General features: G+C 33.5%; 1 protein-coding gene across 1 annotated transcript; it reads left to right on the plus strand.

Annotated features, from left to right (window-relative positions):
• Positions 1 to 36424: 36424 nt before the first annotated feature.
• Positions 36425 to 39734, plus strand: LOC143341213 (uncharacterized). Its single transcript, XM_076763945.1, has 5 exons — positions 36425 to 36813; positions 36980 to 37668; positions 38164 to 38259; positions 38314 to 38618; positions 38745 to 39734. Exons 1-5 carry the CDS (start codon positions 36425 to 36427, stop codon positions 39732 to 39734), a joined length of 2469 nt encoding a protein of 822 aa, XP_076620060.1.
• Positions 39735 to 71510: the final 31776 nt, after the last annotated feature.

Consider the following 71510-nt stretch of genomic DNA (forward strand, 5'->3'; position numbering starts at 1 on the left):
CGTTTCTTGCTGGCATTTGATGCAAGTGAATGCGCTCTTTCGAGCAACTGGAGACTGGCATTTCTCGTGTACCGCCGGGTTTCTCTGGCAGCAGAAAGAGAACGAAAATAGAGACAGATCGGTGGACAATGCTGCAAACGGGTCTCTGAAATACTAGCGTACCAATGCACGCGACTTGCCTCTGTCCGCGGAGAGAAAAAGGGGTGAGTTTACGAGGTCGGGGTCAGAGAGCAGGGGGTTTTGCCGGATTACAATAAGTTCACAGAGGTCGAGCTTTTCGGGGTCGACTGTCGTGGCTTTAAGCGCATTTTGCACCCAGAGATTTTCGTCGCGGATTTCCACGGCAGATTAGAAATTGCGGTGAATTAAAAGCGACGAGGAAAGTCGTGTCGTCTCGGAAATTGCGAGATGAACCCTGTATTTCTGGAAAACTTGAAGGGTTGCACGTACTTTTCTCTAACCCTTGGTGAAATCTGTTCTTCGTTACTTCTGTTCTGAAAAATGTTTCTAAATAGAATTACTAGAGTTCAAGTATCTTTAAATTTATTTAACTATGAAATTTAAATACTGGCACATACGAAGATATTTAGTCGAACATTGGAAAAATGTTGCAGCATTAAACAATGTCTGTTTTGTTGAATGAAATTATATTGCAAGAAAGTTGTAATTGTTTAAAGTTTGTAGTAAAAATCTGCACGAATTTTTTCAGGTACCTAATATACAAATAATCTTTTAAGTGTCAATTTTATTAGAAGACAATGTCTTTACGCATGTATTTACGTCGATATAACTTTAACACAAAATGATTTGTAACTTCCCAACCGGAAGTGAGGGAGTAGATTGAAATACCAGTAGCACAATTTTAATTTAAGATTTCGAATAACAATTTTCCTTACTTCATCACATCTATACGCTTACATATACTAAAGTTAAGTTTCCAGTGATCAATATTTTTGTATAATCAAGATGACAGAATCTATAATTATTATTTGTTTTATTATTATAATAAAAATTAACTGATCGTGGAGTATTTTGAAGAGTGCTTATACCCAAAGCTGAAACGTATAATTTAAGTTAAAAGGAATTCCTACCTTGTTGGATAAAAAATCGATCTTTTTGTACATTTCACAAACATTTTATGTATTAAAAATGCGTCCATAGAATTTGAAATCAGGATTTAAAAACTTGAGAACAGAACTTTGAGAATTTTAAAAGATCTATTTTATATACCTAGTAATCTAAATTGAAACTTTAATACCGTTTCTCTTAAAATAGAATTTTCTGAAATGGCGACCAAGATATCTGTGACAGTAATGCAGCAATCAACTTCAAATTTTACAATCATACGCGGGAAACTATTCTTCGCTTAGGAGACTATGGAAAATAGAAACTTCAATTACTTTTTTCTATAAACCAAAGAAGAATTTTATTCAGACAAAGGTCTTTTCTGTTAGGCCATCATTTTAAAATTAATTAAAATTTGTTGCTATTTGTAATATACATTGTAGGTGTACTCATATAACGAATGAATTTAAACAACTTTTTTATTTCAAAACACTTGGAAAAGAATTAAAATAGTCGCACTTTTGTTTAAACCGTCAGTTCTCTATAGTCATAAGAATGTTTAACATTTCCGGTTAAAAATTTGCATAGAGTGGTAACAAGAGTGTATAAATGTAGTTATAAAATATGAAAGTAATCTATAAATAATTTAAACAAAAGAATTGCTAAATAAGATGTATTTTTCGGCTAACAAGTTAGGAAGGCCCCATAATGAATGAAATGAAAAAATATATTTTTAACAATAAATAATAACTTTTGTTCCTTCAGTACTACATGTACTCTGATGAAATTTATTATATGCACAGTAGAAACGAATTTGTTTGCTCCATGAACGTTTGAAAAAAAATAGTTATTTACGTTGCTTTATAATTATCTATATAATTATCTATATAAGAAAAAAAGTAAAAGAAGACTCGTTTTGGGATTCCTAGAACTCATAATCAGCCCAAAAAGTAATAAATGAACTATCCTGTCGCCAATCTTTCAACATATGTTGTCTACAATTGTCTAAAAATTTCAAGTCATCGTTAGTTTCAAACAATGAATCTGAACATGAAGCCTGTGTGATTTGTATCGTAACATTAACTTCGTATTGTACAATAAGTATAGGCGTCATAAGTACTTTATGCTCACATTAGTTGAATAATGACAAGGACATGAAGTTCTATCATGAAGTCTAGATTATTAATTATTATTAAAATCCACACATTTTTACATTTTCATGCTATTTGTAAAAAGATTTGTTCATTTATTGTAAACACTACATAACTTTCAAAACTACTTAATTAAATTTAATTTCATCGTACAAAATGGGGTTAATTGCATATGATGCGAATGAGATATATTTAATTTTATTGCTTAATAACTAGTTAATATATGGAATATTTGATTCCACGATCATAATATTGTGGGCCATTGAATCTTTTATTTGTTTCAACTATTATTGATATGAAAATGCAATGTCTAATTTTTAAAATCCGAGGTGATTGAAAAATTTACATTATAATGATCTTTATAAACAATGAATTTCAAGTATTAGTTCTTTGCACTTGAAAGGCACTCTCACTTGCTACGCGATATTTTATAGTAACTTAAGATGCTAGTGTCACTTGCCTTCCAAGTTGGTAGAAGGGCAACGGAAGGAAACTTTTCTTTCTCATTTGAGGTTGCTATACAGGGTGTTCGGCCACCCCTGGAAAAATTTTAATGGTGGATTCTAGAGACCAAAATTAGACGAAAATCAAGAATACCAATTTGTTGATGAAGGCTTCGTTAAACAGTTATTAACGTTTAAAGTTCCGACCGTACTGAATTTTTTTCTCGAAATTGCGCAAGATTTCGGGGGTATGTCTATTCACCAAAAATGATTGCAATTGACCCCCGCAATCGAAAATAATTTTTTCAGAATTAATTAAAAAATTTTTTTTTCATCGAAAAATTTAGGCACCTAGCTTTGTCGATTTTCCTTAAAAATTCCTTTTTCGTTTTTAGTAATTTTGTTTGACGCCTTACAGAAAAGTTGTCTAATACTTTTTTGTAGGTACCCATGAGCTCTACTTCAGAAAAAAGTTTCATTGAAATATATTCACAATTGTAGGAGTTGTGGCTATTTGAAAATTGGACCATTTTTATGGGGTTTTTCTCATTTTGCGGGGTCAAAGACCAACTTTTCGAATATTTTTGCGATTTGTACATATTCTCCACCAAAATACGCGTAGTTTGCTTTTTTAAACATTAAAATCGACCGATCCGTTCAGAAGTTATGATGTTTTAAAGATACGCATGAAATTTCAGTGAAACATATCGACGCTATGGTCAGACATAAAATTTTCGGTGATGAATTTTTTTCTCGAAACTGAGTAGGATTTCGGGGGTATATCTGTTGACCAAAAATGCTTGCAATTGACCCCTGCAACTAAAAATAATTTTTCCAGGACGATCCGAAAGTCTTTTTTCACCCATGACTTTCACCACTTACTCTAATTTTTTTCTTGAAAGTGGGTAGGATTTCGTAAATATGTGTATTCACCAAAAATGATTGTAATTGACCCCCACAACCGAAAATAATTTTTCCAGAACGATTTGAAATTTTTGAATTTAATTGTTAATAACTTTTTAACGAAGCCTCCATCAAGAAATTGCTATTCTTGATTTTCGTCTTATTTTGGCCTCTAGAATCCCCCATTAAAATTTTTCCCAGGGGTGGCCGAACACCCTGTATACAATCCTCGACCGACTTCCTAACATCTCAGTCGTCTAAGGTAGTGCTAGAAAGCCCCCTTACTGAGGCGTTCCACTAGCAGGCCTAGACGAAACGCGCCCCTTCCTTTTTCCTTTTCTGTCCTTCTACAAGATTCTCACGAGTTCCAACCCGCAGCGACACAGCGCTACAATTGGTGACCCGGACGGTGAAAGCTGGACAACTAGGGAAAGCAGCTCGTGAATTTTCAGGAAACGCAGACCGCACGCAGCGTAGGACGAAGGAGGCAGCGCCAAAGGACAACGAAACGTGCGTGTCCTAATCGTAAAGCGAAAGCTCCTTTCGTAATCCCGCTCGTAAGGTGGCCTTTCGTTCACTCAATCGCTCGTCTTGACTAAATCTCTACCTGTCGAGGCCGTCGTCTCCAGGAAAACAATAGATTCGCAGGATTCGGAGCAGCAGTAGCACAATAGCACGCGCATAGTGTGGGGCCACAGGTAGGACAACAGCATCATAATATGTATATATACGCTCCAATGGCTTCAGCAACACAAGACACGAGGAAGACTCGCTGCGGCTTAATAGCGCCAGACGATCAGAGAACGACGATCACGCAGCAGCAGCAGAAAGCACGTATATCCTACGGCGCAATAGAATCGAAGTTCTAGCCAGGATCAGAAAATCTCCCGAGATCGTCAATCGAGATAGAGGCGATAAACGAAGACACGACGACGACAAGTCCAAGAGGAACGGAACATTGTAAATAGAAGAAGAAATGTACATAGTATTCGATAAGTCCTGTAAATAGTAGACAAATCCAGTATCTTTAGCACTGGCAGGGGGGTAGTGTGGCGTCGCTTCCCATGCTTGCCACCAGAGGGGAGAGTGGGGGCGCTCTCACAAGCGCTCGACAGACCTTCCTCGGTTGCTATATGCTATGTATACACTCTTCGAACGACTTCCCAATATCCCAGCCGTCTAAAGCAGGGCCTGCTAGGAAGGCTTACTAATGAGTCCACTAGCAGGCCCGGACGAAATGCACCCCCTCCATTCCTTTTCTGCCCTCCTACGATTCTCACGAGTTTCCACACCACAGCGATGCAGCGGCACAAGTGTACAGTTTTAAAAATATAGTTGTTATAGTATCAACTTATCAATGAAACATTTTAAGAAGAAACGGATCAATTGACTTAACATTTTATACACGTATAAAGATGAATATATTCCTCTTCCATTTGTATCTAAATTAATTCGATATCTACGGAGGAAGAAATCGCGAACTTTGATACACAAATTAAACTTTTTATTTAGAATGATTCCTATGTTTTTAATTTTTAGATTTTCTTGTTTTAGCAAAGACGATAATCACACTTATTCCGATTAGGTATTTATTCGATATTTTCCTTTCTAATGACCAGAACTAGAGTTATCGAACTGCGAAGACATATTTTTTATATGTTGTTCGTAAGAATATATAACTTTAATAGAATCCATCATTTATACTTGTAAATACATTTTTCTAGAACAATATTAAAGATCATCTAATTGTTACGACCAAAAAAGTAGTATATTTCAAAACTATAATGTCAGGTTTAGATATTTGTACAACTGTGAAATAGTACCTAAAATGTTAGTTATTTATTTTACTAAGCTAAAGGAGCAATATACGAGGGGTATAGTATAATTTTGTAATGAATTCCAATATTAGGGCTCGTCGGTAAATTTAATGCTTGTTTTACACATATTGGAAATTTAAAATTTCTTTATTAGCATCTCAGTATTACATAAACCAACCTATGTAGTGCGGATCGAGTTTAAAATTAATTTCAAAATTTCTTAAAGCGAGGATGAAGCACAGATTACTTTTCCTCGTTTAACATGAAATCGATAGCGCCTACGAGTTTACAAAGTTTTGTGTAATGTTTTCGATACTCTTCGAGCAATCTTCTGCCGTCTTTAAAATATATACAAATTTTATTCCTGGTTAGATTTTCTACGGTACAAATATCATATATACATACAAACAAATAGCATGATTTAATTTGTGAAACATACTTCCAGAAAAATATGTAAAAGTCGTTGTTTAAAAATATTGAGGATTATTATATTATTACAAACTGAGACGCTAATCGTGTGATTTCATTTTTTTTATTATAAATGGTACACTTTAAAGTCACTTCACATTTTTGTAGATACGTAGCAAAGTATACTTTTTTATTTTTTTTCTAATAGGAGCTTTAAGGCCGTAATTGGTCTCGTGTATTCATAAAACACAAATGATATCATGGGCCATTTCAACATTCTAAAATATACTGTTCAAAAAGGAGCCACTCTATTTTATAGAGTTAATTGCACATTGATAAAAATATTAAAAGCAGAAGTTAAGAAATCTTTCTTTATAAAATATAGTAACAATATTTGTCTTGAAGAAATACATAAAAATGAAACTAAAATACAAACGAAGGAAAATATTTTATGCAAGGTGTTATAGGCATAGACGAGCAACTTGATTTTGTTTTTTAATTTTATTTCTATACTTAGGGTTACAGTGATAGTAATTTCTAGCCTTATTGTTTAATATCGAAGCATCGTAAGTATGTATAATTTTATACTCTTCTTGTAGATTCCACTTGAAGGATTAACTAGACTGAACTTCTTTATGAACTGTTCGCAATTACTTCTCAAATTCAGTTGATTGACAAACCTGAGCTGATCTGATTGACTAACTGATTTTTACTGATCGACTCGTGTTGAGGGAGCCCTTACAGAAAAAGCACTCATTTTTAGGTGTTTACAATCTTTTTGAATGTTTACTCTCAATTTGAAGTGTTTAACCATCTTTGCAGTGTTTGCTCTTAATCTTAAGTGTACGCACTCAACTTTTGACAGTTAAATCTCAAAATTGGACGTTTATGCTGAATATTGCAGAGTTAACTCTCAAAATAAAGTGTATACAATGAACTTAAGATTAAATTTGATATGATCTCAAAATCATTATCATTTTTTATTGACATCGTGATATATTTTGGCATTCTTAAAGTTATAACAAGGTTACTTTCGATGTATATATTTTTTAAAATTAAGTTTTTATTCAGTCAAATTTTGTTTTGACAACGGTAATTTACAAAAAAACAAAAGTTTTATGAACATAACAAAAGTCTTATGAAAAAAATGTGTCTTATTTGGAAAAAATTTTATTTAAAAAATTGTCTATATCATGCAATTTTGCAGATTATACTGTATTGTACTTTCCTGATTTGAAATAGGATAAAATAAAGCAACATCCAAAAAAGATGTTAGAGTATAAGTGCAAAAATGCAAAAAAGGAGACAAAATTTGTATAAATAATAATTAATTGTATTCATATTTAAAAAATTTTTTATAATATTTTCTAAAAAAAAACCAAATTTCATTACTATAGTTCAAAAGATTTTTTATTTTATACTTATCACATACAGATAGAAACATATTTCTATTGAAACTAAAAATAAACTCCTAACTTGCGTTATTTTTAACATAACTTAATAATTATAGAATACAATGTATTTTATTTAATTATTTGACAAAAATATCTTTATTTAGGTATTATTCCCGATTCAAATTAATGCTCAATTAACATTTACATTAACAGTTTATTCTCAAATTGAGAGTAAAAATTTCAGTGTTATTTAAAAGTAACGTTTAAGTTGAGTGTAAACTTTGAATTTCAGTGTTATTCTCAAGTTAAGAGTAAATTCAATGATAATTTTTTAATTGAGCGTTACTTTCATCCGAAATCATACTCAACTTAAGTGTTATTTTAAATATCCATTGAGTGTTATTTTGGGATTTTTTCCATAAGGGAGATCGCTTTTTATAGTAACCTCGTGGCCTTCGAAAATTTCTATTACGTTCCATTGATTTCATCTTGACGTTTTAATTTTAATTTATCCTTTGTCTACATGAATCCTTTGTTTTCCCTCGAATTCGATACTGTCCGATTTTATGTTTTTGGTTATAGTACATCTCAAATTATTTAGGTTAGCTGGGGTAGTTAATAATATTTAGGTTTCATGTCACATATTGAAGATAAAATTATAATCTGCTTATATTGCAAAATGGGCGACAAGAGTTAATTACCAGAGTCCACTCTTAGTACTTGCAACACCAAAAAATAATATTAGTCAAAATTTAATAATAGTATAGTTTTCCTGAATTATTTTTGCTTTTGTTATAACCATAATTCTTTATGTACTTACTTGCATAATGTTGTTTAATTAAGTCCAATACCATAAGAATAATGAAATTAATTTTAATAACAATTGTATATTTTTACCTCTTTCCACAATCCAAATTGAGACAGAAACTTTGAACATTTCTTTCAAATTAATTTTGAATCAATTATTGTCGCAGCATTTCTACTATCAAATAAACTCGAATGCTTTAATTAATATAATAGGATAGTGGCACATCCCAATCCCTGTCTTTTTCACAAATACATACATATTAATTTTTACACGATCATAATTTTTCCTGTATTACCATTCTAAGGATAAAAATGTATCTTCCGATTCTAATACTCTTTCTCGTTGTTTTCCCTAACCACATTGATAATAAGTTATGGCCTAAAAAAGTTGTGTGAATAAATCTATACATAAATATTATATGAGACGTTTATTTTGAAAGTGGCGTAAGTCCATTTTCCAAAAAAATCGAGTTAGTTACCTTAATAGTTACATTTTTACATGATCTTTTCATTCTGAGGCAACTTGTTACTAAAGTATTTAAAATCATTAAGATTTTGCAACACGAAAATTTGCTGGTTAATGAAGCGATGAAAAAGTTTATTTTGAAAGTGATGTAAGTCCCATTGTGAGAGTTTCAAATGGATATGGAAAATATTAAGCAATAAAATCTTCTGAAATCCCAGCTTTTTTATTTTGTTGCATAGTGTTATCAAAGTAGCAGCTGAATTATCAATGTGCAATGAATTTGTTATAAACACAGAACAGCGCCTGTCCACAGAAAGAAGCGCATTGTTCTCGCGCAGTTTGCGTTGAAAACCAGAGTGATGAACAGTGTTCTTTGACTTGCTTAGTATTTTTACTTGTTTCCACAGTTTTCTTAAATTCGGATTGCTTAATTTGTGCTTTACTTGTAATATTATAAATTTCAACATGTTGGAGAATGCTCACCTTCAAGAGCGTCTGACAGTGACGCAGGTAATTAAAATAACTGCCCTACACATGTTCACATAATAATTATTATTAAAAATTTGAAAGAAATTTGGTTTTTCTTTTTGTTATGTACTGTTACATATCATCCATGTATGGGACTGAAACGTTTGGTGACTTGGGCGTTGGCCCGATTATTTAGCGCACAACCCCTCGAACGGGGTTGACTCACGACGTATGTGCACACCCGGCTCAGTTTCATTGCCTTATATGGTAATGCCCCGCCACTGTACTGAGTAATTTTCCAGTATATAAGGGCCGCATTTTCATACTCAGGGAGCTCAGTTTTTCTCAAAACCTCTCGAGACGACGTTACTTTGACACTCGAAGCAAGATCGGGCTATAATCCCCTTTGAGCAACTATTCACCCTAGCGGTTTTAATTGTGAGTGTTCAATCGACTAATCGAGTGAGTAGCTCCCGCGAACGCGCCGCGTAAACGCCGATTTAAAACTCTCGCCGTCGTGGCAACCCAGCGATAGTACTGGTTTTGTTAATACACCTTTTGTACTTGAGCACTTAACAGAATATATACTAGTAGTTACCCTGATCTGCATTATTTAATTAATAAAACCCTGAACCATATTAACAGAAAGACGGGGGAGTATCTCACGGACCCGGTACACCTTTACCGCTCGAGGTGTACCATTACGATAGAGCAAAGATCCTAAAATTTCCTAAAAAACCTACGTGGCTCCCAGGGTATAAAGCCCCTGGTTCGTCCACTCCTTTCTAGCGGCTCCCAGGGTATAGAGCCCCTGGTTCGTCCGTGAAACCATACATTTCTCCTTATAAATTTAACCCCGTGGCTCCCAGGGTATAGAGCCCCTGGTTCGTCCACGTAACCTACTCCTACGGCTCCCAGGGTATAGAGCCCCTGGTTCGTCCGGAACTCCTGTCTCTTTCCTAACCATACCTAAAAACCACCGGTCGAGTACTGCCCTCGACCGAATCCAGGATCTCGCGCTCCCGCTCGTAACAGTACAGAAATTATACCCATGCGAATTACGACCAAAAATGATTTTTGGAATGAATAAAACAATATTAATTTTAATGTAAAAATTATTTAACAAAGAATAAAAGTTGAATATTTTTTTGATTTTATAACATAAAAGTGTATACATTTATTTTTATTTCAAGAGAAATTTACATTTCCTATGGACTTGTGCTTTCTTAAGAATTGAAAACGTCATTTCATTGATTTTGAAAGTGGCGTAAGTCCAATTATAGCCATCAAAAACATATTATTTCTTATATAATGTTAATTATGCTAATTGGGATGATAAATTTGACACCCTTAGAAATCCAAAAACATTATTCTACTATGTCATCTGTTACCCATATTTTTAAATTTAATCCAACGCAATCTTCAATATCTCGATTCGAACATGAATAGACTTACACCACTTTCAAAATAAACGGATCATATGTACAGTAAATATTGAGTATATGCTCGAAAATTGAGACCCAGGCGTATATGGAGTAGATGGATCGATTTTAATTATAGAACAACCCGAGTGTACTGTCGAAAGTAGAAAAGGACAGCGAGTAAAAGAGACGAAGGTTCTTTCGGCTGTCGAGATTTGCGGTCTATCAAGGGGAATCTACCTTTAATGATTGGAATGAACACCAGACATTAATGCTGTAGACTAGTTCCAGCATATATCCAACGTTCACTGTATATCACGAAATTACGGATTTAAAAATATTATGCAAGCACATATTATTGTCAGATCCTATATAAATATAGCGAAATAAATAACAATGTGATGGAAAATATAAAAAAATATGAAAAATATCCGCGAATAACATTAGTCGTACTGTATTTGCAAGGTTTATTCAAACTTAATAATATCTACAGAAACTACAACTATGTTTCAACGATTCGAGTGGCTATTTTTGGGTGTGTCTAATTAGAGAGTTTTCCGAATCTGACTCGTTCTCCTGTCTTTCGTAACCTCGTAGACTATCTCGACCTTCATTCTACCGAGGTGTTTTGTGGCGGGGTACAGAGATGCCGAATTTCCTTGGTTTTCAACATAGTGGATGTCACATTTGGCAACTTCACGGATTTTCTACCGCGTGCTACGATACCTGAGTTCGCGTATAGGTATACACGGTGTACGGCCACCCCTGGGAAAAATTTTAATGAGGGATTCTAGAGGCCAAAATAAGACGAAAATCAACAATACCAATTTGTTGATGGAGGCTTCGTTGAAAAGTTATTAACAATTAATTTCAAAAATTTCAAATCGTTCTGGAAAAATTATTTTTGGCTGTAGGGGTCAATTATAAGCATTTTTGGTGAATCGACATATCCCTGAAATCCTACCCACTTTCGAGAAAAAAAATCGGGTAGGTGTTAAAATTTTTTGGAAGAAAAAAACATTTTTCAAATCGTTTTAAAAAAATTATTTTCGGTTGCAAGAGTCGATAGCAATCATTTTTGGCCATTACACATACCCCTGAAATCCTACACATTTTCGAGAAAAAAATTCCTGACCGAAAATCTAATGTGAGGCCAGAAATACTTCTCTGTTTCATACATATCTTTAATACGTCATAACTTCTGAACGGATTGGACGATTTTAATATTTCAAAAAGCAATCAACGCGTATTTTAGTGAAAAATATGTAGAAATTCCAAAAATATTCGATAAGTTGATCCTTGACCCCGTAAACTGAGAAAAACCCAATAAAAATGGTCCAATTTTCAAACAGCCATAACTCCTGCAATAGTGAATATACTTCAATGAAACTTTTTTCTAAAGTAGAGCTCATCAGTACCTACAAAAAAGTATTACACAACTTTTCTGTAGGACGTTAAATAAAATTACTAAACATCAAAAACGAATTTTTAAGAAAATTCGACGGGGGGTAGGTGCCTAAATTTTTTGACGAAAAAAAAAATTTCAAATCGTTCTAAAACAAATATTTTTGGCTGTAGGGGTCAATTACAATCATTTTTGGTGAAGAGTCATATCGCCGAAATCCTACTCATTTCCTAGAAAAAAATTCGAGGAGTGAAATTTTTCGACAAAATTAAAAAATTTCAAATCGTTCTGGAAACATTATTTTCGGTTGCGGGGCTTAATTACAATACTTTTTTATGAATAGACCTACCCCCGAAATCCTATCCACTTTGTAGAAATAATTCAGTGCAGGCGGAACTTTAAACGTTAATAACTTTTTAACGAAGCCTCCATCAAGAAATTGGTGTTCTTGATTTTCGTCTTACTTTGGCCTCTAGAATCCCCCATTAAAATTTTTCCCAGGAGTGGCCGAACACCCTGTATAATACATGTTTAAGTATTGGGTCGTCCCATACATTTGTGTTGAGTTTTGTACTACAACTTAAAGCATATTTAAACATATTTAAACATATAATGGAATTTTATGAAAAACAGTGAACCTCTACTCGTTTCACCACTGTCCTTCCTTTTGCTAAACCAAATTGCATCGTCGCTTCAAAATTTCTTTGATATTAAAATTGTTATTAAAATGTAGTTCAACGCTTTTTATTAAAACACTGACATTATTAAATTGTTTACCCACTGAGAAGCCTGGAGATTGTTGTATTTTCTTTCTTATAAGGTTCGCTTTTATTATATGCTAACAAAAATATTCATACAATCAGACTTAATTACGATCAAAACAATTTCGTTTCGTAAGTCAGGGTAGATTCCAAATTTCAAGCTTCGACAGAATATCTATTTGTTTCAAATTTGTAAATTGTTAAATTACAAATTTTATCCTCGCCAATTTGAGAATATCGAACGGTGCGAACTTATGGAACATGTGCGGGCCATTCGACAGTCTGTTAAGGTTACAACTATGTACAGAAATGATTTGGTTGGGGATGTTTATGTCAATAAAATATGTCAAAATATGTAAGTGACATATGTCAAATGTGTATCAATAATATGCCAAATTATACAGGAATATGCAAAATATATTCGAAATATGTTCAAGTAATTTTATTATTTAAACATAAATCAAATGATTATGATAATAATAATCAATTATAATTTAAATTACAATATGTCACGAGTATTTTTTCAATATTGTCAAGAGTTAGTTGATGACGTTTATCGTTTAAAGTCAATCTATAAGCTGAGAACGAACGCTCAACATTACAAGATGTGATTGGAGCATATTTGAATTTGCTGAAGTAGCATACTTTAATTGTTTTAGGTTTTTTAACAATCTGACCTCATAAAATTCGTTTCTGTAGAACTTATCTGCGAAGACTACTTCATAATTACTGATAAATACTATTCGTAGCATCTATGAACTGTCACCATTAATGATTCACGAGATGTATAAATAGTTACATGTCTGCCACGACTATCGCATACCCACATTGAATTAGTACACTGAAATAGATATTCAGAAGCCCATATAAGCATTAATTTTATGAAAATAAATGTAATAAACATGTATGACATATGCAGTATGTTTCGACATATGTTTTTATACAATATATGCAAAACATATGCCATATGCAAAATAAAAAATATGTTTTTAAGGACCTCTAGTGATGAAACAAACTTCTATTTAGGTTTCACTCTTTTATCAATTTCCTAGAAACATACAGTGGCGGACATATACTTATGAACACTTGTTAAGGTTAGATTCTGTTATTAGTAACAAAACATGGGAAAGGTACAAATTAATTAGTACTACGTTTTCTTAGTGACATACATATATTACAAAATACTTGATAACTATAAATTAACTTAAATTTTGAACAAGATAACAATAACTGGAGCCCTTCTTGCGTTTCGTCTTATGGACATATACTTACGAATAATATATTATCGATGTCATAACATTGTTTTTAATAGTAAAACTAGATTAAATATTGCGTTAATTCATATTAATTCCAATATTTTGTTGTTTTGCCATGCTGCACAACGTCTTTTCATAGATTGCATTAAACGAATGCATCGATCAATGGGAATCAAATTCCACGAAGCTTCTATTACTTTGTATAATTCATTAACATTTTTTATGTCTTATTTTTCTATCAACGACGATCCAAAGCATCTCAATTGGATTTAAATCCGGATTTTGTGCCGGCCATTTCAAAACATTAATTTTTTTCTCACCAAAATTGTTTTTCAATTTTTGTTTACTTTGTATGCTTTGGATCATTATCAGCCTGATAAATCCAATCTGCTGGTAATGTATGGTCAGTAAATGGCAATAAAATGTTCTTAACAATGTTTAAATAAACAAAACGATGCATCGTTCCTTCGATTCAAGAGATAGGACCTGCATCACTAATGGTCATACAACCCCAAACAAATACAGATCCACCACCTCAATTAACAGTTGATTTGGTACACTTTGTATTAAATTCCTCTCCAATACGACATCTCAGATAAATTTTACCGTCAGATCCTAGACGATTGAATTTACTTTCGTTGATAAATACAACTTTGGACCATTATTCTTCTGTTCAGTTGGGATGATCTTTCGCAAATTGAAGCTTCGCACGTCGATTCTTTTTAGATATCAATGGTTTGTGCCGTGCCTCTTTACCCATTAGATTAAATTCACATAAATAATTGAATGAATACGAAAAATTTGCCAAAATACGCGTTACAATTAACCACTATATAAAAAAAAAAAAACTGATGACGAAATATCCTTAGTACATACTTTCACCTAGAACCAAGAAAGTCGTCATCACTGTACGTCCTATATAAAATCAAAAACGTCTGCTTCAAATATTCTGTTCTATTCTATCTATGTATCTCTACACCTAAACAAATTATTTTGATAATCTGTTTAAAATATCCTACTCTGTATACCATTTTTGTCAAATCTATCAAATTATGTACGCTTCCTGTTATTTATGCATACTGTCCTTCGTATGCAGGGTGTTCGGCCACCCCTGGGGAAAATTTTAATGGAAGATTCTAGAGGCCAAAATAAGACGAAAATCAAGAATACTAATTTGTTGATTGAAGCTTCGTTAAAAAGTTATTAAAGTTTAAAGTTCCGTCTGTAGAACGACAACTTGAGAACAATTGCGTACGCGCGATAGTGGTTCTCACTCAAAAAACTGTACAGCTGTAGATAAGTCAGTAAGTAGAGCTCCTCACGCTGAGTGAGAACCACTATCGCGCGTACGCAGCTGTTCGCAGATTGCCGTTCTACAGGCGGAACTTTTAACGTTAATAACTTTTTAACGAAGCCTCCATCAACAAATTAGTATTCTTGACTTTCGTCTTATTTTGGCTTCTAGAATCCCCCATTAAAATTTTTCCCAGAGGTGGCCGAACACCCTGTATAAACCACAGAGGATTTTTTAGCATTGTGCTTTTTTCTACAATTGATGCTAATCACAGTTTCATGTGTGTGGATGTGAGCTGTTAAGGTAGAATTTCCGATAGTAGAATATTTGCAAATACCAAATTTTATAAACAAATGAGAGAATCCTGCTTAAATATACCTCAGGTTATCCTTTTAAGTGGAAGAGAAAAGGAATTGCCAGTTTTGTTTCTTGGAGATGAAGCTTTTACTATGTCCGAAAACTTGATGAAGTTTATCTAAAGTATAAGTTATTATACTAAGAGATCGACACAAAGAATTCTTAACTACAGACTTTATGTAGCCCGTAGGGTAGTTGAAAATATGTTCAGCAAAGCTTCGCCAAGCTTCTGCGTATTGAGGAAACCTTAGATTATTTTTTTTATTAGAACCAAAATAAGTATCACTTATTGTGCTGATAGTTGTTCTGTTGCACAACTTCTAGCGACGAAGATCTGACTCGACCGAACTATATACGAAGAACATTTCATTCTGAAAAAACAGGCGTTATATCACGTGGAAATTGGAGAGCAACAACTAATAAAATGGGTTCACTACTTTCTTTAAAAAGAATTGTACACAGAACAGATCTAGATTGCTAGAAACAGAAATGAACTAACTGATTATTTCTTGAAGGAAGGGAAACTAGAATAGCAAGATATATAGAAAATACTAATGTAACTGAAATACATGTGTAACAAATTTATAGTACAGCTATGTAAAACAAAACTAAATTACAATGGTTCTTAATAATAGTGTAATTTTGTTTAAAAATTATTCTTATTTCTTTAATCTATGTATATAACACAATTTACTTACTGTACTTAATGTTTCTTTCGATTTATTTCTATCTAATAGAAATTGCAGACTTTCAAAAGCAAACTTAAAGTTTATCGCACTTATTCAAAATGATTTATCTTTTCTCGTCCGAGTATTTTTCTTTATCTTCATCTTTTCTCTTTCTAATGAAAAGTCTGAAAATATTTTATTTTTTTTCGCATTGTCACAGTTTTTTTGTTTTGTGTGCAATTTCCTACCATTCATCCTCCTTTTTAATTCTGTTATGGTAACTGTGGTTTTTTAGATTCCACTAGATCTTCCATTTACGATATTTGTTAATGAATTCAATGGTCTCTTCTTCAGTTATTTCCATCATGAATAACGTAATAAATAACGAATACATAATGTAAAAAACGTAAAGATGAAGTTTGCTTCGGTGATGCTTGCATCTGCTCACAGATCTGTGAATGGTATGGGAAATTAAAGAATGGCTAAATCACTGTTGAAGATGATCCAAGAGCAGGAAGACCATCAACTTCCACTACCAGCGAAAAGAAGAAAGAAATCGAATCTCTTCTTCAACAAAATCGTCGAATCTCAATTAGAGGAATGCTAAAAGAAGTAGGAATATCAATAGATTCGTATCAGATCATTGTTGGGAGTTTAAGGTACACAAAAGTGGCCTCAAAGTTCATACTGAGAATATTGTCGGTCAAACAAAAGCAGAACAGAAAACAAATTGCCGATGAATTGTTGCAACATGCAGAAATAGAAAGTAGATAACCGCAGGCGATAATACTTTAAAACACTTCAAAATAATTTTTTTTTAGTTTTTATCAATCTGACAATGCATGAGATTGTTTTGACAGCCACGCAAGAACATTTATTACCGTAGCAAAATATGATGGTTATCCTAAGACAACTTTTTCTGGAAAAATGAAATCTAAGTCAATGCAGATTTCTCTTTAAAAACTTTATTTGTCAGCCACCAAAAAGTTCATCTGGATAATAAATGATTACTGAATTTTCTTAGTCTTCCACGTAGAGTAAATTTTACTGATTTAGAAATATCGTATCGTAACGAATCAGTCAATTTCTCTAAACAGTGTTATAGTTTTTAAATTCACACTTTCGAAATAATAAAAATACGCGATACAATATGGCTGTCGAACTGCGATTAAAGAAGTCTAACAATAAGTAAGTTTATTTGTTTGTGGTTAATCTTCTTGATCATTGCATGTGGTGTACCGACTTCAAAAGAAAAACCAGAGAGCTGTACCTATTTGAAAATCATCGTTTGTACAAACTTTTCTGTTTATACATATGCTACTAGGTAGTTCCAGGGAACGACCAATCAGACATAAGAGTGTTTCTCATTAGAGCGATGCTAGGTCCGATTTTCTTAAATACTAGACATTTAAACAATATATTTAATATAAAAATATATTTATAAGTAAATACGCTTGAGTAACTAGGGCTAAAAAATAAAAAATTACTGTAGAACATAATTCGGAAATGTTAAAAAGTTCTGAACATAACAGAAAAATTGTTAAATATGAATGTTTATATTTGCAATCGCTCGACTTGACTAAAGTTCGAGCTGAGGAAACGTGAAATACTCTACTCCCCTAATAATGCAGATCTACTTTTTTCGTTTTTTTGATTAAAGCGAATGGTATGAGGTACATTAACAAACTATTTCAAATTAACATTATAAACGTATCCAATTGATATATTCGAGATTTATGTTGAAATGTTTGTCATACTCTTCGTTTATTATAATTTCAATCTATTAAATTGTAAATCAATAAATTTCCTTTTGCAAAATCTTTAATAATGTCATACTTTATTATTTACACTTGTTTAAAGATGCTTTTATTCGAGCAATATGCTGTAAATATATTAATTTGGTCAGTGATGGCGACGAATCATAGTCTTTTATCAATTAGACCAGCGGTTCTTAACCTTTCGTCTACCATGGACACTCTTTACATAATTTGTTATTATTATGAACCTCCAAAATTTAGATCAAGATTTAAAGTGAGTGTCTTACATTCGAATCATACGATATAAATAAAGAAAATTATATACATTTAAAAATAATTTCTAAATGTAAAACGTAACGTTGATTCATCTTTATTAAAAGCGATTCAGACGAATTTCTATTTATAACAAAGACTCCAATTACTGACTCTTATAAACAACTAACATTTCATTAAAAACTTTTTATCACTATTGGGCCGCGAACCATAAGTTAAGAAATGCTGCTCCTGACTGTCTACCAATCACTTATTGTTAATTCTAGAAATTTAGATGTATGTTTTAGTATATTATTCTGATTTTTAGTAGAGTTTTCCAGATTTATGTTAACTTTAATGGTTCTTTTTGGTTCAAGAACTGTTCAGTAATAGCAAGACCGAGGAAATAAATAGAAAACTGCAACAAGACAAGAAGGAAGTTAAGAAAGAAAGGCATCGGCTAAATGAGAATTCAAGAGCCGGAGAATCGAACGTAGGTTTTCCGGCTAATACAGATCGGAAGGTAATTTAATTGAAATCAAGCGCCTACAGCGATTTCCCTAAACGGTTGTCGATTGATATCCGCTGATCGTGATCGAACCCTGGCAAATCGGAATAGACGTACGAGGCTCAAGGGGCGGACAGACGATAGCTAGAGAAAGAGAAGGGAAGCAAAGAACTTCTTTTTTGATCGTTCTACTGTCACCGGCAGAGATTCGCTCCTACCACGTGTTCCCTTTTCCAGACTATTCAGTTTCGCCAACATGCACGACTCTATTCCCTAGATTCCCCCTTCGTTTGAACGTCACCGATGCGTTCGACGAATTCCCCAGCAATTAATGCTACCATATCGACTCACGATTTTTCATTTCAGCTCAAACGACAAAACCTGGTCGGAATTTGATTTATCTCGGCCCATTAAATATTTAGACTCATACACGGAATCGATTGAAACCTTTCTGGAACTGATCGTAGCTCCCTTTCGACCTCCCTCTTCATCCTCTTTGCTCACAGTCCGGTTTTTCCTCCCCCTTTCACACAGTGCCAACCATCGTGCTCGACGAGCAAACGTTTCGGCGAATAAGGGAGAAATATGGCGAGTCGTACGTGTCGGGTTCTTTATTGGATCCAGGCGCGCCTCCGCGTCCATGGACTTTTCAATTGAAGTGGTTTTTAATTGGAGTTTAATTGCTTGTTCGTTTCGTTCACTAGTTTTTTTTAGTTTCTTTTACTGGACGAAAAGATTGACACTTAAGCGTTCGTCGATTTTCTCGTCTATTAAAACCAATAAAGTGTGTATTTTATTTTTTTCCCCCTGCTAACCGAAAAATTCCTAACTTATTTATTATTCTATAACCAAGGTGAGCTGTTCTTTGTTATAAATAAAAACAGAACAAAATCGTCGATTTTCAATTCTTACAATCTTTTCCCAAGAGCATTGATGCACTTGCAAAGTACAAGTTTTTAAAATATAACTGTCTAATTTTTGTTACAAAAATAAATTTATCGAACCATTTCGCGTATAAAATGTAGAGCAAAGTCACTAAGAAATCAATATTTTAAGAGCCTTTTTTCACTTTTCATTTCATTTTCTTTAATACATTTCGACTAGTACTCAAAATTTCTCGCAGTCCATTCTAAATCTTTCGTGAAGGCTGCGGCGAGTCGACCAAGTTTATAACGGCTAGCTGCATTGGTCGATCAATAGACTGGAAAACGTCGATAATTAATCGCTATAAACCTGTTCGACAAAGGCAGTGTCGTGTACAGTAATGATTCTTAAAATGAGCCTCAGACGTGATTCGTAAGTGGAACATTTCTATCCTTTTCAATCTGCGGAATCCTCTTTAGAGGCCAGTGAAGCATGAAAGACCATGCTTCGTGAAAAGCCAGCGCTGGCATTTAAAGACCACAGCTTATTAACTCTAGAAGATATTCTTAAAAGAATGATATTTACCACATTAAATGATTTAATAATATAATAGTATATGATGAATATGTATCATCAGATGCATTAAATTCTGACTAAATTAAAATAAATATTTATAATAAAGTTGTTTCATTGTTTATAGAATTTATAAATCTTTACTAATACATATTTAAGCACTTTGGGGAAAGAAACATTGTTTGTACGAACGGTGGTTCTGTTGTGATATTAGCTGAAGAAAACGTGACAACACTTCACGTGTCCAAAAAGTGACTTATTTGGTATAGAATGATAGAAACGTAAACAGTTTCATCAAATCGCTAATTTTAAATGGACAGAATACACAAAAAATCATAGATTCCTTTTCTTCGACTGCCGTTCGTTTTCTCTCATTTGCTCTTACTCGTCCTCACTCGCTATCCTTTTCTTCTGTTGTCGACAATATTGTCACTGTATATAAACATCTACTAGTGTCAAAATTTGCCTCCGTTGCACGTAAAATGAAGATGCCAACTCCAGAGCGATGTTCATTTTAACGATCATTACTAGACTGCGGATGTTTATGCAAATGCATACAGTGGTGGACATACAGGGTGTTCGGCCACCCCTGGGGAAAATTTTAATGGGGGATTCTAAAGGCCAAAATAAGACGAAAGTCAAGAATACTAATTTGTTGATGGAGGCTTCGTTAAAAAGTTATTAACGTTAAAAGTTCCGCCTGTAGAACGGCAATCTGCGAACAGCTGCGTACGCGCGATAGTGGTTCTCACTCAGCGTGAGAAGCTCTACTTACTGACTTATCTACAGCTGTACAGTTTTTTGAGTGAGAACCACTATCGCGCGTACGCAGTTGTTCTCAAGTTGTCGTTCTACAGGCGGAACTTTAAACTTTAATAACTTTTTAACGAAGCTTCAATCAACAAATTAGTATTCTTGATTTTCGTCTTATTTTGGCCTCTAGAATCTTCCATTAAAATTTTCCCCAGGGGTGGCCGAACACCCTGCATACGAAGGACAGTATGCATAAATAACAGGAAGCGTACTGTATGACGCGACATAATTTGATAGATTTGACAAAAATGGTATACAGAGTAGGATATTTTAAACAGATTATCAAAATAATTTGTATAGGTGTAGAGATACATAGATAGAATAGAACAGAATATTTGAAGCAAACGTTTTTGATTTTATATAGGACGTACAGTGGTGACGACTTTCTTGGTTCTAGGTGAAAGTATGTACTAAGGATATTTTGTCATCAGTTTTTTATATAGTGGTTAATTGTAACGCGTATTTTGGCAAATTTTTCGTATTCATTCAATTATTTATACTCATAATTATATTTCAGTTAATTCCACCTAGGCGAAATAATAAAATGACAGCAGTTGTGTTTAAATCACAAAAGAAACCGATATAATTTTTTATTTTTCTTCTTGACAATACATATTTAAGTGCATTTGCAAGTACACCAAAAATAAGTATTTTATTATGACACATATGTCACATAAAATGATCGATGAATATCTAAGTTAATGTTTAACATTATTCGTAATTTCTTATAATCGCAATATTAAACTAAGTTCATGTGATGATTTTCTATTTTAATGTGTATGTTTACATTTTGATATTCACCTTACGTGAATTCTATTATCGAATTTATGTTTTTAATTTTGATACTTATTTGATTTCTATTAATTTAATATTTACATATTTACTTTGTTGTGATACTATATGTATATGTATATCTGGAACTTCGTTTTTGAGAATTCAGCAGTTGCCGTATGTCCGACTTTTGGGCGAGAGTCAAAGCATTCCTTCCAAATCGAAATTACTTAATTTTCTCTTCTATGGTCTTTTACAGTGTAGCAATACCCTATTTCAAAAGGCATGAACGGCAAGTACTTAATTACAAGTTCAGTTCGGTCGAAACAATTTCACCGAACCCAAAACCACCTAATCCCTGGCAACAAAATTAATTGCACGAATGTTCACAATAGGGTATCGAGCACTCTACCTAAAACCATTTGGGCCTTGTTCCTCCTCCCTTAATGCGAATTCCTCGCACCTATTGCATTACCGCGTTTCTCGCTGCTACGCGAAATGTCACATGGTTTCCTCCATTGCTGAGCTTTCCTCGTCACCGAGCAATAGCCAATCACGTCAAAGCTCTAACTTTTCGAAGAGAACAAAGTATCGTACTAAGAAAATTTCATAATATTATTTCAAAAATATCGAGCAATCTTTATCAGCTGAATAACTAGCTATCTCCACTCTGAATACACTGTACATATGTTTATATACATTATATAATTTCAAATAAGAGTAAAATTAAATAGAACAACATATCACTGACCTCAACAGACTATAATCAGCTATAATCCATTAATACGAATTATGTATACCGTACTGTTCAATATCGTCGCTTCACGTAATCAGATTTAGAACCCGATAGATCTATTTAAAAATGCGGTGTTACAGTACATTCAACAGGGGTAGGTATATAGGGGCATGGTTCGGGGTAACGTCATTTTCTCCGTTATAAATAAACATAGACACTATCAAAAATTATTTTCAAAAATTCAAGAAATGATTTATACAGGGTGTTCGGCCACCCCTGGGGAAAATTTTAATGGGGAATTCTAGAGGCCAAAATAAGACGAAAATCAAGAATACTAATTTGTTGATGGAGGCTATGTTAAAAAGTTATTAACAATTAAATTCAAAAATTTCAAATCGTTCTCGAAAAATTATTTTCAGTTGCGGGGGTCAATTACAATCATTTTTGGCGGATACACATACCTCCGAAATCCTACTCAGTTTCGAAAAAAAAATTCGAGAAGGTGTGAAATAGTTGGAAAAATTAAAAAATTTCAAATCGTTTTGGAAAAATTATTTTTGGTTTTTGGGGTCAATTACAATCATTTTTTGTTAATATACATACCCCCGAATTCCTACGCATTTTCAAGAAAAAAATTCCCAATCGAAAATGTAATTTCTGGCCAGAATGTCTGCCTGAATTTTCATGCGAATGTTTAAAACGTCATAACTTCTGAACGGATTGGACGATTTTAATGTTCAAAAAGCCAAACGTCGCGTATTTTAGTGTAGAATATGTAGCAATTATAAAAATGTTCGAAAAGTTGATCCTTGACCCCGAAAAATGAGAAAAACCCCATAAAAATGGTCCAATTTTCAAACGACCATAACTCCTACAATAGTGAAAATATTTAAATGAAACTTTTTTCCGAAATAGAGCTTACGAGTACCTACAAAAAAGTATTAGACAACTTTTCTGTAGGGCGTCAAACAAAATTATTAAAAATGAAAAACGAAATTTTAAGAAAAATCGACAGGTGGTGCCTAAATTTTTCGGTGAAATTAAAAAATTTCAAATCGTTCTGGTAAAAATATTCTCAGCTGCGGGGGTCAATTACAATTATTTTTGGTCATTACCCATACCTCTGAAATCCTACGCATTTTCGAGAAAAAAATTCCTTACCGAAAATTTAAGTAGGTGCCCGAATTTTTTGACGAAAAAAAAAAATTTCAAATCGTTCTGGAAAAATTATTTTCGGTTGCGGGGGTCAATTACAATTATTTTTGGTGAATAGACATACCCCCGAAATCCTAGCCACTTTCTAGAAAAAAATTCGAGAAGGTGTGAAATTTTTCGATGGAAAAAAAAAATTTCAAATCGTTGTGGAAAAACTATTTTCGGTTGCGGGTGTCAATATTCACACGATGACATATTTTCTCGATAAGTTTATTGACAACTCTGTTTTTTTATAGTATATGTTTTAGTACACCTGTAAGTTTCATATATAGTTCTGTTGATTCTTAATTATGTTAATCAAATGAACGTCTAGTACCTGCATATACTTGTTAAGTATTTCATAATTATAATTTTAATTGTTAAAGAAACACAGAATTGAATACATTGCACAGTATGAGTTAGAAATTGTAGTATAATCGGTAAAAGTGTAATTTCTCATACAAAAATTAATCGAAAATTTTGAATAAATATTTTCACATTAAATTTCGATTTTGAAAATTTTTCAAGTACGTGTGTAATGCTTATTGTTAATAATTTGAATCGCATACAGCGAGAACCAATAACGCTGTTTATCAAATATATGTATTCATATTGTCAAATATTATGATACATTGATTAGTTTTGAATATTTAGTGTTCTATTTAACTTGACCACCTTAAATATTTCACTTATTTTTGATGATAGCAAAAAATGTTAAAGGAAACCATTTGTTTGAAAGGGGGAAATATTACGTTAAGCAAACAATTATTATTATATCTGTAACGTTTATTTGATCTTCTTAAATTTGAAAAATTTTAAACGAATAGCTGTAAAAAAGTCATAAAATTCTAACCTCAAAACATTATTATGTTTTGTTAAACATTTATACTGATTCGCGATATTATTATTTTTTTTATTTCTGATGAGTTGTGATGATAATTAAAAAGGAAACAAATTCGATATAGTTATACAATAGTCGCATATTTTAATAAATGTAAAATCGTTAGAAGGCATTTTTTTAAAATTTAAATACAAGAATATCAATTTTATGATGAAACGAAATATACATATATGTACAAACTCATCTACTACACAATTTGTTACAAAATATATGATTATTAATAGAACCAGTTTCTGCAACAAGTGAAAACTCTTTTCCAGATTTCCTACCGATCAAATACTTTTCTTCAAGTAATATTTTGTACTTTTCATTGTACTTCTCATTGGTTCATCTATTTATATTTTTTGTGTTTACTATTAAGGATACTGTATGCATATGTATATAATTGAGTTTAGAATAAAACATACTATCTTCTTTGTACTGTATCTGTTAGGAACCCCAATAATATACAAAGTATGGCGGCTACTGGCGGCGTGTTACTTATATTAATGAGAGGAAAGTTAGAAATGTTTTTTGGTTTATTATATCAGTTTATAATTTGTGTTTCTCCGTTTCAGTTTCTTCAATCGTTTATCGTTTCAGTTCCTACAGCTATTTAAAAACCTTTCTAATATACAATATTGTAAATGTATTATGTTGTAAATGCTGGTGTGTAATGTGATGACAAATAAAGAAAAGAAAAATGTACAAGGGAGCGCGAGAGGAGAGCGGGAGGCATTTGGGGGTAATTTGTTCGTCGGAAACGAGATTGGAAGCGTCTCGCGGATTCGCAGATTGGATAGAAACCCCACATCGTCGGGATTCTTTCCCAAGCCCACGGGTAAGGTTGTCGTAAGCGGCATCCTAGGCCCGGTAGACCAAAGGGGGAAAACGTGAGCGTCTTCCCAAAAACAAAGTCCACGAGCACGGTAGACCGATAAAGTCAAGCCGAGGCCGCGAGACGAGCCCTACAACATTGAGGTAGGGAGGATTAAGACGGTTTCGCGGCAATACGCGTCGAGGATTCATTCGTGTCTGAGTTTTCATATCGACAACACGCTTTCTCTGGCTTTCCTATCGCGCTCCTCTTAAATATAGAATTTGTTCAGTTGAGTCAGACGACAATAAACCTTTTTGTTAATCAGCCTATTGGATTTTTTGTTGGCCTGCTCTTATCCTGGATTAGTCCTATAATAGTAACATTCTTTTAAATTTTTGGACAATTTAAACGTTTTCTTCTCATATGTCAAAAACCATACAATTTTTGTCAAAACATTTTTTTTCTATTTCCAGCCGTTTCCGAGTTAGCACTTTAGGGATCAAAGTTTGGAGGGTGATTTCACCCCTTAAACTTGAGTTACCGAAGCTAAAAAAAAGATACGTTTTTATTATTTTCGGCTGTTTTACAAGTCTTCAATGTTTCATTTAAATCGGAGTTGAACCGTTAGTCCTTGCTAGTAAGTATCAAGTTACTATATCTGATTAAAAGCCTTTTGCCTGACATCGATTGTAAAGAATTTTTAATATTGCATAGAATACAAATTACACATTAAAATACTATTAAAGCTTACATACGGGTTCATTTACGTTGAGCATCGATATTGTGTCAACGCTTATGTTACTATAATATAATAATGGCCGGTCGTGGTGTCCTGAGTCCTGAACGCCAGGTTATCAAAAAGTCTTGGCAAGTTTGAAATAATAATAAAACTAACTTTTGTCGTGCAATTGCCTCTTAATTTTGTTTTCATATCTTCATCAGCAACGGAGATATTTAAGGTGCTTGTACTACATAATTCACTTTATATACTCCGCAGTTTTATTCCGCTTGAGTTTTCCTGTTTTCTTTACTAAGTCAATCCTATTTCAGTTTATTTACTTTCGTTCTCCTTTCCGTTCACCAAAGGAGATAAATTCCACACTCTTCTTCGTCGTTCCTCTTACTTAACACTTTTAAATCTCTTTCGCCCCTCTGTTCTTCCTCTTCCTTCTAATTTTTGTTACTCCTTTTCGCGCTATTCTCATCTAACAGTTTATCTTTGACTCATGTTCCTACTATTCTCTTTTTCTTGTCTCATCCCATTCCCGTTCGCGTACTGCTATTACCGCGAATGTAGCCAGTTCGTCCTTCGATTTATCTCCCAGTTTATGTTCCCCTTTACTTTCTATGAACCGCTTCTTTTTGATTTCCGACTTTCCGTCCCCCGAGTCTCAACCGCCCCATTCACCAGATCGATTCTAACCGTCGCATCGCTCCGCGAAAACGTTCGTTATTGTCATCCGGGGAACTTCAAACGAAAGGAAGAATCGCGTCAAAGAGATTGTTCCGCGGTTACTTTTTTTCAAAACCAGCTGGTACCGAAGGAACCTGGAATCAATGGGTTTTTCAATTTAGACGATTGAAGTAATCGCACTTGAAAGGAATCGTTTCTCAAACCCTTGAACACTTGGTAACGAAACGATTTGCTGGGTGCTCGAGTTTGATGAAACGTGCGTGAAAGGGAAATCTTACCAGCGTATCGTTTGCGCGGAGAAACGTTCATAAAAGAAAACGGAACAGCGATAAGGAAATAGAGCGAAGAAAAGGAAAACCATCGGTAGATTCGAGTCGCGAATAATAGTGGTGCTCGATGATTTATTGGCATACTGAAAGAGAAAACGAAATGCTTTCTAGATTACAAATCTTTGTTCGTTCAGTTCCCAAGACCTGGAATTATGTTTAATCCTCCCGTCCATGAATTTGATTACGTCTTGCAGAATAGAAATTATTTATTGGTTATTCATACGTACAAGAGTTCGTTAATACATAAAATAAAGCAGTATTAAATGTCTTCGTATGAAAATAATTACAAAATTCTATAATGTTTCTTTAGCAAGCTTTGCAGGATTTGTTTTTATTGAATTCGTGCGAATTATGCAATAGACTTGGGTTTCTTCGACGTATTAAATAATTTGTATGTAAATTAATGCTACAGTTTTTATAAACATATGAAAATCGTAATAGTTGGATATTAATCTGCAACAATACATTCTGTAAGTGATACTTGTTCAATTAGGGATTTCGAGGTTACGTCGAAAAATAGTTTATAATGTACCTCGTCTTTAGATAAATTATATATGATATGCATATATATGTATGTACACTGTACCAATGCATACAATAAAGACATTTAATAATAATAATATAATATTCAAAGACACGTTGTAGTTTTATTTAATTTATTTATTCTGATTATAGATTTACAGATATAATACTCCTACATTTAAAAAATATTATTTTAAATACATAATATGTTATCTTATTTTGCGAATATTCCATTTCTACTTTCTAGCTTAAAAGGGTGGAATCATGTAGCTTTGTAATCGATAAAAATTCATAAAAATTGTTTTTAACTGAAAAACACATTTTGACAGCCAGATCATGTTTTGACTATCAAAAGGAATTTTGTTTCAGATGTGGATGTGTGTGCGTATCTATACAGGGTGTACAGCCACCCCTGGAAAAATTTTAATCGGAGATTCCAAAGGCCAAAATAAGACGAAAATCAAGAATATCAATTTGTTGATTAAGGCTTTGTTAAAAAGTTATCAACGTTTAAAATTCCGCCTGTAATATGGCAACCTGCGAACAGCTGCGTGCATGCATGCGACTCAGCATGAGAAACTCTACTTACTGAAATATCGATAGCCTTAATTAAGTAAAAATGAGATTGATATCTTCTTTAGGTCGTCAGGATCAATCTTTTTTTTGTGCTTCTCTTTTGACGTTGTGTCTTTTACAGCTTTGGATGCATTCATTAAATCCATGTAAATATGATAACAGAGTGTACGAAGACTCTAAGAATCCCTTAAGCTTAAGCTGTAAAGATAGATGATTGGTTAGATAAGCGTTTTTTAATAATTTCATTGTTTGTGATAATTACTATTCCAACTCCTTGGTTGTTTTTAAAGACATCAGTATACATCTTTTTTTAGATATTGTAATTGTGGTTTAACTGTAGAGAATCTAATTTGTGTTTCAGAATATATTTTTTATTTTTTTGTAATACTGCTAGGTTCCTGCTCGTTTCTAGGATTTAATAATTTAGGGCGAAATTTTTCCTCCGTTTTTTATAAATATTGGTGTTGAGAAGATTTCGTTTTTGATTGGGTTATTCTAATATAAAACGAAGTAGGTGACTTTAGTTTCCTTCTATACATTTATGTGTATTTAATTGTCAACATATTTTTATAAATGAGTTTATTATGGGTGGTCAATATTTTTGAAATATAGTTTAAACTCAAATGTTCTTTTCTTTAATCTAGAGTTATTTCTTTTGTTTCGAACAGTATATTGTTTTTGGGAGTTGTATAATAGCATATTATGCTATGTCGTTGTTTTTTCTTCAGCTTGTATTTGTGTCTGGACGTTTGAATATCAAATCAGATAATTTTACTAACTTCAGAAACGATTCATTCGAAGAGGTGGAGAGGGATTTTTTGGTTTTGATTTGGGTTTTACTGTTTTTTTTGTTTTTGTATTTTTGATTTCTTATACAATTATTTTAGGAGAGGTTTACTTTAGAATTTAAGTTATTCTTAACACGGCATTAAAGAGTGATATGGTTTTTCTGTTTGCATATCAAGCAAATCTCTTTGTTAATTGATGTAAAGATTCTATGAAAAGTATCATCAAAATTAATTAAAAACGAGCTTGATATCTTCTTGACGTCGTCAGCATCAATCTAGACTTAATATCTGGAGCTTAAAACGTGTGCGAATTCAGAGCCAAATATCTCTGCTTTTAGGTATGTTATTCTAGAGTATGTATGTTACTGATTTGAATTTCGTTGTTAAACTATTGGCAATTTCTTTGTTATCTAGATACATGCACCATTTGAAATTTTTGGTATTTGACAGATTTAGAGCTTATTATTTTCCTTATAGTTGTTACGTATGCCGAACGTTTCGTTCCCCAATTTTTCTGTACCACTTGCGCGCATTAGGAAAACGCCCTGCTACTTATCTACCCTTTGGAATGTAGAATCAGTAATGTCTAACGTGCATCTGAATCCTCCCCCACAGATTTTTTGGTATATAAACCCCGTGATTTCATTACTCTAGGGATCATAATCGTACTGTCACGTTTAGTGTCAACTCCACGTCTCTCGTCACACGTATACAATTTTTGATAGTCAGTTGTATTTCGTGAGATCGGGCTACAGTACCCTTTCGTATCAATATTAAACCATATAGAATCCGTGAACCGGCATAAATTCTATTACGGCCTTTATTTTCAACCGATTTACCCCCGCATCGCCAGTGCGTCAACACCGTGCAAGATCATTTTAGGTAAATATAATCATTCTTTGATCGCGACATAAGACACACAAAACACTTGTATTTTACTTGTGGTTTAAGAATATATCTACTTTCATTATTAAATCAGAGTTATCCAACTTCTTTAACCCATAATTATATAAAGCGATTATTATTAGTTAAACGTTCCCACAATAATATAACCTTACCGCTCGGGTTATATTATATTTAATAATTCAAAGTTACGAAGTCAATTAACATATCCTAAATCCAAATACAAATTCTTACAACCTAGTGGCTCCTCGATTACGCATCGAGTTCATCCACGCAATCTATTACCATCCTAGCGGCTCCCTGATTACGCATCAGGTTCGTCCACATCCTACAGCTCCCTGATTTTGCATCAGGTTCGTCTGTGATTTATCCAACCTCCCAGCAGCTCCTCGATTACGCATCGAGTTCGTTTGCGTTTGTTCCAACCTCCTAGCAGCTCCCCGATTTCGCATTGGGTTCGTCTGCGTCGTTATCAACAATCCTAGTGACTCCCCGATTTTGCATCGGGTTCGTTCACGAAGTTTCATCCTCTTACGGCTCCCTGGTTTCGCATCAGGTTCGTCTTTACGTGACTCCATCCCACAGGCTCCCTGATTTCGCATCAGGTTCGTCCTCGTTATCAACTATCCTAGCAGTTTCCCGATTTCGCATCGGGTTCGTCCGTGTACCTAGCTAACAAATTGATATCATATTCCATACCCTCTCTCGCACTCGCAGGCCACGCGCGCTGCACGGCCCTGGCTCGTAACATACAGTGGCTCACGAAAGTATTCGAACGCTTCCATATGCAAACTTGAATGTCCAAAATAATGTACATTAAAATAATTTGCTAGAACAAGTAGATGTCAATAGGAAGATGGAGGTCTTAAGATTATGCCAGTAAAATTTGAGAAGGATTCAACAACGTAAAGAGGAGTTATGAGACATTTATTAGAAACACGCATGGTAAGCGACTCACAAAAGTATTCGAACGCTACATGTATTACTAAATTATTTAATATTAATATTTTGTTGGACCACCTTTAGCAGATATAATGTCTCTTAGCCGACGTTCCATACTAGAAACCAATGATTTTGTAAAACTACACTCAATGGAGTTCCATATTTTTATAATTTTATTTTTCAGTGTTTGCTTTGATGTTATTTGAAATTTATTTAATCTTTTTTCGATTACAGCCCATAAATTTTCAATCGGATTTACGTCTGGACTTTGCGGTGGAGTAATTAACATGTGTCGTGTGTTATAGACGATCCATTCTTTTACAATTCTAGCAGTATGCTTTGGATCATTATCTTGTTGGAAGTGGAAATTTTCCAATAATCCTAGTTTACTGGCACTTTCTTTAAGATTATTTTTTAAAATATTTAAATACTTATATTTATCAAGTATTCCGTCAATAAATATTAAATTTCCGATGCCACTGGCAGCCATATACACCTATACCATAACCGATCCACCTCCGTGTTTCATTGCTTGATGCAAATGTCGAATTTCCAATTCTGTATTTGGTTTTCTCCACACATAATTTTTACCATCTGAGCCAAAAATATTAAACTTCGACTCGTCCAAAAAGATGACTTTATCCCAAAAAGAATTATCTTTATTAATGTAGGTTTTCGCAAAAGTCAATCTTTTTTTACGATTTACTGCATTAATATATAGCTTCTTTCGCGGTACTCTGCCATGAGAACCATTGTTTCGTAAGATTCGTCGACATAATTCCGGGTGAACTTGTTTATGAAACATATCAGCTACCATATTTGCGAGTTGAGGAGCGGATATAGTAGGATTCTATTTTATTTCGCGAATGATAACTTTCTCCTCTCTTCCAGTCAACTTCTTTGGTCGACCTGATCGAGCTTCGTTTGCAAGTGTTCCCTCATTCTTTGACTTTTTTATGATATATTGTATTGCAGACTCACTTCTGTTCAGAATCCCGGCAATCTCGTTATACGATTTGCCATCCTCATAAAATTGTAATATTATTTCTCTTTCACACTTTTTGGTTTCAGACGTTTTGGTGTCCATTTTAAATATTATTGTGCACACTTTTACGTTACTGTTACTGAAACGATATCCTAACATCAAGTGAACGTACCAATATTTTCATTTAGCAATGATGTTTACATTCGGTGCAAAGGAAAATGAAAAACTATCAACAGTGTTACAGCGTTCGAATACTTTTGTGAGTCGCTTACCATGCGTGTTTCTAATAAATGTCTCATAACTCCTCTTTACATTGTTGAATCCTTTTCAAATTTTACTGTCATAATCTTAAGATTTCCATCTTCCTATTGACATCTACTTGTTTCAGCAAATTACTTTAATGTACATTATTTCGGCTATTCAAGTTTGCATATGTAAGCGTTCGAATACTTTCGTGAGCCACTGTAGTTAATATACATATAGTACAGCTCATAAAAGATAGTTCACGAAATGTAACTATAGATTCCTACTATGCATTCGGAGAATTAATTGAAAATTTATATTCAAAATTTGGTCCTATTTCGGTTGAGACATTACAAATAAATCAGAAACTTATTCCAGATACACTAAAATTTGCACAATGGAGAGAAGTTTACCTTTATCATAGGTATGAGTATCAAAGGTAATAATATTTGCCTTTACCAATCCAACGTCCATAAAACTACCAATTATTTTAGTTCTTTACGTAGCAAGAGATACACCAGACAAACTTGTTTTATTTTTGTCAACACAACAGCAACAGTTTAAACTGACAACCCAAAAAAAAAATATTCTATTTTATAACGAATTGAAAGGAGGTGTTGAGACTATTGATCAAATAGGGGGAACATATTCTTGCGAATGTGGTATATGAAAATTCACTATTTATTTTGAAAAATCTAACTAAATCACTCAAACAAAAACAGGAGAAGAAGAGAAGTTTAGTAGGAAGAGAACCTTTTTCTCGGGAATTATCTGATTAACTAATAAATATCACCTGGAATATATAAACTTAAATATCACAGATTTACATAAAAATGTTACAAACGCCATAGAAAATTCAATGGGAAGGATACCATGAACGAAAGTAGAAAAAGTGTAGCAGAAGTTAAACAAAATAAAATGAAATACAATAATTTATCAAAGCTGAAACAAAGTTGCTAAAAATATGAAAACCACATCTGTAAAAAGCATTCAACAGACATAGTACTTTGCCAATCGATGTCGGATGAATCAGACACAGAATCAGACTAGTTTCATGTAAGTGCAGTACTTCATTATACAGTCTCATTCTATAATTATGTATAAATAAAACATACAATGACAAAATGTATTTATGTGTTTTTCAGAGCATAACATATTCAAATATTGCAAAATAATTCATTAAAACCAATTTTCTGTACGATATATCTATAAAGAAGTATAGTTTCGAGGAGCCCCCCCCCCCCCTCATAGTATTTCGCATGACAGCTGATAGCTTAGTTTTCCTAAGGTTAAGTATCCCTCAAAGAATATTTAATTTTATTATAGTTTTTTTTTTAATTCAAGAAAAATAGGTAAAATTTGGGGATTTATCGATGAGGCTTTTTTAACAAATTATGCCTTAAACGTACCATATGTATTTATGATATTATACAATTTTGTTTATAATTTTTGTATTATATAGAAGTTGATGAATTATGAAATGACAGTCTGGTTGGTGAGAGTCAGAATAGGGCAAGACGGTACACCCTCAACTTTTCCAAAAAAAGACAATGTATTTACGTCATCTTGCCAAAACTGAAATTTAATATAATAATAATGTACATAACAAAAGTTTTTTTTAAATGTCGTATAGCAGTCCACTGACAGATAATATTTAAAAATTATAAAATATCACTTAAAAGTTGTTTATATATTTCATAGTATAATAAATTCTTCGCCGGTTAGTAGCTAAACTGTTAATAGATGTTTAAATAGTCTCCATAATAAGCAGAATTGAGACCAAACACTTAGCAAACACGATACAAAAGGAAATTTAGGATTTAATATAATCTGAAAAAGAAAACGTATAGAGAGTTGTACATGAGACGAAACGGTATATTTTGTATTTCTCTCACAACCAACAAACTTTACTTTTCATCGCTTGGATTAAAAGCTAGTGACAGGTAAAATAATTTTGGTATTTAATAAATTAAACTTTTTAATTGCACGATATTCTCTGAGATACCTTAATATATTTTGCTGAAGTAGAACCAAAGTATAAATATTCAAAACGGCTGCCTCTTATTTTTTACATGGAGTGTTCCGTCACTTATGATATAACTAGACTGGGACTGATTTTTAATGAAAAAAATTAGTTGAAACGAAAGAATAAAGTTTTTCCATATAAAGCTTCATTTTTGAGAAAATCGAATTTGAAAGTTCCACATTAATGCAAGTAAAAATAGTAATGAATAGACATGCCAGCTAAATCATAATTCAATCGCACGCATATTCGACAAATTTTCAAATGAAATTATTTCAAAAATAAAGCATTACACAAACAAATTTTATTCCACATTTTTTACTTATATTTTCATGAGGAATCACCTTTTGCTCACAGAACAACCTGTATAAATAAAATTCTAACTTTGTAATTGTAAAACTTTTAAGCAAATTCAGTTTAGAAGTATAGTTTGTAGAGTATCTAAACTTAATTCAATATTTAAAAAATTTTTGTCTGTTCGTTCCGAGTTAACTTAAAATCTATTGAACTGATTTTGATTAAATCTTCTGTTTAACCATTCTGTTCTACATTCGTCAGGGAACAGAATAGGTTATTTATTATCACATCTGTACTCAATGGGGCCAAATACGAAACAATTATAAATAAAACTTAATTGTGCCTGTGTGTATGTCTCTCTGTCGTCAACTACAAAATGCACGATATCTCTCTTATACTTGCTTTCACAGCAGAAGCACTTATAAAAGTATTTGTTGAATATTGGATTTAGAAACTTTTATGTTGAGTATAAATTTTCGATATAATCGATAATGGCCCAGATATCAATCTGACTCTTTCTATCATTAATACTTTAAGAGGGTAAGTAGTAGTAGAGACCAGCCCTTAAAATGAAAAACTTTCTATAACAGAAAGTATTAAAATACTCTTTGTGTTTAAATAATATATCCTACTCCAAACGACATCGGGTGATCGAACTATTTATATTGTATAAATAATATCATAACTTTGTTTATAATTCTATCATTTTTATTGTATAGTATCTAGCCTAGATCAGCCATTTATAGAATTTTGTCTGTCTGTATAATTGTTACAACGTAATTTGAAAATGGTTTAACATATTTCAATAAAATATTTCGTATAATATAGACATCCTTCCAACTCACAAAATAGGCTATTTAGCTATTATTTCTCTTATCTTTAATAAATCTATATATTTAATTTTAACCGTTTAGTCGAAACTGACAACTAAAAGCTACTATTACATGCATAAATGTACTACTTAACACGTTATGTCAACTGAGTTATATCATGAGCGTTCAAAATCAGTCACGGTTAGAGAAATCCTTGTTACCTTCTGATTAAAAAGTTATTAATCATGCAAACTTTTAGTCTATACCCGAACCAGTGATCCCGTAATGGCCACTAGCTGAGAGAAGGGTCGATGAATTATTATCTGTAACGATGGCAAGAATAAATGACCGAGATAATTTGATTAGCAATGGGAATCGTAACGACGAAGTAATCGCGAAATTAGTGAATTACTAGATCGAACGACTGTGTTGTTGTTAATTTTATTGCGAAAACGTTGCGTAATGGATTTTAAAACACTGACTTTTGCTTTTGCATGACTACCTATTTGCTAAATCAGTGTTTATTTCTTTGGAAGACAAATTATAGACACGGACGAAATTAAAAAAAAGGGCTTGAAATCAGAAAATGGTAGAAACTTTTCATTCTTTCACTGAGATTTTTTTGAGCGTTGAGTTGGTTAGCAATAATAATAAAGTAGCTCCATTAACTACAAGGCTATTAGTCATGATATAGTAAAATATAAATTGATGGTTGGTAACTATATATTGACGAGTGACTCTCATAGGTTGGCATCGTCTCGTGGACGATCGATAAACAATCGAACGTCTAGTGCGAAAAAAGCCGTTACCGATTTGGTGTGGTAAACAGTTGTGAGGGACTCCCATGCGAGAAAGCACGTGTACATTTTAAGACCTTTATATGTTATTCTTATCATTGTTATAATAAATATATTAACAGAAAGAAGTGAGTGCATTTATTCCAACAATCTTGGTAGCACAGCGTGGTTGGATCATACGGAAGTCTTGTTAAAGGAAAGGAATATGGAAAAATCGTTGCCGTGTATTCCGTTGTTAACGGGTTCAAATTACCTTGTGTGGGCTATGAAAATGGAAGCCATTCTTTGCCTAAAGAAGCTGGATGGCGTGCTTCAGCAAGACAAGCCAGAGGGATCAGCGACACAAAAAGAGAGAACCGAATGGGAATCGAAAAATCAGCAGGTAGTAGCATACATTCGGTTACATTTGTCTGACGAGCAAGCTCTGCAATTCGCAACGGAAAAGGACGCACGACAATTATGGGGGAAAATAAAAAATGCCGACGCAGGAATGGCGGAAGATTAAAGAATCGACGCCGAAAACGATTTAAAGTATCTACGCATGGGAGACAAAGAAACAGTGAGTGATTACATTGCTCGAGCACATGGCATCGCGACAAAATGTGCTTCGCTCGAACTACAGGTAACGCCACGCGAACTCGCCTATTATACGGTTAGAGGTATTAACAACCAGTATAAAGATATGCGTGAAATTTTGAAAACGCAACGTGATAAAACAATAGAAGAAATTCAGGAGGTATTGAAAGAAAGAGAGAATGAAGTGATGCGAAGAGACAGTTACCGAAAGGACACAGAGGGGGCGGCCTATTCAAATTCGAAGGGTTGTTATGAGTGCGGACGAATGAGACATATGGCCAAATCATGCTGGTATCGAAGGAACGAGAAGCATGCAAGACAACACGAACACAACCAGAACAGGGGAAAACCAAGGTACATATATGGTCAACACGAAGAGGAACGAATACGTTAAGAAGGGGTCAGCCAATAATATTATGAGAGGCGATGACGACCATGATAAGGTATATGCGTTTAATATAGTCGATTCTGCGAGCGAAGGTAATGTACAATGCGTAAACAATTCGTGGTTATTCGATAGCGGTGCGTCTAACCATATGGTCAATGAATTAAAATGGTTTATTGGCATAGATTTTCAGATTGGAGAACTCAGTCAAGCTGGAGAGAACTCTGAATTAAGATATGAGGGTGTCGGCACCGTCAAAATGAAAGTACGGCAGGATGCGAACAAAGACGTCACAATAATCATGAATGATGTTCTTTACGTTCCAAAACTTAGAGAAAAATTACTATCGACCACGACATTCATGTCGAAAGGCTATACTATTGTACAAAAAGGGAATATGATCACCGTATATGATCAACAAGGTAATCAGGTTATATGTGGCGAACTGAACGATAAACGCGTAAAATTTTTAGCAAACGCTTGCGTTGATATGAAATCGGAACCATTGTCATATAATGTAGAGAGAACGACAAATAATAGCTTTAGAATTTGGTGTAAGTGTCTAGGGCACGTTAATAATGAGTATTTAACAAAAATGTATGAGGAAGAAATGGTCGAAGGTATTCGTAAGCTTCCTTTCGATGAAAACTTTGTTTGCGATAGCTGTAATCTTGGAAAATTAAATTGGAAACCGCATAAAATAATCACGCGAAATCAAAGTAAATCGCCGTTAGAGTTACTGCATGCAGATATTTGTGGGCCAATGCCGATTCCTTCGCTGAGTGGATCACGATATATGATGATTTTCGTAGACGATTATTCCGGTATGTACTTTACATACTTTATAAAATACAAAAGTGAAGTATTAGATATATTCAGGTTATTTAAAGAGAAATACGAAAATTTAATTGGTACAAAAATTAAACGAATACGAACCGATAATGGCCGCGAATTTGTGAACAGGGAAGTAGATCATTTTCTGGAAATAAACGGGATCTTACATGAGAAAACAATCCCCTACAACCTCGAAAGCAATGGGAAGGCCGAAAGTCAAATAGAACAATTCTTGAGCGTGCAAAAATTTTATTGCACGATAGTGAACTACCAACTGAATTTTGGGCGGAGGCAGCAGCGTACAGTAGTCACGTCAGCAACATCACGCCTTGGAAAAACAAATCTAGAACACCGTTCGAATTATTTTTTAAGATGAGACCTAATATTAGTTATTTAAGAATCTTTGGTTGTGTTGCGTATTTCCATATACCGAAACAGAAACGCAATAAATTAGGAATTGCCTGATAAAGTTCGAATAATAATAGGTTCCTCTAGGGACAGGCGGGGATACAGGATTTATGATCCGGAGATTAAGCAAGTCATAGAAGAAAGGTCCGTTAAGTTTAATGAATTAGATTTAGGTAAAAAATTTTTGGAAAGGGGAAACTATAAAGAAATATATAATTACGAATAAGGTAGGGTAGTGCCGAATGATGAAACAGAAATCGGCTTGGATAGGGAAGAAACAACAGATGAGTACGCGGATGTTAATGAAATTGCGGAAAACAATTCCGGCCAAGATATAGAAGAGTTTAGCACAGATAGATTAGATCGCGGAACAGATTGCGGAAACGTAAACGTGTCAGGGACGAGAGATAGACCTAAAGGGTCGACGCGAGAGGTAATCGAATTCAAAAGTAATTTACGTAGAATTGAGGAACGGAGAAAGGATGAACAAGAGAACTTACGTAGGTCGGAAAGAATCAGAAACCGAAATCAGGTAAATTCAATTGAAGAAATTAAAATACCGGTCAATTATTTCGAAGCAACACAAAGCTTAGATTGGTATAAGTGGGAAAGAGCGATGTTAAACGAAATAGATTCAATAGAGAAACGTTCCGTATAGGAGGTGGTTAACAAGACAAGTAACGAAAGAATTGTCAAAAGTAAATGGGTATTCACCTTAAAAAATAATGACAAACAGAATATCCGGTTTAAAGCACGATTAGTAGCCACTGGTTATAATCAAATTAAATATCGAGATTATAATGAGTCCTATTCGCCGATGATACCAATAGAGGCATGGCGTTTAATGATGTGTGTAGCTGTAAAGCTAAATTGGCATTTTCGACTGTTCGACGTAAAGGCCGCCTATTTGCATGGGGACATCAAAGAAACGGTATATCTTAGTCTACTCCCAGAATTTGAAAAAGGGCATGGTGAAGGGGAAGTCTTAAAACTAAAAAGGAGCATCTACGGACTCCCACAATCAGGAAGGAATTGGTATATTAATTTTAAGAACACTCTTCTAGGGATAGGATTCAAACAACTAATGTCAGAGAACTGCATATTTTTCTTAAGACAAGATAACGACGATATTGTTATGGCCATATACGTCGACGATTTTACAATTTTTTATAATAATAAAGGGGTATGCAACTCTATAGTATCACGACTCAAGGAATCGTATGAGATCACTGAAACGACGGATACGAATGTCTTTTTAAACATAAAAATTGAACGTTTTAAAACAGGAATCGGACTGTCGCAAGCAAAGTACAACGAAAAATTATTGGTTAAGCACAATATGAACGACTGTAATATAGTTACTACACCCATAGTGCCAGGGGAAGACAAAGCATTCGAACCAACAAAAGATAGTATTGAACAAGGAATGTATCAGGAGTTAATTGGAGAATTGTTATATCTGTCAAGTCGAACTAGGCCAGACATTGCGTTCGTTGTATCATATTTATCACAATACAATAGTCGACTTGAGAAGAGACATCTTGTATTAGTTAAGAAAGTGTTGCGATATCTATGTGGTACGAAAGATAAACCGCTGTTTTACGGTACAACTCATGGCGTTTTAAAGGGCTATGCAGACGCGAGTTAGGGTAACGGGGAAGGAGGAAAATCCTTCTCAGGGGGAGCGATATTAATTGGTGATTCTCTACTTACGTGGCGATCTAACAAACAAAAAAGCGTTGGCCTTTCGACATGTGTCGTTGAATTGTTCGTATGCCCCGAGACGGTGAAAGATATTAATTGGGTTAAGAATATCTTAACTGAAATGAGTCTCCAAATGTTTTATCGTAGTCCCATAACTCTACTTTGCGATAATAGAGCAGCTATCGATTGCATAGGTAATAATCGCTCTTCGAGTGAAACTAGACACGTTAACTTAAAATTCCATTTTGTGCGAGACGAATTAGAGAAAGGAGAGCTCGAGATTAAACATGTGGACACGAAACATATGATTGCGGATTTCTTAACTAAAGCTGTAACACGTGAAAAACTCAGCTGGTCATTGCATGAGATTAATTTGCTAGATATAAAAATGTAATTACTAAGATATAATGCTATCATTGTCACTCGTAGAGGGAGAATGATGGTTGGTAACTATATATTGACGAGTGACTCCCATAGGTTGGCATCGTCTCGTGGACGATCGATAAACAATCGAACGTCTGGCGTGAAAAAAGCCGTTGCCGACGTGGCGTGGCAAACAGTTGCGAGGGACCCCCATACGAGAAAACATGTGTACATTTTAAAACCTTTATATGTTATTCTTATCATTGTTATAATAAATATATTAACAGAAAGAAGTGAGTGCATTTATTCCAACATAAATTATTACACAAAAACAATATATACAACAAATCAAATTTCAATTATCGTTGACCATTCCTATATTCTAAGTTGATCTAAGTAATTCAATAAAATTATTCTTATAATCATGTGATTTATTATTAAACGTATATCGTAAGCATCGAATCAATTTTGTAATTTCTTGATCTTATTCTTATTACAACAATGTGTTGCTTCCATTTGAAATCAGTACAAGTATTCATATTGTAAAAGTTATATTATACATAGTAGATAGGTTAATACATGGTGTTCGGCCACCCCTGGGAAAAATTTTAATGAGAGATTCTAGATGCCAAAATAAGACGAAATTCAAGAGTACTAATTTGTTGCTGAAGGCTTCATTAAAAACTTATTAACGTTTAAAGTTCCGCCCGTACTAAATTTTTTTCTAGAAAGTGGGTAGGGTTTCGAGGGTAGGTCTATTCATCAAAAATGATTGAAATTAACCCCCGCAATCGAAAATAATTTTTCCAGAACGATTTGAAATTTTTTTTTTCACCGAAAAATTTAGGCACCTACCCCCTATTGATTTTTCTTAAAAATTCGTTTTTCATTTTTAATAAATTTGTTTGACGTCCTACGGAAATTTTGTTTAGTACTTTTTTTTTAGGTATCCATGAGCTCTACTTCTATACTAAATTTCATTGAGATACATTCACTATTGTAGAAGTTATGGACGTTTGAAGATTGGGCCATTTTTATGAGGTTTCTCTCACTTCACGGTGTTAAGCAACAACTTTTTCAATATTATTAGAATTTCTAAATATTCTCGACTAAAATACGCGTTGTTTGTATTTTGGAAAATTAAAATCCTCCAATTCGTTCCGGAGTTATGACATTTTAAAGATACGTATGAAATTTCAGGGAAGTATATCTGGCCTCACATTAGATTTTCGGTAAAGAATTTTTTTCTCGAAAGTGCGTAGGATTTCGGGGTATGTCTATTCACCAAAAATGCTTGTAATTTACCTCTGTAACTAAATATGATTCTTTTAATATGATTTGAAATTTTTTTATTTCGTCTAAAAATTTCAGTACATACTCGAATTTTTTTCTCGAAAGTGGGTAGGATTTTAGGGGTATGTGCATTCACCAAAAATGATTGTAATTAACCCGTAACCAAAAATAATTTTTTCAGAATAGTTTGAAATTTTTTAATAACATTTTAACGAAACCTCAGTCAAGAAATTGATATTCTTGATTTTTGTCTTATTTTGGCCTCTAGAATCTCCCTTTAAAATGTTTCCCAAGGTTAGCCGAACACCCTGTATAGTAATAGATTTGCTTTATATGTTCTCTACATTAGATTTTATTTTGTGTCTATACATATAATAATCCAATGTATGTAGGTACTTGTCAGTATCAGAAGGTGTGTTGCGTACAAAATGGTAATCTGAGTTTGACGTCGATATAAGTTTGACTGCAAGATCAATCACGTAGGGAATCCAATTAACAAATTGTTTTACTTGAGTTAATTATCTAATTATATAGTTTCTGTATGAATATATTTATAGGAATGTTATTTTTAATGTCCTGACTTCTTTTGACAATTGAAACGGAATTGGAAAAGATTGTGATATTTATCGATGAATTTTAGAACTACAAAGAATACATACGTTTCAGCTGGTGTAATATTATTTAATGGACTGTGATTGCACATTTAGAGTATTATTTCTAGAAGATATATCAGAAGTTGGGATTTTTGTGACACAGTGTTAGAAATAGGAAATTCTACTCGTTGGAAGATAATTTTTTTTCTCCAATTAATTTGAAATGATAGGTCGATAGCTGGGTTTTTCAGTATCCATGGAAATGCTCTGTGAGTACTAAATTTTTCCATGCTAGACCATATTTTAGTTGATTAAAATAGTTGCTGACTCTGCAGTGGAGAGTATTAGTGACAGATTTATAGATAACTTTAAATTGAAATGTTAGGATGTGATCACTGTAGATGATAATATTGATAAAAATGGATGCTCTTATACATACTTTGTGGTAAATAATTCTCTTCTATAAACCAACGATGATTTGCTAACTTGAATTAAACGACTACCAATACAATTTGTATAAAAGGATCTCGCGACTACATATGTCCTGCATTATGAATTATTTCAAACTTCTTTAATGTTGTTGATTTATCTAAATTACGTATTGTAAACGCATAATTTAACTTAGAATGAATTAACATTGTATATACAGGGTGTTCGCTACACCTGGGAAAAATTTTAATAGGAGATTCTAGAGGCCAAAATAAAACGAAAATCAAGTGTATCAATTTATTGATGGAGGCTTCGTTAAAAAGTTATTAACAATTAAATTCGAAAATTTCAAATCATTCTGGAAAAATTATTTTCGGCTGCGGGAGTCAATTACAATCATTTTTGGTCATTAGACATACCCTCGAAATCCTATCCACTTTTGAGAAAAAAATTCGAGAATGTCTAAAATTTTTCGACAAAATTAAAAAATTTCAAATTGTTTTGAAAAAATTGTTTTCGGTTGCAGAGGTCAATTGTAATCATTTTTGGTCAACAGACATACCACCGAATTCCTAACCACTTTCGAGAAAAAAATTCATCACCGAAAATTTCATGTCTGCCCATAGCGTCGATTTGTTTCACTGAAATTTGATGCGTATCTTTAAAACATCATAACTTCTGAACGGATTGGACGATTTTAATGTTTAAAAAAGCAAACTACGCGTATTTTGATGGAGAATATGTACAAATCGCAAAAATATTCGAAAAGTTGGTCCTTGACCTCGCAAAATGAGAAAAACCCCATAAAAATGATCCAATTTTCAAACAGCCAGAACTCCTACAATTGTGAATATATTTCAATGAAACTTTTTTCTGAAGTAGAGCTCATAGGTACCTACAAAAAAGTGTTAGACAACTTTTCTATAGGGCACCAAACAAAATTATTAAAAATGAAAAATGAATTTTTAAGAAAAATCGACAGGGGGTAGATGCCTAAATTTTTCGGCGAAAAAAAAAAATTTCAAATCGTTCTGAAAAAATTATTTTCGGTTGCGGGAGTCAATTACAATCATTTTTGGTCATTACACATACCCCATACATTTATGTAATTTATCTAATGCTAATTATACAGTTTCACGAGCAGAGTTAAATAACTTCCCTTTGCATACGATGGTGATATCGTTAGCAAATACTCTCGCAATTACTGGAGGATGAATATCTTTGTAAACCTTATTGATTTTACTGAATTTCTCGTGATAGCTATATTTGATAGTCTAAATTTAATTAAAACCTGTTTCAGATAATTTGCACGTCCTACATCTAAAATATAATTAAAAAAAATGAAGTCTTATACGATACAAATATATTTTTTAAACATAATCAAACAAACGAAACAGTTTTCTTTTTAAATATTTGATTATGGTAATGTTAAATTAGCATACTATACAATGAAACATTTATGTATCGTTCACATATTAGTATTGTTAGATTTTATTATAGAGAAAGTAATATATTTAATGAACTTATAAAATACCTTGTATTGGATTAAAAGAAGATTGTATTCGATAAGAATGTCTTTCAATGTATAAATTAACAATTAAATGGAATGTATTACTGGTGACACAACTACATCTTTAGCATTTTAACCCTAAGAGCGCAATCATGTCTCCAATAAATTGCATAATTTGTTTCGGGTTTGAAACTTCAAAATAAGAGAGTTACATGCAAAACACTATTTGCTAAATTAGTGTGCAATAAATCTAGAATTTTACACAAATTTCGCAGTCGCATATACTTCTGTTTATGCTTCAATAACTTTGTACATTGTGGTGTAATACATATGGTAATTTTTGGACGGAAATATCTCTAAAGAGTAGCACTGTCTTGAAGTTCGCTAAAAGTTTCAAGGATTTATACAAGCAACCCGATTACGTAACCATTTTTGCATACTATTAAGAATGGAAATGTGAAGTTTGAAATGGAACGTCATACAATTTGCATTGCTTGCGAACGTTTGAATTTGACATTGTGCTTTCAGTATTTCTTTTTCAATGTATGAAGTATAGAGAGATTTATGCAAGATGTTTCAGACTTTAATGACCAAAATCAGAATTATACATCAGTATTTTATGGGCCTAAATGACAAAAAAAAATATTATATAAGTATACATAGATCCTTGAAAGCTTTATAAATATGTTACGACAAAAATACGGAATATAAAGTGAACAGTATTGGAATTGCGACTACTGTAAAACAATGTAAGCATAGATTAACAATTATACTTAAACATTTTATGTTCACAATCTGAAATCTTCTAAGGTAGGATGATACTTATAGTATTGCCATTTTTGATTTTATTGACAATTGTCAAAAGTTATATACATGTTATAAATATTTTAACAAAATGTATAAAATATTTAGAAGACTATATTCATTTAGGATACATGTCTTTTGGATAATACACTGATAATAAATCCTATAAAAAATGTCAATCAAATAATTGAATTGTATTAGAACAATTGAACTATCAACGGACAAAAGTTTGGAAATAAAGTCTAAAGATAACTAGAATAATTTATGTAAATTTTGATTAAAAATTGAAGAAGAAATATCCCACTCTAAATGTAAAAGAAATAAAATTGTTACTTTCATTTACAATTTATTTGGCTAAAAGTGGACTTTCAATATTGTTTGCTATAAAACATAAATTCAGCTCAACAATGAGAATAGCGTTAACTAACTACTGAAGTAAGAATCAGTAAATTAATTGAAAATAAGCAATAATAATAAAGTCACTAAATATTATCTTGTATTATTTTGTTCATAGTTTATGTAACAGTTTTTAATAAATATAACTCAAATTACTTTAGTGATTTTTCTAATTTTTAAGTAACTTATCACATTTTAAATCGTTACAAAATCTTACATTTTTCCATAGTTAAATTTAAATAATACAAAATGACATTAAAATATCTGTTACAAATCAAAGTTCATCTGAACTGTTCTTAATAAAAATGTATTGAATGATACTTCTCACACATACAAGTTGCCGTCAAATATGCATACTTTTATTAATTTACATAATATGCGACGATTCTAGTCGATCAGCTTTTTAAAATTTTCGCATTAATAACATGTGAGCCGCGGTACTATTATAAACAAATACGTTGCACCACATGGTAAAAAACTTGAGAAATGTCGGACTGTTCAAAAAATAAACAAAAAGTTGTTTTACGTATGTTATGAAAAAGAGATATGCTAAGAACATAGTTTAATATTTTTACATATAATCATTACTTTGAAAAAAAGCAATAAACGATAAATGGTAATATTATTATAAAATATAAGTTTTCTATATTCTTTCTTATTATTAATATAAATATTATTTAAACAAAAAAAATCACTTTTATGAAGTAGTAGTGCATTTCTAATTACTAGATTTTAATTTAAAAACGTAGTGTATGATTAAGTTTTATAAAACACCATGCTTGTATTATTTTACTATTCGTGGTGTGGCACGCAACCGTCAACACGATTTTATGGACACTTTCAATGGACTGACGAAAAAATGTTTTAGATAAAAGTTGGTCAATTTCGGGTTAACTACAAATTGTAATATAAAAATTTTTAAAAACAATGTTGTTGTATTATTTTTTAAATTTATATACTAAAGAAGTTTGAATTCTTCCGATATAAATGTATAAAACAAAATGTAAATAACATAGAAATAACAACAAAATTTACAATATTATAGTAGAGTATAGCCTGTAGAATGAAATTATCTATGAACAATGAATATTAAATTTATGTTATATGGTAATAAAAAAAAACTCGAATTGACAAATTATATTACGATCTATTAATTCAATTCTAACAAAAAGAATTGTTATCTTTTATTTTTTATTTTTATTTTCTAATTTTTACAGTGAAAACATATTTTTTTATTATATTATCTGAAACAAATTTTAAAGTTAAAAATGCATTTATAATACGACGTATTATTATATTTAAAAAAAATGGTTAACACAGAAAAATGTTTTTTCGGAACATACATATAAAAATACTTATAGAGAAGTGATTAAAATAATATATTGTATTATAAAGGCAAATTTAACTTTAAAATTTGTATAAGATAGTATACAGTAAGTACATTTAACACGGTAAAGATTAAAGAAACAAGAATTAAAAGATGGAAGAAGATAACAATAAGAAAAGAAAAACAGTTTTATTCGTTTTCTGAATTCCAAATTCAGGCCAACGTCGTAGTAAACAAGTACCTACTTTACCGCTGTCCTCATAAGATCTTCGTAGGTAGTTGTTTCATATAATGAAGTTATGAGATACAAACAAAGTTTAAATTAAAATATTTCAAAACCGGAAGTCCACTCTGAAGAAACCTATGAAACTTTTATAGTGCTATATGAGTATTGCAATTTCTGCATAGTCCGATTCCAAAGGTGATTTCCATATCCATGCCTTCCACTTTTAAGTTAAAACTTACACAAATATAGTAAACTTTTCCACTACAAGATAAATTAGCGATGTTTCTCAAGAACTTGTTAAAAACAAATTAACATATCAATGCATATTTCTTCTTGCATATTTAAAACAATATATTAAATTCTAGAACAATGTAAAGGGGAATCATTTTATACAAAAATTATAAGTTGTTCTGTGAAATATATTCTGTTTTTGCTAAATTTGTCAATTTTTTACAAACAAGAAGTTTTACCGTGTGATTATGTTTGAAACATTAATACAACAATTACTTATCCAAGAGATTTTAATAACGATTAGAATAATTCCTTACGTGTAGCAAATTATGAAAACTATTGTAGTCTTTACAAATTTGATATTCATTAAACATATTTTCGATCGTGATGTCGATCACCTTCAGTAAATGGTAGTTTAAAAGTATAAATAATTGTAAAACATTAAAAGAGAAATACTAACTTAACATAACTCTTTCTTTTTAAGAGAAACTTCTTTTTAATTCATATTCTTGTTGGAAAGTTTAAAGTTCTTCCTCCATTAATGTATTACTTTTTATATTATAATTGATAATTAGTTGAAATTGAAAAATTAACCCTGAAATTTGTTAAGGTGAAATTATTACATTAAGAACTTAAGATAAAGAACCAAAAAGAAGACAACACTTTTAACTCGTCATCAGCCTTCACAAGTAACTTTAAGTATAAAAAATCAAGGACGCTAATACAACGAATAATAATACTCTACCTAAAACCAATAACGTTTACAATTATCAGAAATTAACATTTATCATCAAATGTCACCATTGCGGTAAACAAGGATACAAAACGAAGTCAATGCTGGAATCGAAAATCTGCATTTCATGCAAACATGGGTGAAGCAGAGAAACAAATTGCCTTACCAGCATAATCCATGTCATACATAACCAATGAAAGCCAAGCGGTTATGGCAAGTGTAAAAAGATTACTTGATTTGAGTGCAACTGATCATTTAATAAATGATTTAAAAATTCTTACTAATATTAGAGAACGTAAAAAGCCTGTAAAAATATGTCTTGCGAAAGATAAAGAATTCGTAGTTGCTGATAGGCTAGGAAACCTAGTTGGAAATCTAAGTAATGGAAAAATTGTAGTAATTAAAAGCATTCTGTATGTTAGAGAGTTGAGATGCAATTTTGAAAGTGATTCTTCAAAAAGATAGAGCTATCATTCAAAAGAACTCTATTACTATAGCATATGTCATTAAAGATAAAAGCATGTTTGTAATTAGTTTTACTAGGGTAACAGACGCAAATGTTTGTACTAGCTGTTAAGAATAACTGAAAATCGATAAGGTAGTACGCGATCTACGTTAATATGTACGCAGGTAAACAGACGCGTGACATCTATTGTCTTGAGACAAATGTATCTACCATGTATGTTTATACATATACAGGGTGTTCGGCCACCCCTGGGAAAAATTTTAATAGAGGATTCTAGAGGCCAAAATAAGACGAAAATCAAGAATACCAATTTGTCGATGGAGGCTTCGTTAAAAAGTTATTAACAATTAAATTCAAAAATTTCAAATCGTTCTGGAAAAATTATTTTTGGTTGTGAGGGTCAATTACAATCATTTTTGGTGAATACATATACTTCCGAAATCCTATCCACATTCGAGAAAAAAATTCGAGTAAGTGTTGAAAGTTTTGGGTGAAAAAAAAGACTTTCGCATCGTCTTGGAAAAATTATTTTTAGTTGCAGGAGTCAATTGCAAGCATTTTTGGTCAACAAACATACCCCCGAAATCCTATTCAGTTTCGAGAAAAAAATTCATTACCGAAAATTTAATTTCTGACCATAGCGTCGATATGTTTCACTGAAATTCCATGCGTATCTTTAAAACATCATAACTTCTGAACGGATTGGTCGATTTTAATGTTTAAAAAAGCAAACTACGCGTATTTTAGTGGAGAATATGTACAAATCGCAAAAATATTCGAAAAGTTGATCCTTGACCCCGCAAAATGAGAAAAACCCCATAAAAATGGTCCAATTTTCAAACAGCCAGAACTCCTACAATTGTGAATATATTTCAATGAAACTTTTTTCTGAAGTAGAGCTCATAGGTACCTACAAAAAAGTATTAGACAACTTTTCTATAGAGTGTCAAACAAAATTACTAAAAATGAAAAACGAATTTTTAAGAAAAATCGACGAGGAATAGGTGGCCAAATTTTTCGGCGAAAAAAAAAATTTTGAATCGTTTAAAAAAAATTATTTTCGGTTGCAGGGGTTAATTACAATCATTTTTAGTCAATAGACATACCCCCGAAATCTTGTGCATTTTCGAGAAAAAAATTCAGTACGGTCGGAACTTTAAACGTTAATAACTGTTTAACGAAGTCTTCATCAACAAATTGGTATTCTTGATTTTCGTGTTATTTTTACCTTTAGAATCACCCATTAAAATTTTTCCCAGGAATGGCCGAACACCCTGTATGTATATGTATGTATGTATATAAATATGAATCGCGTTGTGAGGAATGTTCTAGATGAAAAGTGTGAACTTTGTCGAAGTGATAAAGTAATTTGTAATATTCTGTTAGTCATCTAAAATAAAAACCCTAATATAAAATTAACATTAGCAAAAGCGAAGAGCAGGTAATTTTATGGTATAAGCAGCTAGGCTGTCGAGGAAAAAAAACTCATTAATGTTAGTTGAAAACAATAAATGTGAAACTGAATACAAAAATCAACAATGAAGATGCGTGTGACATATGTATACAAAGTAAAATCACAGGATTACCCTTAAATCAAAATTCTACTATTAAAGCAAAGAGATCTTTGAAATTCTTTGATAATGATATTAGTGGGCCAATAATACTTGCAACATACGATAACAAGAACTACTTTCTCACAATGCTAAGCATGCATAATTACGTTTCTGCATAAAACACTGCAATTAACCGTGAGCTACCAAAAGCAGCCCCTCGATGGGCTGTGACATAGCTGCTTTAGTACACTCCGTGACAAAAAGATAGCACACTGTACGAGTAGAAGATTCTATAACTTTTGGAACAATATATTGCATTGCTTTTGATGTTTGTAATGTCTTATAATAATAGCAAATTATATAAGTATATTCCAAAATATTTATTGCGAAAAGAATAAATTTTATTTTACAATATTGAAAAACAATGAAAAATCGGTGTGTCAAAATGATAGCATATATCTCTTAAACGACTTATTATCTATACAAATATGTTATTTTAATATTTCGTTGCTCCACCTTTTGTTTGTGTAACAACCAGGAAGCAAGCAAGCAGTAAGCTAGTTAATAAACGGTTTGGTAGAGATTTAAATACTTTTTTAACAAACTGTTTACTTAAAGATCTCCAATTTTCCTTAATACAGTTCTCTAATTTCTGAACGGTCCGAAATTGTTTTCCCTTAGCACATCCTAATTTTGATAAATGTGTCCAACAATTTTAAATAATGTTCAAATCTGTTAATCTGGCTGGTCATCCTAAAACTTGAATATTTTGCTGTGTAAAGTACTGTTTCACAATTCTTGTCGTACGTACACTTGCATTATCTTGTTGAAAAATAGTTTGTACCCTTAATTTTTATAGCATGTTTTCCAGCTGTTCATCTATTAACGTAATTTAATTAGAACTTTTCATTTTTCCATTTATAAACTTAATTTCAATTTTTCCATAGTATCCAATTCTAGCTCACACCATTACTCCTCCACCACTTGCTTATCGATGATTTAAAATTTGTGGTTCTTCATGCAAATCGTGAAAATAAGATCGATATCCATCTGATCCAACTAAAAAAGTAAATTTTTTTTCGTCACTAAAAATTACTTTTCGTCATTTCTTCTTCCAGTGGATATGTTCTTCTGCAAACTGTGAACGTATGTTTCTTTTTTGTTCTTTAATTCATGTTTTACGTCGTATCGACCTTCGGGTCATTAGCGACGGTTTGGTGCTGGGTTCTCTTCTTTTGGTGTGGTTATATTTTGTGGTAGATGTTGGTTTCTTTTAGATATTTCAGGGTATTTTCTATGTACATGTTTCTGTGACATCAAAGCTGTAGGTGATATTATCTTGTACTATTTTTGTTGTATTTTCTACATTTGTATAGTAGATGGTTGGTCGTTATGATTTCGTTGCATAGGTTACAGGTTGGCGGTTCGGTTTTTTCCATTAGATGTGTTTCATTTATATTTAAGAGGAGTCACTTTCTATTTCCGATAACCAGTTTGTGTTTTGTTTTCTTTGTGGGTCTTGAATTAACATAGCAGTCGGCTTATATTGTTTTTTATGCTTCGCTCTTTCAGCAGAGGGCGAATTTTTTGTAGGATTTGTGCCAAGGCTAGAGTATTGGTCGTATATTCTTTTGATAATTCTATTGGGTTTGGTGCTTCGATTGCCCATAATCCTCCCCCAAACAACCAAACCATCCCAAGCATCGAACCAACACAGAACATACGCAAACGTTACCGCTAACACCACTCCTAACACAAAAAACACGAACCAGCCCGACCTCTCCAACCTCTTCTCCAAGATGCAAGCCATCAATGAGATGTTAGACATCACCAGTATGGGAGCCGCCTTGGACTTCCTTTATAATAAACTAGCATCCTATCAGACGAAAGTCCAGAAACTACAAGTCTTTTTAGAAGCCGCAAAGCTTATAAATGGCTAACCTGCCTTCAAAAATAATCCTATGGAACGCTACCAGCATCCTCAACAAAATCCAAGAACTCCAACTCTTCCTAGAACATCATCAAATCCAAATAGCCCTCATCTCAGAAACCTAGTTAAAGCCTACTGACTCCATACGCCTCACCAGATACAACATTATCAGAAACGACCGTCCAACCCCAAAAGGAGGAGTAGCAATTATAATACACCAGAGCATAAAATACGAACCACTTCCACTACCGTTCCTAGATAACGTAGAAGCCATATTCATCCAACTCTCCAATAACCCTAAAACACTTTACGCAACAGGACCTCAACACACTAACCGCACACAAGCAAAAATTCATAGTAGGGGGTGACTTTAACGCCAAACACACCTGCTGCAACAACACATATTGCACATAGCGACACATACTCCCACAAGCAACCTCGGGTCAAACCCACAAACATAGATATCTTCCTGACAAATTTCCCACACTACACAGAATGCTACCCCATCCATGACCTCCCCTTCAACCACCTCTCAATCATCCTCAAACACAACACCAACAGCATGAACTTCACAAACTGCTCAATCTCCACCACCAACTGGCACTAATTTCATAACCAGGGAAGCAACTATCCCATCAACGTTCACCTAGACACCACACAGGACATAGACCAGGAAATTACCAAAATTCAAAATTCAATTCGACGCAACCACAACAGAGCAACCACCACCACCCACGTTTACCCCAAAACCATTAAACCAGACCCAGAACTCATTAATCTCATCAAACTCTGAAACAGATACAGGCACAAATACCAGAATACTGCTAACCCTCCGTACAGATACCTCAAAAACACTCTCACAAGCCAAATAAAGTCAAAGATCCGAGACCTCAAAAACTCCTGGAACCACAAGCTCTCCCAAATCGAAGCCGCTCCCACCACTCCATGGACGACTTACAAAGCCCTGAAAAATAATAAATTCACCATACCACCTCTCGTAGATAACAACACCAAAGCTGAACTACTAGCCAAGACATTTCACCTACCACCTCCCCATTCTAACAATGCCCGCACAGACCAGGAAGTCGACACCGCACAGAACTCCTCGCACAGAACCTTGCCGCCTCCAACACCACTCCACTCAACCCAGAATTCATCACCCCTCAACTAGTCCTCAGACTCATAAGGAATTTAAAACACAACAAACCCCCAAAACACGACAAAATCCTCAACCAACTCAAAAACCTACCCAATCGAATGATCCTACAATTATACTACATCCTCAAGCAATCCTATAACCTGGCCTACTTCCCCAATGCCTGGAAAATAACAAAAATCATACCCTTCCCCAAACCAGGAAAAGCCCACACTAATCCAAACAACTACAGACCTATCAACCTCCTGAGCTTCCTAGGTAAAATCCTAGAAAAAATCATTCTCATGCAATTTAAAACCCACCTTACAGAAAACAAGTCCCTAATTCCGGAACAAGCTTTCGGGCCAAACACTACACCATCCACCAAGCACTCAGATTGCAGGAAGATATTGCACTAGAAGTGAACAAGAGCAGATTGGTGGCTCTAGTCCTACTAGACCTCCAAAAGGCCTTCGACTCTGTCTGGCACAATGGACTCCTGCTTAAACTACAACACATAAATCTTCCCAAACACCTAATCAAGATAACACAAAGCTTCCTATCTAACAGAACAATGACAATAAATTACAACGGTACGAAATCCACATCTAGAACACTGCAGGTTGGGGCCCCTCAAGGGTCAGTCCTCGGTCCCATACTATTTAACATATATATAAATGACATCCCCAAAAACCACAATACCAAACTAGTCCTCTACGCAGACGACACTGCAGTCTACTCCTTCTCATGGGCTCCAAATCAAGCGGTAAAATACGCTCAAGATCACCTAAATAGCATCCTTCAATTCACACAGATCTGGAAGCTTACCAGAAACCCTTCCAAAACAGAAGCAATCCTCTTCACCCATAAACGGAATCCCAACCCTACCAACATCTCCGTAGACAACTAACCCATTCCCTGGTCCAACAAAGTGAAATACCTGGGAATCTGGTTTGATGCAAAACTAAAATGGCAACATAATACGCACGATCGAGCCTGCAAAGGTATTGGAGTCCTCCGCACACTCTATCCCCTCATATCCAGAAACAGTCCACTCCCCACCTCCCTTAAACTCCGCCTATATAAAACCTGCGTACGCCCAATCGTAACATACGGCGTCGAAATTTGGTGCACAGCAGCCAAAATGCACGTTTCCAAGATTTAGGTAATACAAAATAAGTATCTTCGCATCATACTAAACAAACCGCTATCACTAGATAATCGCCACACAACTGCTTCGTTGCATGAGGAAGCAAAAATAGATTATATTCGCGAGCATGTCATGAAGCTGGCCGCTGCAGCTCAAACCTCCAACCCCCAACATCCAAATCCCCTGGTAGCTACTCTAGGGTACTACGATCCCGTTACCATGCCACTAAAGACACGGATAAAAACACCCAGACTCATCCTAAACTAACAATCCCCACCACCATACTCATCGTACGATGAATGGAAACGAGGTTTTTGGAACTTTTCCCTCGAACCCGAACACAAGAAAAACCACAACCCTACACTGACATAAATATTTCTAGGCACCAATATCCATCTTAAATGCAGGTTATAGAGTCCCAACCCCAGGTACTGCGACCAATCAGGAGAAATAACAAAGAAAAGAAAAAAAAACTTCCCAATATCCCAGCCGTCTAAAGCAGGGCCTGTTAGGAAGGTTTACTAATGAGTCCGCTAGCAGGCCCGGACGAAACGCGCCCCCTCCTTTCTTTTTCTGTCTTCCTACGAAATTCTCCAAGTTCCTACCCGCAGCAAAGCAGCGCCACGATACCATTAACTGATTGCAATATTATTGCTTGATCTTCAGTTGGAGTGTACTCTTGTTTCGTAACGTTTGCGTATAAGGTTCTAGGTATGGTTATATTGTTTTTTTTTTTGGCGATATTGTTATTTTCCATTGGAATATATTGGCTTGTGTCGGTTTGGGCAAGGCTACTACATAATTTCAAAAGTTTTGTCACTGTATTGGTTTTCGTCCTGCAGCATGGTGATACGTACAGTGCACACATACACAAGTCGAGGTTTAATGTAGTGGTATTATGGTACCACCACTGTTGTCAAACAGCACTCACTAACACTGCGTATTTACGGCACACGTCAACGGTACGAGCTAGAAGTAAACACGTTCTATCGCATCGACTGTCGAAACGAGACTCCATGTACGTGTTTATACTGCTTTGTTAGGGGTGGTTTACGTATCAATTTTTGATTTTGTATGTATTTACGTTCTTTTATAATGCGTTGTACATTACAAACAAACATTTCGCATTTACACCAACTTGTACTGCAATTTCTCTTGCAATACTTGCAGAGTTTGATACAATTCCTAAAATCGCACATTACTGACGGTCAAAGGACACTTTTGGTCCTCTGGTGCTTTTCTTTTCCTCATATTTTTCGTCATTTTTTGAAAAATGATATATTACTTTACGACTGGGATATCAAATATTTGCAATTTTTGCAAATAAACACTTTTCTTTATGTAAATTTTTAATAACTGTTATTTCACAGTCATTTAATTTTCTACCACGACCCATTGTTAATAATTTCACAATATGTTGAAACTGAAACATTCACAATATTAAATATTTATCGTATAAATAGTTCAATGACCTTGTGTTAATTGGAGAAACAAAACTTTGAAGGTGTACTATCATTTTGACGCAAAAGAGTGGTACATTTACAAAAAGTATCAAAATTACTTAGTGTGCTATCTTTTTGTCGCGGATTGTAACGAGATATTGGTACGCCCACATCGTTACCGGTGGCTGTCGCTCTTCAGGTAGTCTGGGTAATTACATTTTTACTAAACATAGTGAGCGACCCAGGCATTGAACGCAAATTGGGAAAACCCCCGAAGTTGTCAAACTTCGAGGTGACATTCCCGTGCGCTGACTTGGCAGCTCCGCCCCAACACTAAATTGTGCGTAACGAAGCAGCCACGCGAAACTTGTTGATGAAGGTTGTTACTTTTACGGATCAGATCAACTTTGATCAATAAAAAGGAATATTCATTTGCATTTCGTTTAGAAGTTAAATTTCACTGTTTGTTTTTGAAATAAAATAATTATTCAAATTCGTGCAACCTAAAATTATTCTCTGTTATCCACGGTTACAATTAGTCACACAAGGTTAATTCGGTGTGTGACGTACGCGTTTAAACAATAGTGAAATTAGTATAATTTTAAAAATACGTGTACGTGACGACTTTGTTATCTTTGTTAACGAATTTACACATTTTACCACAGTATTTTTAATTGAACATAAAAGTGAAATATTTGAACATTTCAAAAAATTCGAAGCTAGTGTAACTGTCAAATTAGAGAAAAAGATAGAGTTATTAAAGTGCGATAGCGTTATAAAGTAAAGGAAAGGAATATAGAAATGTCATTTTTGTAAAATTTTGTGAGAAGAAGGGAATTCAAATGCATCACACCATCTTATACAATCTTGACTTAAATGGAATTGCAGAACGTTTAAATCGCACATTATTTGAAAAGGCTAGAATTAAGAAATCTCATTCTGTATATTCTACTTTATGTTGCCGATATCACACTAGTCGGTAATAACGTTGAAATTGTTGATGAAAATTAAAACTGAACTAACTGGAACTTTCAAAATACAAGGAATGCAAGATTTAAATTATTTTTTGGGAATCAACATTTAAAGAGATCAAAACGAAATTTGTTCAAATAAAAGAGCATATTTGCAAAACATCCTAACAAAGTTTAATATGGGAAGTTGCAAAGATGTTGCAATTCTCATGGAACCAATTAATATAGAAAAGAAACTAGAAAATAATTAATCAACTGAAAAACCAATTTGCACCTCACAACAAAATGACTCAATAGAGAATCTATGAAAAGACTTAAAACGAATTCTGGGATACATTAAAGGAACACTAAATTTTGAGTTAGTGTACGAAGTAAAACATAATAGTTCAAGTCTAGTAGGCTACGTGGATTCTGACTGGGGTGGAAGCTTAGAAGATAGAAAATCTAACAAGTTTATGTAATGACAATTTGTTGGAGCGCCGAGAAGCAATCTACAGTAGGTAATTTATCTACAGAAGCAGAATATGTTGCTTTGGCAGAAACAGCCCGAGGAGGAATTTGGTTTTCAAACTTACTATCAAAATTCGATGTGCATTTACAATCTTTGAAGACAATCAGTATCATGCATTAAATCAACATAAAAGACTAAAACATGTTGACGTAAAATACAACTTTATCAGAGATTTAGTAGGAAACTTAATATAGAATATGCATACTGAATATTTCTACCAAAGATCAGTTAGCCGACATATTTACAATTTGTCAAAGCCAAAATTTGCAACTCTCAGATCTAGATTAAGACTCCAAAACAGTACGATACAAAATTGTAAAAGTAATACAACTATTCGATCAAGAAGGGGTGTGGAATGCAATCAAACAGTTTGTATCTACCACCTAAGTTTCATTTATAACAAATGACATAAGTTATTTGAATAAGTTACTATCTTTGTTTGGATAATATTATTGCTAAGAATGTTATGTTTAGGATTTTCTTTGCAATGATTTAACAGTGACTAAAAAAAAACAAATTAGTACATACATTTTAGTATTTTGACTGGGGATTCAAATGGCATAAGTTTTGTTTGAAACATTTTTTTGTAAATTTAATATTTTTTAAGGTATTTACTGAAACATCTTCTCAAATTTATGCTGATATCACATGTTTTGTCTATCTGCTAGACGTACATCTTCAAGTAGTATTCGTAGCTTAACGTCTAAAATATTTCGATATTTGTTTCTATGAAGTGTGATAGAGATAAATATAGCTACTATAATTGTGTTCCCAAATGTATCTGACAATATTTTATTAAAACAGAACAAGTTTGTGATTGAATTCGCCATACTGTATCGCCAATTCAATTTACATACCGAGTTACGTATAATTTACACTGTGAGTTAATGCAATGGAATATTTAACAGTTGCAGAAAAAATTGAAATAATTCTTTTTTATGGTGAACTGTAAGGAAAAAGTTATCATGATCCACCTATTACTTTAAAAAACAAAAAAAAAAAAACGAATTATAACTGCGTGTTGTAACGTCAAGAAAAGAACTTTATTATCTGTTCATCAGTATTTTATTAAACGAATGAATAAATGTTTAGAAGCTGAGAGTCAAAGTTTCGAGTATTTATTATGATGTTCTTAAATAAAATAAAGTATTTTTTAGAAGAAAATAACGTTGTCATTTTAGTTGAGAAACAAAATTAATCTTAAAATAAACTTAAAAAATCAGTTAAATATCTTAAAAAATATGAAACTTACTGAAAAATGTTTCAAATTTTATGCAATTCTTACGCAGAATGTAATTCCGAAATAAAAAAATATAGATTTACAAAAAAAAGGAACAAGATGATTTTGAAATAATCTTGTAAACGCCTATGCACTAAAAAATTAGTAGTGGCATTTGAATCCCCACTTAAAATATTAAAAGACATGTGCTAACTTGTGTTTTTAAATCACATGTCTACGAGATTTTTAGAATCCCAACTTAAACGCGACACTCTGTATGTCTTTAGGTATGCAAACACATACTCAATTAACCGCATTTATACATTAGCTAACGAGCACAGTTCTGAACTGGATAACTGCATTTTTGCTTCTTCTCACAATGAATTTTTTAGATTTATGTAGCTCGCTGCGTTGGTATATTATTATATTATAATTCGTACGTATGTTTAAATCTTTAAAAATTTTACGTTTTATTGAAGTACATTATTAATTGTACCCTTTACATTAATGGACTATCGCCCGCGAAAAAAAAGAAGTTTGTTGAAAGTTATTGTAATGACAATGCCTTGAAATATCTTAGCCACTAAGATTATTAGACATTACACCATACCGCTTTTCTTTTATTCAGTTTTGTTAGTCGTTGGATGTATTTTTCCTTTGTAATCCCACTAAACTGATAACATAATTTTCTTTAAACGAATATCAACTTTGGTTGTGGTTTGAGCTGATTTATTTTGCTTGCTTTAGATCGACATTGTTGTAAGCAACCCATCTTTCATCTCCAGTTATCAATCTTTCTAAAAATGGATCATTTTCATTACGTTTCATAAGCAAATCGCAGATGTTAATGCGTTGTGTTAAGTGAATTTTTTTGAGCTCACGAGGAATCCATACATCGAGTTGCTTTATGTAGCCAAATTGTTGCTTTTTGATGCACGTATACGATACATTGAGCTTTTCTGCAATCTCACGTGTTATACTATGACCATCCGAATCAATTAATACTTTGATTTGGTTGTCATCAACTTCAACTGGACGGCCTGAACGTTGTTTATCTTTGAGTGAAAAATCATCGGAATGAAACGCGAATTAATTTTCACACTACCGCGCTTTTAAGGCTTCGTTACCATACATAACAAATAACTTTTTGTGAGCTTGCGATGCGTTTTTTCTTTTGCGGAAGTAATATAACGAAATATGACGAAACTACTCATTTTGAATTTCCATTCTTCAACCATCGTCAAAAGAACACTACACAATCGATCGATACAATGTTTTTCCTAAATGATAATTAAAGTACTACTTGGTTTGACGTTTCAAATACCTAACAATTCAACTAAAGTCATCTGTCAGAGAAATCCGCAATTACATAGTTGCCAAACTAATACATACAAAAAACATATAAATATAAAAAAAACCTTGTACGAGCAACACCATGGCACATCGTACGAGCATACAAAGAACGAGAGAGATGGACGACCATACATCGATCAACAACGACACACAGTCCACGGATCCAGTCCACACACACTCAACAACTCGCATGTCAGTAGACGTGCGAGAAGAGCTCTTGTAGCGATGCAACACATTGCACAACCACGCTCAACAGTGTTGTGTATGAATGTATAAAAATGTTTCTGGTTGACTGATTGTTTGAGAATGTTTGAAGTGAGAATGTTTGATATAAGGAAAGTTCGTATGTAGATGTTGATTGGTCGTAGGATGCAGTGGATTGAGGAAGATGGGAGGAGTTTTGAAGGAAAAATGGAAGAGTGAGAAATGCCAGCATTTGTCTGGAAACGGATGGTCAAAGTCTTAGAAGTGAAAGTAACAAGTTAGAAATATTTGGTTGGAATTAGGAAAATTTCGGACTCATGAGGTGATTTCTGGAATGCGTGCATCGTGCGAAATTGCTAGGTGCCGCAATAAAGACATAAACGATCAATGTTCGATGCATGGTTTGGAAGTTCTCAATCGTCTCAGGTAAACACGTAGGCCCGAGTTATTGTTACGCCTCGTAACACTGATATTGTTAATTAATTAATTTATATTACATTCTAGTTATATACAAATTATTTATTTTATTAGTTCTATTTCAGTTATATCCTAAATATCATTAATAATTCCGAAAATTTTCAGCTGGTTCGATTTAAATGCAAAACTTTGTATAAATTGTATAAAGTATAACAATTTTGTTAATCGAAACTGTACATTCTGTATTAAATTTTCATTGTACAGTAAATTTCGGTAATCGGAAACTATTAACTGCAGACTTCTCTGCGTATTAGAATGCAATTTGGCACATTGTTTGCATCGAAGGCGTTCCTGCGATTAGATGCACGAAGCGTTATAATTCGCGGCATATGTGCTTCACGCGTTTCGCAGTTGCGCGATCGAAATTACGGAACGTTTGTAATAATAACGGTGCTAATTGCGATAACGAATGACATGCTACAATTAAATGCTACACGCTCTGCGGTACACAACTTGCGAAAGGGTAGACATTAATGGTGTACAATGTGCTCGTGCAGTGACGTCTTTGTCATGAAGCTTATAAAGTTACGAGGCATATAAAAACAATTCACGCTTTCATTGTATTTCCCTCAATTATAGTATTTCGAAAATGTGCTCTCAAAGAAATGCTAGAATTTAATTGCATGCTACTTCCTGTTTTAATTAGTAAAACAACATTGTTTATTACTTCCTGTTTGATAAAAATGCAAATAATTTTACCAGAGTCTCTACATTTGATTTATAAGAAAATAAAAGGAGAGGAGAGTGTTTCGTCCTGGATCTACCTGTGGACTCATCAGTAAGGCAACCCTAGTAGGCCCTGCTCTAACCCTCATACGACGGACCGTTTATAACTGCGAGCGGTAAATTCAGGGTCCATTCTGACCCAAATCTGGATTTCATTACTTAGTATTTGAATATACAAGTGTGGTGCTGTTTCGCTGCGGGTAGGATCTAGGGGAAAATCGTAGGAGGGTACAAAAGGAAAAGAGAGAGAAGCGTTTCGTCCGGACCTGCTAGTGGACTCATCAGTAAGCCTTTCTAGCAAGCCCTGCTTTAGACAACTGGATATTGGGAAGTCGGTCGAGGAATGTATATATAACGGAAGGGTCGGTCGAGCGCTTGTGAGAGCGCGACCCCTCTGGTGGCGAACATGAGAGGTGACGCCACACAAGGTATGGTTGATGATTTGCGTTATATTATTTGTATCATTATAGGTAATGCATAAAATACAACCTTTTTTTGTTGCATGTGTATTGCATATATGTTTTATGTACATTTATTATCATTGCCGATACATAGACTGTTTGGCCGATTGCTTCAATATACACCATGAGTTTTCATCGTCTACTAGTTTATCAAAAACACTACTGACCAACTGCTTGGTTTCTTGATTCATTACTACAATTACTCACTGAATAATATTTACACTATTACGCTGTACTATTCTATCCACTCCTCTATGAATGTTTCAATAATAACTGATATATTCTTATACGACACACGATTGACTACTGTTTCACAGAGTCTGGATTATAGTGGACGTAATATCCTGCTGCATACGTAAACATAAAGATTGTACGGGTCCAAGTAGACCCACAAACCGCCGGGTGAGAGTTAAACGCTGGGACATTCGATGGTTAGTCGAGGAGTGTACACACATATTGGAATAGGTCGAGTATTTGTGAGAGAGGTACAGGTTAAGCGTATCCCTCTGTTGGCGAGTGCAGGAGAATTATTAAAAAGTACATAAAACTATTTATCTCTCGTTAGGTATAATTATTACAATGAAGTCAATTGTAAGAGATGCTCCAAAAGAAAGTTTATTTACAAAAGTAAGCAACATTATTGATTGACAATTGTAGGTGGATATTATACGATCGTTTATAGGATTTTCTATTTTTAAATTAACTACTATAAAATAATTAACTAGCAAACAGTGAGTGATTTTACTTTTACGATTAACTTTTTAAATATAAATATGTAAGTTTAACCTGGAGGTTTTAAAATATATGTAACATTATTTGTACCTAATTAAAACAGACGATTTTTTGAATTAATTTTCTAGAACGCGATATTTTAGGGAATCAATTGTAGTCATTTCGGTTTAAAACAATTCCAAAATCGATATTTTTCACAAGAACCGAACATTTTCATTTTAAATTTACTATCTTCAATGGTATTACATCGAAACCAAAAATGCAAAAGCTGTGCCCGTATCATGTTTCTTCAACCACATTGCAGTCAGAATGCGGAGACTGTCGACCACGTTGTAACCTTTCAGGCGTTGATGCAACACCTGGAAATATGCAAGAAAAGCGACAACGTATTTCGTCGAGCAACATGGAAACTTGTGTGAATGTTAATGAAGGCAGCGCGAGAACCACAAACTTGACGAATTTTCTCTACAGCTGTTACTAATTTTCGTGGAATTCATGCTCGTCTCCTCTCTGATGCTAAATGCGTTAAGAAACTTCGTCATTTTAATAGCCAATCAGGAATATATCAAACTTGAACGTTTCCGCTCTTTATGTAGGATTTCTCCGAAATAAATATTCTAAAATTTCAAATTATTTAATATGTAGTGAAGAACAAAATGAAACCAATAATAATACTATCCTAGAAAATGATAATTTATCTGCATAGTTACATAAGACTTGACGAAAACGTATTATAAATATCATCCTACACTTATCCCGCTTTTATAAATGCATAACAGTTTTACTTTTTACTAATTAATTTTTTGTTACAAGATTTTATGCAAGTCCAAATTTTACATCATTGAAAAACATAATGGCAAATAACAATCTGAAATAAATTCAATAGTTCATTCATAAGCTTTTAGCAATTTTAACAATTACAATTTATTTTGGTACAATTTCAATTAAATTTTGTAATAATTCTTTCAAAATTAAGTTACACTGTTCTTATACTCGTTCCCATAACTAATGCAATGCTGATATTGTGAGAGGACTTGAAAGAAACGTGGAAATCAAATGTATAAACAACGATTTCTTTAAACAGTGTTTATTTTACAAAGATCGATTGTCAACTCCTTTCCGTTACGGATGTAACTAAGGGCGATACATGAATTTGTTTTTACTTGTTTTATAATGTGGTCACCGACATCATACAGCAACATTTAGATAATATGTTTTAGCTTACAATATAATATAGTGGGAAACTATATGCGACCTGAAATTGCTTTTTAAACTGTTTTTGAAATTCTTTGTTTGTTAATAGACTTTCTACGTTGTTAGGAAATTACGTCAGTTTTTACAGTTGGAATATCCGTTTTGTATGTACATATGTAATCATTAACTCTTGTATACTATACAGGGTGTTCGGCCACCCCTGGGAAAAATTTTAATAGGGGATTCTAGAGGCCAAAATAAGACGAAAATCAAGAATACCAATTTGTTGATGGAGGCTTCGTTAAAAAGTTATTAACGTTTAAAGTTCCGCCAATACTGAATTTTTTTCTCGAAAATGCGCAAGATTTCGGGGGTATGTCTATTCACCAAAAATGATTGTAATTGGCCCCCGCAACCGAAAATAATTTTCCCAAAACGATTTGAAATTTTTTTTTTTCGTCGAAGGTGCCTAGCCGGGTAAGCATGGGGAGGCGGCCCCCACCACCAATACTACTATTTATGTATTCCAAATATTACTGATTACCTAGAAGTCAACTGTGTAAAGTTTCAGATCCCTAACCCTCCTCCTAAGGGAGATATGGGGATAACAACCCTGAGCATTAACACTTTTTTTCTCGGAAACGGGCTGTGATATTTGGACAAATTCAAATGAAAATAATAGATATTTATTAGCTCTCCTACATATATTTTTTTCAAAATTGTAAATTAATTACAAGGGGTGGAAAAAAATTAATTTAATTTTTGAGGGTGGTGTTTACGAACAACCCCTTGAGTGACAATCACCAAAAAAATTAAGAATAATGCTCTATCATCGAATTATTTTATATTATATTTTCAGTACTGTCAAATGGGTGGAACATGGTCAAATAATTTAAAAAGCATTTTAGTGTTATGAGGAAGAAGTCTTTATTCAATCTTCGTCGCTATTTTCCTCAATAACTGGTATTGTTTGTGTCGATTCGAATATGTTTGTTAATATTTCCGATGGTTTGATAATTTTTGACTTGTACCGCGCATGCGACAAGTAATAAATAATTGCGGCTACGTGGGTACAGCAGCCTACTGTTCTGTTGCCATTCGCACAATCGCATGTATACCGTGTTATTGCCGTGTAGCTAATGGAATTTGGCACGTATGCTATATAACACTTATACTTTTTCCTATTAATGTGCCGTGAGCGCACCTTTACCCTAATAATGGTTTCATTTTCCATCAAATACTCAACGTTTAAAGAATTTTCATTATTTAGCAGTTTTGCAAGATAACACACTGCTTGCGAAAACTGGTACGTGCCTGTAAATAGTATTCAACAGTTTAGTATTTATTACTTATTAATTTCGTAAAATAGCATACTGTTTATAACAATTAGTACGTACCTGTAAATAATATCTGTAGGTCTTTTTCAGATAATTGTGGGAAATCCATAATAGAGCTGGCAGTCATTGATATGAAAGGTTTTTTGCGTCGACTTAATTTTTCTGTTTCTATCAGCTGTTGCAAGGTGTTATTTTCAGTTCGACGCATTTTCATATGGTCAATGATTAAATCTATACTCTCTGGATTTGATTCAAATCTTTTCCCAAACATATTCTGCAAGAACGAAGCTATCCGGCATATTGACCTTAAACTTGGTAGGAGTTTGTTATCCATTTTGTGGTGCAATAAGCGGTACTTTTGGGCAATGGCACCATGCACTGCTTCGACCACCCACCTTATTTTAGTAACGAATCGTGACTCATTGGCCTCTTCAGTCGTTAATTGTAGTCGGTTACCTTTACACGCCGGCATCAAGACATTATAACCTTGTCCTTCCAAATATTTTGCTACGTCTCGAAAGCCACGATCGACAATGCAAAAGTCACCCGGTCGCAAAAGTGTCTTCAATCCGTTTGGATCTTCTAATAATATTTTCAATATTGTAGCGTCATTCATATTTCCGTTAAACTGGCCTGCTGTATCGATAATGTAGCCATTTGTTGTGCAAATAGTGAAAGGTTTGCACAAAGACGTCTTTTTTTGGCCGGAATAAGATTTTCTTTGGTATTCATTATTCTTACTTTTTTCGTGCCGGACATATGTTCCATCAAATATTACAGCTAGTGCTGATTGTTCCAAATTAAAAAGTTTTTTTGCAACGTAGGCGGTTTCATTTATTAGTTCATCCCTCGTTTTTGAATGAATACCAAAACGACTTGGTAAAATATCTTTTTCAAATGCAGTAATTATTTGATGAAAGTATTCCGACACTAGCTGTTCACGTTCTAAATCAAACGTACTTTGGATTACAGCATTAGAGGCACCGCTTCTTAATTTAAATAAAAATATAATTAGGGCCTGCAGCACAGTTCGCGATTCACTATTACGCATGCTAATTAACAAATCTCCTAGTTTCTTAATGTTTTCCCAGTTAAATCCCGTAAATGTTAATAATTGCTCTTCATTCAAAGAGAAGTCTGCTATTTTATGAAATAGCGACGAGTCGACATTTATCGATAGTTGCTCCAAAAATAAGGAAACATCTGATATTTCTATTAAACTAGATGCGGAATGAATGCGTAGTAACTGCAGATCATCGATGTAAAATTGGTTTCTAATTATATGCGTGGGACAGCACCGATTACCTTTCGGTATATAAATTCTTCGTTGGGTAAATGCTTGAAGGCGTGCATTTAATGGTATCACAACAAGTTTAGAGCATGCCTAACACAAAATACAATATTTATGTGTATGCACGACTCTTTTAAACGGTAATTCCACTACAGTTTCCGGAGAGTTGCTTCTTCCAGCATGGAAATCCGGATCTATTGCATTGTCATCAGTATCAGTATTATCACTTTCGCTTGGTTGCTGATTTCTATAAACAACTAATCTGCATTTACCGCAAAATACAGATCCGATTGTCACCGTATTGACACAGTGCTTCTGATATTTCACAACTTCATCTTCCTTGATAATCCGTTTCACTATTCCACGTTTTTTTAGCGATGAGTCACATTTAATGCATTTACCACTATTACTGCTTTCGGCCATTTTTCTTAACTAACTGTTGGTGCGTGCTCGTGAAATATTTTTCGAGATTGTATCTTTTCCTCGTGATGATGATTTTTATATCGCCGGCTCCGGTTAGTTACTCCTCCCCCGCGAGTGGAGATATCTTGTAGGGCGGGCCTTCGTTGGGCCTAGTTCATGGTCAAGGATCAATCAGCCATTTGTTCAGTTTTGACAATTACTGATTGGCCGCTTGACTGCACGAACAAGTGCCTCCCACTAATCTAGGGGAAGTCTTTTGGGTAGAACCCAAGATCGCGGAGTACGCGACCGGCGACGATACCTGGCGACCCTTGGTGTTCCGAGGGTCGCGCATACTGTCGGGCCCCTCAATTCAGGTCCGTTTCTGTATGAACCTTTTATAGTTTTATGTTTCACCGTATTAAACTTATCTCTAAGGTTTTTACAAATTATAGGTAATATAAAGCTAAAATAATTTAAGCTATTTACAGATTATAAGTAATATAAAAATAAACCGATTTAAGTTATTTGCCGAAATTCCGTAGCAAACTATTTACAGGCTCGAACTGTCGCTAATCCGTGTACTATGGAACAATAATAACTCTAAAGATCTCTAAACTAATTGTTGTAGTCTGTACGCGGACGAAGTATAAGCGATATGTTTGGTTTCTAAGAACGAAAACAAAAAAAAAAAATAATCGACAAGCAAACAATCGAAGCCCAAATAAAAAAACAAAATATCAGAAACACTGTGTCAATACGGTGACAATTGCGTCTGTATTTTGCGGTAAATATAGATTAGTTGTTTATAGAAATCAGCAACCGAGTGAAACTGACAGTACTGATACTGATGACAATGCAACGGACCCGGATTTCCATTCTGGAAAAAGCAACTTTCCGGAAACCGTAGTGGAATTACCGTTTAAAAGAATTGTGCATACACATAAATATTGTATTTTGTGTCAGGCATGCAATCAACATGTTGTGATACCATTAAATGCACGCCTTCAATATTTACGCAAAAAAGAATTTATATACCGAAAGGTAATCGGTGTTGTCCCACGCATATAATTAGAAAGCCATTTTACACCGCAATTATTTATTACTTGTCGCATGCGCAGTACAAGTCAAAAATTATCAAACCATCAGAAATATTAACAAACATATTCGAATCGAAACAAACAATACCAGTTATTGAGGAAAATAGCGACGAAGATTGAATAAAGACTTCTTCCTCATAACACTAAAATGCTTTTTAAATTATTTGACCATGTTCCACCCATTTGACAGTACTGAAAATATAATATAAAATAATTCGATGATAGAGCATTATTCTTAATTTTTTTGGTGATTGTCACTCAAGGGGTTGTTCGTAAACACCACCCTCAAAAATTAAATTAATTTTTTTCCACCCCTTGTAATTAACTTACAATTTTGAAAAAAATATATGTAGGAGAGCTAATAAATATCTATTATTTTCATTTGAATTTGTCCAAATATCACAGCCCGTTTCCGAGAAAAAAAGTGTTAATGCTCAGGGTTGTTATCCCCATATCTCCCTTAGGAGGAGGGTTAGGGATCTGAAACTTTACACAGTTGACTTCTAGGTAATCAGTAATATTTAGAATACATAAATAGTAGTATTGGTGGTGGGGGCCGCCTCCCCATGCTTACCCGGTACCTAATTAGATTTTCAGTAAGGAATTTTTTTCTCGAAAGTGCAAAGGATTTCGGAGGTATGTGTATTCACCAAAAATGATTGTAATTGACCTCTGTAAACGAAAATAATTTTTCCAGAACGATTTGAAATTTTTGAATTTAATTGTTAATAACTTTTTAACGGAGCCTCCATCAACAAATTGGTATTCTTGATTTTCGTCTTATTTTGACCTGTAGAATGGCCGAACATCCTGTATACTACTGAATCTACATTGTACAATCGTAAAAGGTTCTTAAAGAATTCTATAAATTTTTCCCCGTTTCTTAGATCTTTCATGTGTATGTAAAGATTAGTGATAGTTTACCCCCTTGATATGGGTTATTAACGATAACAATATCATCTGTTCAGGAAGTTATGATGCATGTTAAAATATCAAATTTTATTCCACCTAATGTTCCAATATTCTTCAATCTAACAATAGGAACTTTTATGCCTCATCTTATGAAATTTGATGATTGGGTTTACTCCTCGGTAATAATGGGAAGTCATAAAGCCAATAATTTGTCATCATAAAGTAATTTATGTCTAATTGCTAGGTATTTTAAGAATTTTATTAATTTTTTTACACGTTTCTATCCTCTCCCAGACGTATTTAAACGATTAAGGTGATTTGCTCCTTGGTAAGGATAACTGACGTCAAGAACATCATACATACAGTAAGTTATGGCGTATATTCACATAATATTCTATTATTCTTTAAGCTAACAATATAAAAGGAAGTTTTGTACCTCTTCTTATAAACTTTGAGGAGTAGTTTCACCCCCTAAATATGAAAACGGACCAAAATAAATAAAATATGTGTCGAATATTAGAAAATTTTTCGATGTTCTAGCCGCATAGGAAGTTTCAAAGCAATCAGAGCCGGATACTTAAAAACTCTTCCTATTTGTAAAATAATTTTTACTCCTTCACATTCTGTGATAGATGTACATGTTAGATCGTGAGAGTTTAAAAGTTAAGGAAAAATCTTTAAAAAAAAACCAATATGTACGAATAGCAACTACGATATAATCGACTGTATAAGTACATTTTGCATAACTTTCCTATCATTCCTGGACAAAATGGATAGCACACTTTTTGTTCTTAAGGATATGTAGAAACGTGTTATGAAAGAATTTTTTGATCCTGGTGAGGCTGAACATAGCCGATTTTTAACAATATTCTTTGAAATGAAGAAATGTAGAGTTTTCGTAATAAAAAGTAATTATATACTATACTGGGATATCTCAACGATATATGTCTGTACTAACAAAACAGATGTTGCATATGAGCTGGCATGCATACATATTTTTATATATGCACATTATTATGAAAATTTTTTCAAGATAAACGTATGTTTTTTTTATTATGATGCATAAAGCAAATTACTTACAATCGATAATAAACACTTCAGCCCTAATAAAAGAGTTCTTAATGTCATAATAAATCAAAAACTGGGCTTTAGAAAATTTAAGTGATTATTATATTGAATATGAGGAAAAAATAATAAGAGGTAAAACAATGAGTTGTACTTAATTTTTACTAAAAGTGCATCAAGTATACAGGCTGTTCATAATCACTGTTAAGTCGCATCAATATTTGAGACATTTACGCTAATCTCATAAAAAAATGTTTGAAATAAAAGTGAATGAATGCTTTAAACAAAATAACGTGCAATAATAAAAATTTTGAAATTTTTTTTTATCAGATAAAAAACTTAACTTTCTTTAACAGCACTATGTATTTTCGATTTTATAGCGTCATAGCAGATAAAAAAACGAATTCAACGAACTATTATGCAATGACCTTTGAATTAATTTTAGCTTAAAAATTTAAAGTAATTGATAAAATAATTTTCTTATGCGTTAATGAAGCGTACACATAACTCAGAGTCGAGAATGCACATGATACGTTATGGTGGTACAAATGCTTATAACTACTAAACAAATTAATTTGAAGGAAAAACTTTTTAATATATTCACTTATTATCTATTTTAGTTTATGTTAAGATATTCGAAGTGACCGTTCGAGGCATTTATTGTTTGTGCGCTTGTATATCGTTTTGTTGTGTAAACGATAGCGGTGTGGTTGCATCTTTTTCGTTCTGTGTTGTATTTATTATAAATAAACCAATGTATATTCAATAGGTTATGGGTCCAGCATCATGAGTGTAGCAAATTCGCAACATACAGAAAAGCTAGGAGATGGTAATTATGAATCATGGAAAATCCAGATGAAAAGTGTTTTGCGTTTTAATGAGCTGTGAGATTACGTAAACGGGACAATTATTAAAACGGAAAATAATGCCGCTCAGTGGACACTCAAAGACGAGAAAGCACTCGATTTAATTATTTTGAGTTTGCATAAAACGCAATTTAATCATATCAAACGGTCTGAGACTTCATTGGATGCATGGGGAGCACTGAAATGGGTGTATGAATCACAGGGACCCATGCGACAGTGCATTCTGTTTAAGCAATTATACAGGATGAAGAAAGAAAGAAGTCAAACTATGGCAAAATATGTGGACGAATTTGTTCACAAAATCGAACATCTCGCTGAAGCGGGAATTGTTTCGGCCACGAAGCACTATGCCCAGTTGCTCTGTGCTGCGCGGACCGTGCGTATTACAACAGCTCCGATGCTGTGTTCCCTTAACCGTGGCGCGAAGGACCACCCAACTGATGTTGGGAAATTGCCGATACCCTTGAATCCCGTTGATTCAAGGAGAGCCCGTTGCTACTTTATTTCGCTATAACGACTTATTCGCCCAAACGACTCTCAAAACGAATCCAAACCGAATCACCAACGAATCCCAACCGAGTCTCCAACGAACCTAAACCGAATCTTAAAGTTACCCTTAACCTAAGCTCGGTATCCCCTACCAAGGTGACGAAAACGCGTAGCGTTTACCGGTGGGAGGATTGGTTAAACCAATCCTCAAAGTCGTCACCTTGGCAGGGCGTTTCTTAACCTTTTGCAACATTCCCGCCCACCCTGCCGACCAGTATCCTGGTACACCATGCAAGAGTGAGCGAGAACGTTGCCTTTTTTATAAATAATTTGGGGAAAACCAGAGCCCCAAGACCCCGGTGGCCTGCAGATGTGCGCTACCGCGGGTTTACGATACGTCAATCGCTATTGAGGCAAGGAAGAGCTCCAAGGATTCCAAGTCCCGTGTGGAGTTTGGAGTTTCCTTAATGACCGTAACGTACTTTATCAAGCAAAAATGTCTCGAAGGCCTAATCCTCAAAAATAGCGGAGAAGTCACGTCCGTATCATAAACCCCGCGATGTCAAGGTTCCTTAAGAATCCTTAACAGGAATTAAATTACCTGAAACAGTAATACCGATTATGTTGTTAACGTCTTTACCTGTTCAGTACGAAACATTTTGTATAGCCATTGAGTCAAGGGAAACGATGCCTACCCTGGATGAGCTAAAAGTAAAATTACTGGAAGAGGAGATCCGAAAGACAGACAATGACGTATCAAAAGATGTTGATAAAGAGCCAGCGTTGTTATTGTTAGAAAAATGGACTAGTTTATTTCTCAGGCACTGGA

Source organism: Colletes latitarsis, chromosome 4 (assembly GCF_051014445.1).
Source record: "Colletes latitarsis isolate SP2378_abdomen chromosome 4, iyColLati1, whole genome shotgun sequence".
In the NCBI taxonomy this organism is placed as follows: Eukaryota; Metazoa; Arthropoda; class Insecta; order Hymenoptera; family Colletidae; genus Colletes; species Colletes latitarsis.

Bases quoted from the DNA above. Each gene is read 5' to 3' on its own strand.
- LOC143341213 (XM_076763945.1), top strand. From the start codon at position 36,425: ATGGGAGACAAAGAAACAGTGAGTGATTACATTGCTCGAGCACATGGC. The intron at 38,260-38,313 runs GTAAAAAATTTT...ATTACGAATAAG, and splicing joins GTTTAATGAATTAGATTTAG to GTAGGGTAGTGCCGAATGAT. The intron at 38,619-38,744 runs GTAAATTCAATT...CGTTCCGTATAG, and splicing joins GAATCAGAAACCGAAATCAG to GAGGTGGTTAACAAGACAAG.